We start from the raw sequence: 72,089 nt of genomic DNA on the forward strand, positions 1-72,089 counted from the left end.
TATTCTGTATTAAGCATATTGAATTGCCACAGTGAGTAAAAAGCACTACATAATGACTGAATTAATGAAAATGTCAAGATTTGTCTTTAGGGCACAATACTTCATCTTTGTTTTAAAGGCTAGCTTAGGTAAGGTTTAGCCTTGAGCTATTTTATGAAGTCTAGGGTTAGGCTATCCTAACAAACTGTATCCTCAAGACTGAAGCAATAAGGGGAGTTTGAAAACAGGTAGTTGTATTCCGTACTCTTAATGTTATTAATTGCTACAATGTGATACTATTATACTATTACAGGGTGTCCGCGGGGTTGTAAAAAGTATTAAAAGGTAGTAAATTCAGTTGGCCAAAATTAAAAAGTATTAAGCTTCATCTGACGAGGTATTAATATTTCGAACGCTCATCCAACTGCCTAGACGTTTTTGAATTTGTGTTAAGTGCAGTCATTTCTCCTAAAATTCATTAAATTAGATTTATTTACATGTTGCTAGCAGTGATATCACGTGACGTGACCTGATGTTTGTCCGCGCACGCGCCAGTCACCTACAGTTGTGATCAAATTTATTCAACCCCCAATGCTGCGAAGGGTTTTATGGAATTCAGTGCACATTTGTAATTGTGTTCATAATGAAATCTTACAAGGACTTGTTAAAGAACTAAATGCAACTAAGATAGCATCAATTTTTTTTGTCATAAAGTATTAAATGGCCTTTTTGTGATTTCTTCATTGACACAATTATTCAACCCCTTTACGACTACCACTCCTAAGAACAGAGGTTCATTCCAGTGTTTTCCATCAGGTATTGAAAACATCTGTGGATGTCAACGAGCAGCAATCAAGCATGATAAGCACCAATTAGGCAGATTTAAAAGGACTGTGATACTCAGCTCCTTCTAGACATCTACTGGTGTGTTTCCAAGCATGGTGAAGGCAAGAGAATGGTCCCAGAAGACAAGAGAAGAGGTTATTGCTCTTCACAAGAATGGCAATGGATATAAAAAGATTGCGAAGTTGTTAAATATTCCAAGAGACACTATCAGAAGTATCATTCGCAAGTTCAAGTTAAAGGGCACAGTGGAAACGTTACCTGGTCGTGGCAGAAAGAAGATCCTGACCGCGACTGCTGTGCGCTACCTGAAGCGTAATGTGGAGAAAAATCCCCGCGTGACTGCTAAGGAACTGAAAAAAGACCTGTCAGATGTGGGCACCGAAGTTTCAGCTCAGACAATAAGGCGCGCACTGCATAACGAAGACCTCCATGCCAGAACGCCCAGACGCACCCCCTTGCTGACTCCAAAGAACAAGAAAAGTCGACTGCAGTATGCCAAAAGTCATGTGGACAAGCCACAAAGGTTTTGGAACAGGTTTTGGAAACTAAATTAGAACTGTTTGGGACAATGGACCAGCGCTATGTTTGGAGAAGGAAGAACCAGGCTTATGAACAAAAGAACACCTTGCCTACTGTGAAGCATGGCGGGGGGTCAATTATGCTTTGGGGCTGTTTTGCTTCTAATGGTACAGGAAAGCTTCAACGTGTGCAGGGTACCATGAATTCCCTTCAGTACCAGGAGATCTTGGAGGAAAATGTGATGGAGTCAGTCACAAACCTGCGGCTTGGGAGACGTTGGACCTTCCAACAGGACAATGATCCGAAGCACACATCCAAGTCCCCTAGAGCATGGTTGAACATGAAAGGCTGGAACATTCTAGAGTGGCCATCGCAATCACCAGACTTAAATCCAATTGAGAACCTCTGGTGGGACCTAAAGAAGGCAGTTGCAGTGCGCAAGCCTAAGAATGTGACTGAACTGGAGGCTTTTGCCCATGAAGAATGGGCTAAGATACCCATAGGTCGCTGCAAGACACTTGTGTCAAGCTATGCTTCACGCTTGAAAGCTGTCATAACTGGAAAAGGATGTTGTACTAAGTACTAAAAAATAATGTCACTAGGGGGTTGAATAAAACTGATAATGATGTGAGCACAGTAAAGACATTTGTGGTTATTCCATCATAAATATTATGTTATGTTTGTCTAATTTATAAGTGCCTCTTTGATATAATTGTAAATAAGATGACTGAAATGATCAAAATCAATGTCAAACTGGCCAAAACACTTTATTTCAGTGGGGGTTGAATAAATTTGATCACAACTGTAAATACCGGCTGGTTTGCCGCCAAACCTGTTAGTGAAACACTATGGGATTTAAACAGGCATGAAAATCCTTTTGGTGAAATTCGGCATTTCCGAAATCGGCTATTTCAATGGCACAGTTGGCCACCCAATATTAGAAACAGGTAGATTTGTCCCACCCAAAAATTAAACCACAGAAAAAGCGGAAACTATTTAAAAACTTGTTTTTATTAAAGCGCGGTTTGGCAGCGTTCGCAATTCACGTGCTGTGTTGTGGTTACAACTTGTCAGGCGCTCTCTGGGTCTTTCGCTTTCTTAAGATTTGTGTTGAGATGCCTGTTCAGAAATATCCCGCACTCATAGCGTCACTGACCCGAGCTCTTGCCTCGTTAAACGCGAGGTCAGTGATAAGAGCAATGAATAGCCAACCATATAACCATATATATGACAATTAAACAGTGTTGGGAACGTTACTTTAAAAAAGTAATTAGTTATAGTTACTCACTACTTGTTCAAAAAAGTAACTGAGTTAGTAACTGAATTACTCTATAATAAAAGTAACTCGTTACCAGGGAAAGTATTTGCGTTACAGTTAAAAAAAAGTTATATGCCAATGAATAAGGATTTCTTTTTTTTTGAAAAAGCAGTTTTTACAGTCAGTTGAAATGAATAGATCAGGAAGGTGTTTAACGTTTGATATTTATTGCACATCCACAGACCAGTGCAGGATAAAATCCCAAATCTTTGTAAAAAATAAAAGCAAAAGTAAACAGTTACACTATATAAAGTGCATTTACATCTATCAAATTAAATTAAATTCTCTCAACCTGAGACAACTGGTTTGTTCACAATAGAAGTAAACTTAACAATAAAACCTCTATTCTTAATTAAATAAATCAAATACCCAGTCTGGTAGACATTCAGGAACTTCAAGTATTTTCTTAAATAATGTTTATATCGCCACCTTGAAAATGTAAATTTTTCTTCGGCTTGCTCCTGACTCGCCATTTCTGCCTCTTCTCCGTTTGTGTCGTGTCACTGGAGTATTTCGGCGCGCATGTAAAAACACTGGCTCTGATTGGCTACCATAACGCTGCATTAGCCAATCGCTTACTGACTTGTTAAGTTAAACAGGTGTTACATCGAGATCTGTTACTCCTCACTAGCCTGGGCAGCGGTGCGCTCGGATTACTGTTGGTATATCAATATAGTAACGCACCGCTTCTAATGACCAGTAACGTTAACAGCGTTGTAACGACAGGAAAAGTAATTAATTATATTATCCCGTTACTGACAAAATGACGCCGTTACCTAATGCCGTTATTTTTAACGGCGTTATTCGCAACACTGCAATTAAACAGTTTAAATTGTTGAGCGGGGGTGAGGGGTGGCGTTCAGTAGTGTGAAATGGAGACAAATTATGTCGTGTTTGAATAATAATGTTTGTTTACTCCCACGGTAGCCCAACTAAAAAGTAGCCCCAAAAACAACACTGTTGGTTCGTCGTTCACATTCAGGCACAAAGCCAGAAGGCGGGCCAAATTATTTATCAACCGGCAGGCCGCAACGGAGGTGCCCGTGGGCCCGTATGTTGTGCACCCCTGTTCCAGAGTGTGCTGTTTGGGACAGCCTTACTGTCCAACATTAATGTTAGTCTTGTCTAGTCAGGAAACCTTAACATACATTTTTTGTCATTTCATTTCAGCATGCCACCAAAGAAAAAAATAAAATCACAGGACACAACACTCTTTTAAAAAAAGAGTGGAAATAGTTTAGAAATAATAATAATAATCAAACCTGTTGTTATATTATTTTAAATATTATGTATCACCTTATTAGGAGAGTACTGGTACAAAGATACAGTAACAGTGCAGAAGCTGCAGAGATCATTCATGCTTTGCCTTCAGTGGTACATGGATTAGAGTGGAAGCTCTGGTTAGGTTGCTTTTAGTAGTCCATGTTTCATCCTCTGAGGCAGAAAAAAAGTTTTTTGGTTATATCTGAATATAATCCATACATTGCATGCATAATTTATTTAAAGTTTGTAGACAACAGTATCATGTTGTATTTTGTTTATTATTTGGAATTTACCGTAATTCCACAAATGTTCTATGTCACTATACATACAGTGATTAACTACCTTACCTACAGTGGAATCAGTTTATATAAATATTTTAGAGGATAGGGTGGGCTTTGATTTGATAGCAAATGTGTAGTACCCCCCATGTCAAACCCGCTCTTAACGCCCTTGCGTAATGGTAATTGCCGTATCCCCATGTATGTAGATATTGCATTAAAAACCAGACGTTTACAGCTAGAATAGTCATTTACCACATTAACAATGTATAGTGTATTTTTGATGCATTTATTGTTAGCTAAATTGAAAAAAAAACTGCTTTTCTTTCAAAAATAAGAACATTTCTAAGTGACCCCAAACTTTTGAACGGTAGTGTAACTGCTGACGGGCGCAGCAGGTAGTGATGTCAAATGGTTGCAGTGACTGGCCGTAACTTTTGTCTTACCGGTATTTCTATGCTGATAACGTGTAACAGCAAGCTCTTATTGAAGATTGACGTCGCATATAAGGTCAAAGTGCTTTCTTTTATACATGTCTAGTAGTGACTAAATTCCAATAGTTAGACTGAGTGACAGGCTAATATGTTGTGACACATTTAATTAACCCTAATCTTTTTGGCCGCTGCATCTGATGTAAACGTCATGTCTGTTTGAGTTGCGTGATCTGTTTTGGATGGAGAACACTGTACACCTACGGACTCCTTGACTATCTGTAATTGATTCGTATCTAGCAGATCGTCAGATTTATCAATGACCGCTAATGCTGTACCTTCAAGTTCAGGATCCGCAAACGAGGGAGAAGCAGTAAACGTTAGCGGTAAACGTTGTTGTCGGGACGCCAGGAGAGAATCCAGCGCATGTTTATGTTCACGTTTCTTCGTGCGGTTCTCGCTCCACATTCTGGGACTTTTGGACTTTCTGTGTGGGAAAACTGTGGGCACTGCATTGTGTTTTAGTCTACATTTAAAACCAACAGCATCCGTCAACTCCCTCACCAGTTGGGGTCTACTGAATGATTGAAACGCATCTGGACTGAAGTGATGAGAGGTCTAACCCTAACCCTAACCCTAGCCGCGGGTCTTTTGGTAGCTGTGTTCGTCCACATGCTGCTTCCCAAATTTTTCTCCTCTTTTTATCTTTGGGAAAACTGTGAAGACTAATATTAGTCTTCCCACTGCCTTTCGACTGGAAATAACATCCAACAGCAACACAGTGTGGCATGGTTTTCTTTAAGGTAGCTTAGCTAACTAACATTAACTCCTTCCAACCGCAGTCAAGTTTAGCCCACTGCAACCATTTGACGTCATCTACCCAGCAGGCATTGCGCGTCAGAAAACATGGCTGCGCTCATATGTCAAATATTTCTAATAAAAGCGTTGATTTGTAAATAAATCTACTGCTTTTGTGATTTTTTTTACATGTCTTAATAATTTAGATTAATTACAGCATATTAAGGCTTACAAGTGTTACCAGCCGGGGTTCCCTTTAAGAATCTCTGTATATACCCTGTATTAGTGATAGTGATGTAGGGGTTTCACCTACTAATCCTTTAAAGTAGATATAATTTGTTTTACCTTAATTATTAATCAGTCTCATTAATTTAGAATCAGTCTCATATTCTAATTATACCAGAACCATAACATTTAGTTATTAACTAAGGGTAATTAATAGTTTGGTATCTGAAGGATTTAATTATGAATTCTTTGGAGGTTTTGGCAACAACCACTTTTGAATGACATTAACACAGACAATTTGGTGAAAATAAATGATACATTTATTTAAAACTAACTATTCTAAAACAAACGGCATCAATAAGGATCAGTACATTTACAGTGAAGACTGGGTATCTAGTGTGTGTGTGTGTGTGTGTGTGTGTGTGTGTGTGTGTGTAAAAAGGGGAGGAGAGTAATGTGTGCGCGTGGGAGGAGGCGGGAGTTGTAGTTTCAGTTCTCCTATAGAGAACAAAGCAACTAAAATGGCGCCGACTTTAAACAGTAGAGCAGCGCGACTGTGTTAATGAGCTCAGCTGGTTTATTCCAACGTGGTCAGAACAAAGAGTAATGACGCTGGCTTAATAACTAAAAATTAATGTGATGTGTCTGAGAATGGGGAAGACTACAAGTTGTCAATTAATCAGATAAATAAAAGATTGTGGCATGCACAGCAAAGAACTTTGTATATACAAATCTTGATGAAGATTACGAAAATAAAGTTAAACACATTCGGAATGTATTAACAGAAAACTTAGTTAACTCCACAGTTCAAGTAACTTTGCCCTTTTATAAACTATGCCCAGCGGTTAGAGTCTCACGTGTTGAGGATTTTGGGTAGTGTCATCGTCCCTGAATTCTCCTGGAATTAGGAGGGAATTTCCACCGCCAGCTCCTCGTTGATTAAAAGCGACGTCGTCCAGGTGTGCTGGGGAATCGTCCAGGAATGCGAGTCTCGTTCACGGTTTAACAACAGGGAATTGATCGCCTTTGTTTCAGTCCGTGTGGCCGCGTTAGCAAGCTTGATTGAAGTCGTTTGGTGAATCTGTTGTCGCGGTAACGTTGATCGGTTGCTGGTTAGATTGCACCGTAACTCGGGCTCGTTAATTAAGTAGTACGACTTTCAGCTGTTTGCTGTTAGTCGTTGCAAAGTTCGCGTGTTCTCAAAGAAAACCGGAGAGAGAGAAGTGGCGGAGCCTCTCTTTAATAGGTTTAACCTCGGTGTCAGTCAAACCAGAGAGAGAGAGAGATATTACGGAGCCTCTCTTTAATAGGTCTAACCTATGTGTCGGTCAAACCAGAGAGAGAGAGATGAATGGCTGTTCAGGGTATTTAAACACCTGGACTGTAGACACACCCTTACTTCCGTCAAAGCAAGCTTGTTCAATGTGTTGCCAGTGGTACTGCCACCTGCTGGTTTAGCATGGTATCTACAGTGATTACTATTATACTATTAAAGTGATTAGTTTATAAAACTAAAACTTATGTAGGATAAGTACCTCAGCACACAACACCCACATTAGCTTGCTAGATAAAAGGGTCAGATATCCACACAGTGAATGGTGACTTTGTGTAACAGAGCAATAAAGGAATCATCATTGGTGTTACTTGTGTGTATGTGCTCTCAGGATCATTGATTTTACTTGTGTGAGCGTATCTCCTTTCCTCTGACTCTGGCCATACATCTGTCCTTCTGCTCCTTGATCTCACTGCCACTTTCGACACTGTTAACCATAACATACTCCTCTCTCGTCTTTCCAGTATTGGTCTCTCTGACACTGTGCTATCCTGGTTTACATCTTATCCTACTGACAGGTCTCAGTATGTTAGTACTGGAAGGCACAAATCCATTTCTGCTCCAGTCACTCAGGGTGTGCCACAAGGTTCTGTTCTTGGTCCCTTGTTATTTATCTTATACTTATGCACCACTGGTAGAGCTCCGTCTCATCCTCGGGAGGAATCTCCTAGTGCTATGTAGAGCAGAACAGCACAGGAGGCGGCGAAGGGAGAGGGCCAGGAAGCGGGCTGCCTTCATCAACAACCCATTCCATTTCATGAAGGGACTCCTTGGTCAGAAGCGCAGTGGACGCCTGGACTGCCCAAAGGAGGAGGTCGACAAACACCTCCACAACACCTTCAGCGACCCCATCCGAGATCAGGACTTGGGTCAGTGCAAGGCCCCAATAACACCACCAGAACCTGCTGAGGCCTTCGATCTGAGGGAGCCACTCCTGAAAGAAGGTCAGGAGGTGGTGTGGAAAGCTAGGGCCAGTTCAGCACCTGGACAGAGTGGAACATCCTACAAGGTCTACAAGCATTGTCCCAGGTTGCTGAATTGCCTCTGGAGGATCTTGAGGGTCATCTGAATTGAATTCCTGCTTGAATTGGTTCCTGCTTGTAGATCCGGGTTCGGGTGAACGCTGGCGTGTTTATCTGCCGCTGCCCGCCGGTTACTTCTATTAATTGAATGTTTACTGGTCTAATAGTTTTTAAAGTTACACTTTTAGGTAAAGTTTTATTGTATTTTGAGTTGAAACTATGAAACTATACAGTCTACAGCTCTGGCTCGTCCTTTTTTGGATGTTCTGTTCAAGAATTTACCAACCTGTGATGGGTATTATCCACTATTCTGCTGCGGAACTGGTTCGGTTAAGATTCTCTCAGTTTGTTCCATTGCTCTCACTACCGGCGTCTCTGCTTTCCAACGCGGATTTGATTTATATCCCCCGTCGAAAATATATCCATCGAGGGTCCCGCAGGTCTCTATATGAGGACATAACTGCTCCACTGCGATCCATCAGATCTACTGCTCGTCGAACCCGCTGTGGACCGAGTCGGGTAGTTGACCACAGTGTGCTAGTGTGCCCAGACCGGTTGGCTAGCATCTCTGCTGGAGCGGACAGTACCATAAACATCGGTCTGCTTAACATCCGCTCGTTATCGAGCAAAGGACTTCTTATCCAGGATCTCCTTGTTGACCGTAAGTATGACATTCTCTGTCTAACAGACGTGGCAACAACAAAATGACTTTACGCAACTTAATGAATCCGCTCCTGCTGGATATGTTTACATCTGTAAACCACGTGACACTGGCCGAGGAGGAGGTCTTGCGATATTTCACCGGGAGGACCGAAAAATCTCTCCGGTGTCTGCGCCTGTCTTCGCCTCATTTGAGTCACTGGTCTGTCAACTTGCTGGTTCCACACCTACCATCATTGTGAACATCTACCGGCCTCCTAAAGGTAACAAAGACTTTCTTCAGGAATTCGCTGCGCTGCTAACTCATCTGATCACTCTCTCACCTGCTATTATAGTTATGGGCGATTTTAATATTCATATGGACAGCACTAACAATCCCCTCACCAAAGACTTGTCTGGGGAGCTTCGGACTGGAACAATATATTGACGTTCCCACACACTGTAAAGGTCACGTTCTTGACCTCGTTTGCTGCTCTGGTGTCATTCCTTTTAACCATTTGGTTGAAGAGCTAGCTATATCTGACCACTCTCTCATCTCCTTTAATGTCAGTTTGCCTCTCTTCATCACGAAGCTTCCCCGTCTCATCACCTTCCGTAATATTAAGGATATTGATTCTGTCTCTCTGTCCTCCAATATAATCTCCCACTTGGATTTCCAACAACAAATGGTCCCTGATGAACTAATGTCATATAACACTGGTCTTCAGGCCATTCTGGAATCTCTTGCCCCGTTGAAAACGCGTATGGTTCACTTCTCACGCTCAGCCCCATGGTTTACTCCTGAGCTTCGTCTCTTGAAAACCAAGGGACGACAATATGAGCGATTGTTTCGCAAAACTGGTTTATCCGTTCATAAGGACATGTATAAGGACCATATGCTTCACTATAAGGACTCACTATCACAGGCTAAATCGGACTTCTATACTGGATTAATTAATTCTATGAATGGAGACACTAGATCATTGTATGCATTTTATAAAAAAACTGTGCAAGCTCCGGACTCTCTTCCATCGTATCTCTGTTCTACTTCTTTCTGCAATTCTCTTATGTAATTTTTCAATGAGAAAATTAAGAAGATTTACAAGTCTTTCGAATCTCCATCTACTACATTGACTATCCCTAATTATTTTAATTTTTCCTTACTTTCTTCTACATCCTTCTCAGCTTTCTCTCTTCCTCCTACCTCAGAACTCTATGATCTCATTACTAAGGCTAAGCCATCTACCTGCTCACTGGACCCTCTTCCCACTAAACTGGTAAAATCCTGTCTTTCTTCCCTGCTTCCTCTTATTACTGCAATCATTCACTCTTCTCTCACAACTGGGACTGTACCAGCGGCTTTGAAAACTGCAGCTATCAACCCAATTTTTAAAAAGCCTGGTGCTGATCCTACCGATTTTAATAACCTACGCCCTATCTCCAATCTCCCATTCATTTCAAAAATAGTTGAGAAAGTTGTAACAGCTCAGCTTCACTCCTATCTGTCACACAATGATCTTTATGAAAAATTTCAGTCTGGTTTCCGTTCCTCTCACAGCACAGAAACAGCACTTGTTAAAGTCACCAATGATCTACTCTGCACAGCTGATTCCGGTCAAATTTCTATTCTTATTCTTTTAGATCTGAGCGCTGCTTTCGATACTGTCTGTCACTCCACTCTTCTTCATAGACTGTCCTCCATCGGCATAACTGACACACCGTTACAATGGTTCAAATCATATCTGTCAAACCGCACACAGTTTATTCAGCTCAAAACCTTCACTTCTCAACCTTGGTGTGCCTCAGGGTTCTGTCCTAGGCCCCCTTCTTTTCATAATCTATCTTCTCCCCCTTGGTAACATCTTCCGTAAATATCATATCAACTTTCACTGTTACGCGGATGACACACAGCTCTATTTCTCAAGTAAGCCTACTTCCAATCTTCCTCTGCCCTTCCTTACAGATTGTTTAGCTGAAATAAAAACATGGCTCTCTCTCAATTTCCTCAAATTAAATGGTGATAAAACTGAGGTTTTACTTGTTGGCACTAAATCCAATCTATCCAAAGCTAACAGTTTTTCTCTCAACATTGATAATTGTTCTGTCTCTCCCTCTGCTCAGGTAAAGAGTTTGGGTGTCATCCTGGATAGTACCTTATCACTTCAGTCACATATCAACAATATTACCAGATCTGCTTACTTTCACCTTAGAAATATCAATTGTTTAAGGCCTTCTCTTTCCTCCCACACTACTGCTATTCTGGTCCACAGCCTTGTTACATCCCGCATAGATTATTGTAATTCCCTTCTTTTTGGTCTACCACATAAATCACTTCACAAACTTCAACTGGTTCAAAACTCAGCTGCACGTATCATTACAAGAACTCCCTCTTCTCACCACATCACTCCTGTCTTACAACAGCTGCACTGGCTCCCGGTTAGGCAACGCATCATCTACAAAATTTTACTTCTTACTTTCAAAGCTATTCATAACATTGCACCTCCGTATATAACAGATCTCATCAACATTACCACTCACTCACGATCTCTGAGATCGTCTGCCTCCACTCACCTGTCTGTTCCCGCTGTCCGCTTAAGCACCATGGGGGGCAGGGCTTTTAGTAACTCTGCTCCTAGGCTATGGAATGTCTTACCACCCGATTTAAGAAACTCTGACTCTATTACATATTTTAAGTCAGGTCTGAAAACGTACTTGTTTAGAGTTGCTTTTAATGTATGATTCTGATCTTCTGTCTATTTTTTCCATTATTTTAATTTAATTGTATCTTTTCTCTGTCTTAATTCTTATTATTGTTATTATGTAAGGTGACCTTGAGTGTCAGAAAGGCGCCATCAAATAAAATGTATTATTATTATTATTATTATCTGGAGGAAGGGCAAAACAGCTCGCCAGTGGCATTTTGCAGAAGGTGTATGGATGCACAAAGAGGAAGACTCCAAGAACATCAGCCAATTATAATCTCGCTCCTCAGTGTTGAAGGGAAGATTTTTTTCCAGTGTTGTTGCTAAGTACAGTGATTACTAAGAAAAATGATTTTCTCAATATTTTTTTCACATTTTGTCTCTCATAGTTGAGGTCTACCTATGATGTCAATTACCGGCCTCTCATCTTTTTAAGTGGGAGAACTTGCACAATTGGTGACTGACTAAATACTTATTTTCCCCACTGTACATCGACACCTCTGTGCAAAAAGGGGGCAACCCTGGGGTACCAGGGTGCTTAGAGCACACTGGAGTGGTCACTCAGCTGCTGAGGGAGGCCAGGGAGAACAAGGGCAATCTGGTGGTGCTTTGGCAAACCTGGCCAATGCCTATGGCTCAATGCCACACAAGCTGGTTTTTGAGACCCTGGAGAGGCACCATGTTCCAGGCAGAGTAAAAGGCATCATCCTGGAGTACTATGGAGACCTCAGTCTGAGGGTCTCTGCAGGGTCAATTACATCGGAGTGACACAGGTTGGAGAGGGGAATCATCACAGGCTGCACCATCTCAGTGATCTTGTTTGCCATGGTAATGAATATGCTTGTGAAAGCTGCAGAGCCAGAGTGTAGAGGTCCCAAGTTCAAGTCTGGGGTCCGCAAACCACCAATTCATGCCTTCATGGACGACCTATCAGTTACCACGGAGTCTGTGCCTGGAGGCAGATGGCTCTTAGCAGGACTGGAGAGTTTGATGACATGGGCCAGGATGTCATTCAAACCATCCAAATCTAGATCATTGGTCTTGGAGAGGCAGAGTAGTAGAGAAGTTCCGCTTCTCTATCGCAGGAACACCAATCCCGACAATCTCAGAGAAGCCGTTCTAAAGCTTGGGAAAGTTTTTTGACAGCAGTCTCAGGGACAAGGCCTCTATCAAGAATACCTGTGAAGAGCTAGATGGATGGCTGATGAAGGTGGACAAGACAGACCTTCCAGGAAAATTCAGGGTGTGGATTTATCAGCACGGGATTCTGCCAAGGATACTGTGGCCTCTGCTGCTCTAGGAGTTCCCGATCACCACCATCTCACATCTGGAAAGGAGAGTCAGTCACTACCTGAGGAGATGGTTAGGACTGCCAAGGAATTTGAGCAACATGGAAACACCTGCAAACTGACACTCCCCCTGAAATCCATCGAGGTGGAGTTTAAGGTCTTGCGTGTGAAGGAGGTGTTGCAACATCGTGAGTCTGCAGATCCAAAGGTAGCTGAGGCAGGAGTGACAGTGAAGACTGGCAGGAAGTGGAGAGCAGAGACTGCAGTGGAGCAGGCTGAGTCTCGTCTGCGCCACAGAGTCCTGGTAGGAAAAGTATCCCGAGGCAGGGCTGGACTAGGAACCACCCCTTCCATCCAGTTTGATAAGGCTCAGGGACTGGAGCGGAGGCAACTAGTCCAGAAGGAGGTGAGAGCAGCGGTGGAGGAGGAGAGGTCCAGCAAAGCAGTGGGGATGAGGAAGCAAGGTGCTTAGACTAGATGGGAGCAAGTTGTAGAGAGGAAGATCTCGTGGGCGGAGCTATGGTGTGCAGAGTCACACCGCATCAAGTTCCTGGTCCAGGCCATCTATGATGTATCTCCAGCCCATCCAACCTGCACTGCTGGGGCCTGGTGGATTCTCCTGCTTGCCCCCTTTGCCAAAGAAGAGGGACCCTCGAGCACATATTCAGTTGCTACCCGAAAGCTCTGGGGGAAGGCAGATACTGATGGCGTCATGATCAAGTGCTCAAGACCATCGCAGAGAGCTGTATCCAAGGAAAGAGATAGAAAGGAATCAGGATGTGGAAGGGTAGTAAGGATAGTTGAAGCCAGAGATGAGTGAGAGATGGAGTAGGATGCAGGTTATGTCGAGAGAATGACAAGCCTGAAGGAGAAGCATTGACAGGGAGAGCAGTAAGGGAGAATGTGAAAGATAGAAAGTGATGATCTGAGCAGTGTATGGGGGTTACTGTCATATCCAGCGCTGGGGCCGGTCTGCTGAAGATCAGGTCAAGGATGTTGCCTGCTCTGTGCGTTGGAGGGGTCAGGTTGAGAGCAAGGTTGAAGGATGAGAGCAGCGGTTCGAGACATGATGACTGCAGCTTGTTCGATGGAAGATTGAAGTCACCAAGGAGAATCAATGGGGTTCCATCAAGGGGGAAGAGACTCAGAAGAACATACAACTCGTCTATGAAGTTACCTAGAAGAGAAGGAGGGCGGTAAATGACAATTATATGCAGTTTAGTGGGGAAAGATACAGTAACAGCATGATATTCAAAAGAAGAAATAGAGAGATGTGAGAACGAAAGTGGAGTGAAGTTCCACTTTCTAGACAAGAGTAAACCTGTGCCACCACCCCTGCCAGTCTGTCTCGGAGAGTGGGAGAAGTTAAAGGCAGAGGATAGGGCTGCTGGAGTCACAGAGTTCTCAGGAGTGATCCAGGTCTCAGTCAAAGCCAGGAAGTGCAGTGAATGATGAGATGCTAAGGCTGCGATGAAGTCAGCTTTCCGAACCGCAGATTGGCAATTCCAGAGTCCACCCATCACCCTGGTCTGAGAATGTGAAGACCTTGGGGGATGGAGGAGATTCCTTGCATTGCGCTTCTTGCGGTAACGATGGGCATGTCTGGCTCTGTGGGATGAAAGAGCGGGTATTGAAAAACACGTTTAAAGTGCAGCAATGTAGTACCTTGATGGTAAAGTGAGAGAAAGAAATACTTTGAGGACGATTGCCTCTGTGTTGATGTAGAATGGGACAAGGTAGAGGAAGTAACATGTCTAGTTGCTGTACACCTCTCAATATATCTGCCTGGTGGCTAGTAAGGCCACTCCCAGCAGTTTCACACCTTGGGCTAACCTGAAACCACACCTGAAACTAGTAATAGCAATTAGCTCTAGAACCAGCAAAACAACCTGGTAACAAGCAGTCTAAGCCCAAAAGTAAATTGGAAAACTCAAGCCTACCTTACCAGCAGAGAAGACAAATCTAATCAGGACACACTTGCACACAGCAGAGAAAGCCTCTAGGTGGCTCTGGATAAGGAGAGGGAAGCCGTTGTCAAGTGCTGCTAGGGCACAAGCTGAGGCCTGATAAACCTTGGCTGGGTCGCCTCAGCGAGGGTGCACGATGTTTGAAAGACCCGAAACACCCCATGACCTCAGGTAACATCACTGATGATGTGCCCTAGCTATGCATCAGAAGATGTATCACTACAACCTCTTGGCAATATTATCCATTCCTTTAGTCTTTAATTTTCACTTCTACGCTGATGACACTCAGATCTACCTCAATATCAAATCAACAGATTCCTTCCGTCCTTCCATATTGCTGTCCTGCATCCGGGAGATGACACACTGGCTACGCTGCAACTTCCTTAAACTCAATGCGTAAAAAACAGAATTCATGGTTAGAATAGAATAGAACAGAAAGCCTTTATTGTCATTATACACAGCATACACAATATACATAGTATAACAAGATTGAAAAACTGCTCCTTAAAAGTGCACACAGTGCAATATGTAAACATATAATTGATGAAAACCTAGTGTTACGACCCAGTCTAGGTTGGGCCCATAACACTGATGAAAAATTGTGAACCTTCTCTAGTGACAGCTAATCCGTATGATCAACTACACATATGACCAAGAGCGCATAGTGATATGAGTTTATATACAGGTGATTTATATACAGGTGATAGACATACATATATACACATATATCCAGGGGTGACCTGGACACGCACCATACAAAACCATAATATATACAAAAAAAAACAACGAACAGCCACGACAGAATGCCTCAGAAATAGTCCACAGAAAGCTCAACTACTATATAGGGTTTAAACCAGGGGTCGGCAACCTATGGCACACATGCCACCGTTGGCACGCCGATGGCATGCGACACGCTGGACCAGCATCAGCAAAAAAATATTTAAAAATCTCAGACAGGGAGCACGATCCTCCAATCGAAATCGCTCCTCAACGCTCTGCATTCAGCTCCCGCCACAGACCCATGTTTAAATTTGTTTAAATAACCGTAACGGCCGCACGGCGCTGCATGTGACATAAACCGTGTCAAGGCTGGATTGTTAATTATGAATTATAACAGGGTTGCCAACTTTTCAAGTTCGCTTGGAGTGAGATTTGAACCTAGAGGAGGTGGTGAGTGTAAATTGTTGACAGGAGGGAGGGGCTCCAGTGCAAACTAGTAACTCATTGAATCATAGATATGGATCAGAGGTAAATAAACTAGATTTTTTTTTTGGCGTGAGAAATCGGAAGTATGGCGTGAGCAGTGTTGCCATAGTTACTTTGAAACAGTAATCCGACTACTGACTAATTCTTTAAAAAGTAACTCAGTTAAGTTACTGACTACTTGCTTTTAAAAGTAACTAAGTTAGATTACTTTTAGTTACTTTTAGCAGAGGCTGATCCCCCGCCCCTATAACATGAAAATGACTACCAGTTCTGCTAATACTCACTTTATTGACATGTATTTTAACCAGAACATCAAAAATGACACTGGCATTTGTAAACTTTTTCTTGAAATAGGCTTACATGTTTTTTAAATAAATAAATAAGACAGTTTTTCTGTTCAACTCCGCCCACTTACAGGGTTGCCAACTCTCACGCATTGAGACACACGCATTTGACTGTCTTCACACGCTTACACGCCACACTTCCGATATCTCACGACGAAAAAAAATCTAGTTTATTTACCTCTGATCCACATATATGATTCAATGAGTTACTAGTTCAATCTGGCGCCAACCACCGGGGATCAATCGATCGCGATATAATACTGAATTTAGTCCTTTTTACACCCCGCCCGGTAACAATTTACGTTCGCCGCCAAGCCCCGGTTTTTTTTCAGGTTTGACGTTGTGTTTTTGAAAGTAGACAGCACTCTGTCGCCAGGACAGAGTGTACAACGGACCTTAATGTTGTCTTCCTTAGCCGAAATAAAATCAAAATAATGCCTGTATTTCCAGCTGCTAAAGGCGAACCTCTCCTTCCATCTGACTTTGGCGCCGCAGAGCAGAGATGACGTAACCGCGTAAGAAACGTGTAGCCAAAAAATAAGAATGAATAAATATAACCTACGTTCCCCCGAAATGCAGAAATAGTAACGCACTATTTTTTAGATAAGTAACTTTAATCTGACTACTAGTTTTTAAATAGTAGTTGCGTTAGACTACTCGTTACTGAAAAAAGTAGTCCGACTACAGTAACGCGTTACTAAGTAACGCGTTAGCGGTATCACTGGGCGTGAGAGCGTGTGAAGACAGTCAATGGCGTGTGTCTCACGCTCAATGCGTGAGAGTTGGCAAACCTGTTATACTTTCAGGAGTGACCGTAGCGCAACTCCGCACACATCGCGCGAACCTGCGCGAGCGGCGGAGGTGTTTATACTTGGCGATCGATCGTGATATAATACTTAATTTGTGTTTATTTACACCTCCCCGCCACTAACAATTTACACTCGCCACACAACCCCCACCGCCCCCCCGTCAACAATTTTAACTCGCTACCCCCCCCCCCCCCCCCCTCCAATTTTATTTGTTGATAGTGACACACTCATTGACTATACATGTTAAAGTTGGCACTCCATGTCTCAAAGGTTGCCTACCCCTGGTTTAAAGCATGGTCCGAAGTGAGCACAACTATCACGTATCGACATAACAGATGGCAAACGAGTCACATAAGCATTAGAAGCAGCACGCCGCCTGGCGCAAACGAATGATCCGCTTTTGATCATGATCATTGGTGTTACTTGTGTGTGTGTGTGTGTGTGCTCTCAGAATCATTGGTGTTACTTGTGTGTGTGTGTATTTGCTCTCAGGATCATTGGTGTTACTTGTGTGTGTGTGTGTGTGTGTGTGTGTGTGTGTGTGTGTGTGTGTGTGTGTGTGTGTGTGTGTGTGTGCGCTCTCAGGATCATTGGTGTTACTTGTGTGTGTGTTCTCAGGATCATTGGTGTTACTTGTGTGTTTATGTGCTCTCAGGATCATTGGTGTTACTTGTGTGTGTGTGTGTGCTCTCAGGATCATTGGTGTTACTTGTGTGTGCGTATTTGCTCTTAGGATCATTGGTGTTACTTGTGTGTGTGTGTGTGTGTGTGTGTGTGTGTGTGTGTGTGTGTGTGTGTGTGTGTGCGCGCTCTCAGGATCATTGGTGTTACTTGTGTGTGTGTGTGTGTGTGTGTGTGCTCTCAGGAGGGTTGGGTGAAATGCCACTCTGGAGATAACAGTAGACCTGTGAGATAACAGTAGACCTGGAGGTAACAGTAGACCTGGAGGTAACAGTAGACCTGTGAGATAACAGTAGACCTGGAGATAACAGTAGACCTGTGAGATAACAGTAGACCTGTGAGATAACAGTAGACCTGGAGGTAACAGTAGACCTGGAGGTAACAGTAGACCTGGAGGTAACAGTAGACCTGGAGGTAACAGTAGACTGTGCCACTCTGCAGATAACAGTAGACCTGTGCCACTCTGCAGATAACAGTAGACCTGTAAGATAACAGTAGACCTGTGTCACTCTGGAGATAACAGTAGACCTGTGAGATAACAGTAGACCTGTGCCACTCTGAAGATAACAGTAGACCTGTGAGATAACAGTAGACCTGTGTCACTCTGGAGATAACAGTAGACCTGTGCCACTCTGCAGATAACAGTAGACCTGTGAGATAACAGTAGACCTGGAGATAACAGTAGACCTGGAGATAACAGTAGACCTGTGCCACTCTGCAGATAACAGTAGACCTGTGAGATAACAGTAGACCTGTGTCACTCTGGAGATAACAGTAGACCTGTGCCACTCTGGAGATAACAGTAGACCTGTGAGATAACAGTAGACCTGGAGATAACAGTAGACCTGGAGATAACAGTAGACCTGTGCCACTCTGCAGATAACAGTAGACTTGTGCCACTCTGCAGATAACAGTAGACTTGTGCCACTCTGCAGATAACAGTAGACCTGTGCCACTCTGGAGATAACAGTAGACCTGTGCCACTCTGGAGATAACAGTAGACCTGTGCCACTCTGGAGATAACAGTAGACCTGTGCCACTCTGGAGATAACAGTAGACCTGTGAGATAACAGTAGACCTGGAGATAACAGTAGACCTGGAGATAACAGTAGACCTGGAGATAACAGTAGACCTGTGCCACTCTGCAGATAACAGTAGACCTGTGCCACTCTGCAGATAACAGTAGATCTGTGCCACTCTGCAGATAACAGTAGATCTGTGCCACTCTGCAGATAACAGTAGACCTGTGCCACTCTGCAGATAACAGTAGACCTGTGAGATAACAGTAGACCTGGAGATAACAGTAGACCTGGAGATAACAGTAGACCTGGAGATAACAGTAGACCTGTGCCACTCTGCAGATAACAGTAGACCTGTGCCACTCTGCAGATAACAGTAGACCTGTGCCACTCTGCAGATAACAGTAGACCTGGATATAACAGTAGACCTGTGTCACCTCCCCTTCCAAGGTGCTGAGGCACTGCAATGCAGCCTGCGGTCGTTGGAATTAAATCTCTGCTCAGTAATGTTTAATTTGTTTGCCATATGAGGCCAGTGTCAACACAACATGACTAAGTTGTTAAAGCATTTAGCAGCCAAAAAGCACAAAGTTGTACAAACCAAATTGCAATGTGTGCAGGTTAAAAACTAATTCCTGGGTCATCTATCTATCCCAGAAAGTGATAGCCATTTAAAACATTCAAAAGTCAACAAACTGGCCCAGGACCAAATTGCAATTCATTATATTTTAGGAATGTGCTCCTACTGCAGACCATGCATGCCTCGAGACCCTGCTGAACACAGTAGCTCATGGGAGGGGCTTACTAGCCCACAGTGCACTTAGTTGGAGGTGCACTTGGAGCTGTTTGTGGACGGACCGGCATTGCGAGACACAGCAACAGTAAAACATTGTGTAGGATATGCAGTTGTTTTACAACACAACACAATCAAATCAGGAGCGTTGCCAGAGCATTATTCAGCACAGGCAGCTGAACTGGTTGCTCCAACTGGAGCATACAAAATGGCACAGGGCAAGACGATCACACATCACAAATTAATAGCTGAACTTGTCGATGCTCCTCCTCCTGAAACAAACATCAGTGTGTAAATATGATGTACAAACTAACAACAAGAATTCTGTCTCTCTAGGAAATGAGTGTGCAGACGAGCAGTGTTAATTTCGTTGACAAATAATTTTCGTCATAGTTTTCGTCAACGAACCTTTTTTCATGACGAAAATGAGACGATAACTAAATAAAAACTATACAAAGGGATAAAAATGATGATGAAATTAATGGACATTTTCGTCAACTAATAAAAACGAGACAAAAATATTGGCCAGCGAAGACATTCAATCAGACCTCATTTAGTTTAGTGAAAGGTGGAGATAAGTTAGGAAGAGATCCAACCGTAACTACTTTAGCGTACACGGAGAGGCGGGACAAACTGGGTAACCATCCAATCAGAACTAACGTCTTCACATCGCATACAACCCGGGAAGACCAAACCAGCCTGTGAACTGTGGTCACTCATGAAATTCAACTCGAAGTTAACTCAACAATATCAGCAGGGAGAAAGATGAGCGGCGATATATGGACACATTTCTACTTTGACTTTGAGAAAAAGCAGACGGTGTGTAAACCATGTGGGACAATGATGTCGGGAAAAATACGACAAATGAAATGACATCTGCAGGCTACGGCATTGCTGTTTTTACGGCACCCAGTTTTATATAGAATGTAATATGTATTGTTCATAAATAACTCCATATGTTTTTAGGTAGAGCGGGCCTACTGGTCATCAATGTTTTGTTATTGTTATGCTCAATAACTATAAGTTCAGGTCAATATATTTTGTATATATTGCACATATACAACAATAATATTCAGTAACTGGTTAATAAAATGTTTCATTTTGTGCAAGTGTATATAATGATTATTACACCATTTATATTTTAGTCAACTAAATTCTTTTGATAATTAGTCGACTAAATTCTAATGATAGTCGACTAAAACTAGACAAAGACTAAAAACAAATCAATGACTAAATTATGACTAAAACTAAATGACATTTTAGTCGGAAGACTAAGACTAAAACTAAATCAAAAATTGCTGTCAAAATTAACACTGCAGACAAGGCAACAGAACATCATGTGTATTAAATGTACTGACAATAATTCTCCCACAGCAGACTGGATAGGGGTCCCTGCATGAAATATTGACACGTGTCAAAAAGGAGGGATGATTAGTATGAATGTGTATGATGTGTGTATGGAGGATAACATGTATAACACAAATTACTCAATTACACAAATTACAATATTCACAAATTACTCACAAAATGCACAATTGTTTTTATGAACTTCCAACAGGCATGAAGAGAGAATGACCATCAGTGCCACAAGCGAGTACAACGAAAATGTTGAATTACTGTGCGAACCTGTTGTCTACTTTATCACAAGTTCACAGGTCTATGAAGGAGGCCCTGCCAAGGACGTTGAAGGGAGTGCAGCACGGCCTGAAACCAGGAGACTGGGGTGGTGAAGGACTTCAGAAGGAAGAGCTGGAAGACACAGAGGGGAAGAGGCCCATTCCAGATCCTCTTGACGACCACAACAGAGATAAAAGAGCTGAAAGAGCAACTTGGACACACTGGAGGAAGGTCCCAGAGCAAACAAACCCGAGAAGAGTAGGCTCAATGAATACCGGCAACACATGTCTCAGTATGTGTATCAGTGCTTTTAGACAAAGATGAACCTGGATTTGTAAACCTGAGTTTGAGGAACACGGGTGTCCGTTCAACGTTATGCACAACAACGTTCAGATTTACAAACCGAACATGGTTGAAATCAATATAGTGTAAAGGAGGGTGACAAGCAGTGCTCCCATTAATAAAGTGGGGGGGCATTAGCCATCCTGCAGGAGAGGAACCACTGCTCACAAGTCACAATAACGGTACAAGTTCCCAAAACAACAGTACACACTCTGAAGGACACATATGATAAAGAAGACCTTAGATATGTAGAAGAACAAGTAGACTTTACTATGGTCACACATACTCACATTGATGTTCACAGAGCAATCTTGCAAATCAGAGCAAACAATGACAGGGTTTTGTAACCTGTGCATCAGCTTATTTCAAAACAAAACTTGGAGGTCAAAGGGCCTTGTTGTATCTGTCAAGCTCTCTGTTCCACTGACACACGACATGTTAGAGAATGTTACAGGTACGCATGAACCTCCCGCAGGCATGCAAAATCTGCTTGCTTATGGCCATTAGCTCAGAACCAGGACAGCCCTAAAGGATGTAGCTGTAGGAACACAGAACTTCTATCACAAGGGGAGACTGACATACCACAGTGTCGAGGTGACACGTGCCTATGCTCACACAATCTGAAGGGCACAACTGTAGGAGTTTCACAGTGCTTAACTACTATGATTCTAGGTAATGTCACAACCAAATGCTCAGCCATACACAACAATAGGACAATTGTTTTTCCAGGTAATGTGTCTCTAGAGACTTTAGCAGGCTACATGTGGGCCATCATCCAAAGGACTGGTATGAGTGCTGTTATTTGCTGATGATAGCGCCCGTCTTTCATTCAATTCACATTAAAGGCACCCTGCAGAGATAAAGGCGTTATGTTTGGGTCACACACAGATGCCTGAGTAATACCAGGGTTGTCATCTTTGGGACCCGTGGACGGACCTGCAGATAGGAACAGGGCTGTTGTTTGCTTTCCCAACAGGGGTCGCAACATCAGTTAACAAGATTTTCACAACAAAATTTCCAGCATTTTAGAGTACATGAAACAGGCAGTCTCTACCCCACCTGAGACAGGGTCAGATCCCTGTGTGATATGGCAGAGTGTTTGTAAGAACTGGGGAACCTGGCTGGTCACAGTATGCACAGAATTGTGATTCATTCATGTTTCAACATCTGGACGACATGGTGTTATAAATCAACAGGAGTTTTCATGTACCCTCCGTCATGATGTCCAGTAGATCTGATACAAATGTATTATGTGAAATTTATTTAAGAGAATAGAGTTCTTGAATTTGTGGCTATTTTTTGTGTTAATGTTATTTTTAAATGTTTGGAATAAAATCTACTTATTTTATTAATGAAAAGCACAATCATTTTATTTGAGTAATATTAAACTTACAAACGTTTGTGTGAATACGAAGTAATATAAGTAAGTTACTTTGCACGCAGTTTCCTTTTTTCAAGCTGGCAATCTGCAGCAGTTATTTCGGAAGAACACGGAGGAATACAATTTGCAGGTTCACTTAACTAATGTAAGAAAGCATATTCTGTTTATCAATCTAGCTACCATAGTTTACTCCTGAGACTAAGAAATAGTTCTTAAAAATAGTTAGACTACTCGTCTACTACCCCGTCTACTACCTCGTCTACTAGTTCTTAAAAATAGTTAGACTACCCCCCCCCCCCCCCGCTCAACAAAATACACTCGCCACCGGCTCCAGGTTAAAATCTCACTCCAAGCGAACGTCAAAAGTTGGCAACCCTGGGTAACGTAATTATTTTTGCTTCAAGCCAACATTGTTTATGAAAGATATTTTCGTAAGTTTATTTGTTACCACGTCTTGATTTTCTCCTTTAAAATAGGTTAAACTTAGCTTGCTAACCTAACAATGTGCTTTGTCTTTTTGTTAACTTGACTAGCTCGGTGTTTATCTAAACCTCATTCCCCGACCGTTACCGTTTTTCCCCTCTAACTTGTCAAATAACTGAACTAAGCCTGAGGTGAGTTGGCTAGTAAAGACTCTTCTCGTTTGAGTGCATTGAGGACATGAGCTGGTGTTCCAGTGTCATCGTGACAGTGCATAATATCATAATTGATCATAATATCACAATTGATCATAATATCATAATTGATCATAATATCACAATTGATCATAATATCATAATTGAGACTTTATCAGCTCTGGACAGCACCTTCTGTGACCGACTGCGTCACCCAAAGTGTGCTACAGAGCGTTACCGGAGATCCTTCACCCCTGCTGCAGTTAGACTGTACAATCAGCACTGCTCTCGATAACAATACACTTTTTGGTTATAGTTCTTTTTTGCTTATATTCTATATGTATATATGTATTGTGTAAGTTTGGAGTCTTGTCCTTTGTACTACTGTCACTCTGTGCACTACTGTCACTCTGTGCACTACTGTCACTGTGCTGCTGGGAGTTGCTGAATTTTCCCATCCCATGTCTCCCTGAAGCTGCGGGAGTCTTCCGCATTTCGGTAGTGGCTCCCTGATGCCTGCGAGTCACATATAATCTCCCGGAATTCAAAGAGTCCCCCCCCCCGCTCAACAACTTACAGGGGATTTCAGGGGACCGCGGTAAAGTTGGTTCAGCGTTCTATATTCGCCATTCGCCAGACGAAAGATTGGGCTCATTATTTAAAGAAATCAGATGTGTATGCGATAGATACCTATTATGCATATTGTGAATTTATCCCCACACAATGGCTTTCGATAAAGATAAATTTAGAAGATGTGAAAAGATCACATCTATGAATTGACAAAGAATTTATGTTAGTCCGTAAGCGCTTCAGTGTCAAGACTTCTTTTCAAAATAAAAGTCATGGTGTACAACTTTTAAACATGTGCAACTGAACATGTGAACCTATAAACACAAAGGTATCAAGTAAATACGAGGAGCAATGCATTTCATGTGCATCTGGACTTGTGAAACACTTCTCACATTTGAGAAAAAACACATCAAAGCTCAGATTTTCTGTATTTTGCATTGGTGGACCAGAATACATATGCCTAGACCCCCTAGAAGTCTCCCAAATGAAGGTTTTATGTTGTTCTCAAGACGACTTTGCTATTGCATACCCTGTTGGTGTAACAAAAATGTAACTGTGCCCCCCCCCCCCCCCCCCCATCACCTGACTCCCTGTCCACTGAGTAATTTTGTTTTGTGCATGACACCTAGCTTTAGATTATCAGTCAAGCAACCACTGAGTATATTGAAGATTAGTTGTGAGTGTTGTTATATCATACATGTATTCTCTGAAAGAAGGGATTGAGTGCCGTCCTGCAACTTCTCTCCACCAACAACTAACTTAAAAGCCAAAATAAACACTTCCATTGACATGATAAATGCCAACAGTAAAATTCTACAACCTGCCATTATGCCCATTTAGACAGCCAAGATGTGGTATTTTCACCTGTTTTAAAGCAAAATGGGATATCTTCAAAATAAGCTCTCATGCACCTAGTATCTGGCACCTGAAAGAGGTCATATGCCTTCCAAAAAAAATTGATTAGTGCTGTGGTACATCCTGAGAAGCCGGAAATGTGCTTATTAACTTCACACAACTATAGCTGCTGGGAATTGTGGTTGGAAACAAGGAGAGTAAAAAAGGTTTTGATATTAGCAAAAAACTTGTGATGTTTGGTTATAATTTGAAAGAGCAAAATCATCTAAACAGATTTGTAAGGTGTGGTGATTACTCCCGTAAGCATACCTTTAGCTGAAATGGGAGTTCAGCTGATTACATGTCATTTTTATTTTTCACCATGATCACATGTTTGGACAAGTTAAGCCTCATCTTCTGGCAATGCAAAATACAGGAAATCTGAGCTTTGATGTGTTTTCACAAATGTGAGAAATGTTTCACAAGTCCAGATGCACATGAAATGCATTGCTCCTTATGTGTACTTCACTATAGGCCTGAAATTGGGGGTCTAGCACTAGGACTACAACAGGGATGTCAAAGTCAAATGCACCGAGGGCCAAAAAACCAAATTTGCTACAAGCCGAGGGCCGGACTGGTTCAATGTTTATTAAAACATTGAAATGATTGCACATAGCCTATTGAACCAAGACCTAACACAGTGTTTATTATTTAATGCTTAAATGAATAAAGCAATACTTTCTTATGGATCTGTCAGTAATTTCAAGTGAAAACATTTTTCAACAAGCAAACAGATAAAAACAAACTTCCTTCAAAGAAAACATGTCCTGTACATTAAATGAATAAAGTAATAAAGGTTTGAAAAGTGCTGGAATTTAGGCTAAAGTACTTGAAAATGCTTGAAATTGTAACTACTTCGTTTCACAACAAATATCTGTCTGACTGAACAGTTAACAAATACGAGCCTCTTGTAATTCCAGGACGAAACATGAGAGAACGTGAAGACGTTAAGATTGGGCGTTTTGAAAATAAACAACCATTAAATAATGTGAATAAAAGCGAATTATGTCGAATCATTTCGAATATATGTATAAAAATTTAACTTAATTAAGTTTAACGTGCTGGTGCGCACAACGTTACAAAATTCGAGAGGTGCACGACCTCGCGAATCGACAGCGCGCGACGCCCTCGCCCACGGGCGGAGCCACTGCGATTACGTCATTTTCGCAGAGCGGACCTTTGCCGCTTGTGTGCGCTGCAGTGACTTCGCGGGCTACCGTTGCATTGTGGGGAATGTAGTGTTTGTGCGTGCAAAACACAAGCGGGCGGCTGTGGCCTGCGGGCCGGTTCTAATAGTAATTAAATATCATCCAGGGGGCCATAGATAATCAATTCGCGGGCCGGATCTGGCCCGCGGGCCTTGACTTTGACATATGTGGACTACAAGCATTTCCATATCCCCCCAGGAGCTACCAAGAGCCTGTCAAAAGCAGGGAGCCGCACCTTCACATCCCATTAGGCCATTCCTTTGTTATGTACATGCAGCCGGGGGGGTTGGTGATAGTGTGAACTGTGTAGATCCATTGACTCCGATGGAGAAGAAAAAACCCTGGCCTCCCCTTGGGGTAGGAGTGCAAAAAGTACCATCTTGATAAGTAGCTGAGGATTTTTTTTGTATAAATTTATGTAAACATATATTTACCTACTGGCAGTTTTTCAAAAGACAAAAACTATTTCAAATAAGGTAAAAAAAAATCAGAGCTATTTTGACTGATGAAAATGCCACTTATAAGCCACTATAATTCAAATATTATGTTTGTGTCAATTTCACATTATTTCAACCTTTCACAAATCAAATCTCAAACATATCCTGAGATGAGCAGACTTCTTCTTGCAAGAGAGCTCGCAGTCTCATGAGGCAGCCAAAGGTGTGTATTGAAAGGTGTGTCAACAGCAACCACCCACAGCACACGCCTCATTTACATAACACTGGAGGTAAGAAGGGCTTATCACATCTTCCTTTATCAATATGTATGATGGTTTACAGATGTGAGGACTCCTTTGTTTAACTCACATATAAATATGGGTAGACTTGCAGTGTTCGAGAGAGGAGATTCACAATTGGCCCGAGACCTCTCTCAAGCAAGACCATGGTGCTTGATTTGATGCTGTTACTTTTGTAATAAACTTATTATTGACAATTAAGACAGAGTCTTCTTCATTCATCCTCACAGCATTGCTAAAGAAGAAAATACACCTCAGCATAACCCACAATCTTCCCAACTTCCCCACAAAAGCAATATAAAGGAATTGTCAGTAATCAACATACCACTAATGTGAGGTAATTTGTTTCAAGCATCATCAACAAAAACATCAATAATACGACACAGTCTCTGAACCGTTTTGGCAACGCAGTTTCAACATTTACCCCAGCACCACACCTGTTAACCAATTAACCAATTAAAGTATATAGAACTATGTTGCATGATCACCGATAGCTCAAAAATGATTTTAAACAAAGGAAATGAAAGTGTGTTTTTATACGATGACGAGAGCAAACAAATAACTAATAAATATTACTAACATTCAGTATGCTGTTTGAAAGAGTGACACTGATGCTTTGATACTAAATGAATTTTCTATGGCAAAATATGAAGTGTTCTTACTTTGTAGACTTTTTAAAAGAACAATTTAAGGAGAGTCAAGTTATGTGTAAACACGTGTTCAGAATGGGATTTCTCACGAAGAGTTGTATGAAGATGACTGAAAATAGTATTGTGTTTTAAGAATGTTTGATAATATTATGATATTACCCAGTAGACGGTGCTACTGCACAAACAGGTTAACTTTAATTGATTGCTAGCTAACTAGCCTAGTCTACAGTCCCACTTCACCTATTAACGACTAGCTCCAGGTAACTCTAGGCTATGGTAATGGTATATTATTTTTGAGGGGATGTTTTAAAAGAATGAGCTAGGAGTCACCAAGAAGGCTAAATTACAGACAATGGTGCTTACTATCAGACCAGCAAAAATACAGAAACACTCACCTGTTGATTGCTCATTATCAAGAGCTCACTCACAGTCAGCTGGGTGCTTCTTGTGCAGTCACGTTTTGTAAAGTGTACCAACAGCGCCACCTACTGTTCATGATCAATGTATTTGACGGCAGTGTGTATTTGTGAGAAAATCTCGACAAAAGGTGATCTTGCTACAAGTGTGCCAAAGGTAACGTAATCCACAAATCACACAAGTTGTGGAACATGTTGTACGTATTTGAGAATCATGAGGTGGGAATGTTTTTATATATTATATTTGTTGAGTGATGTTTTACAAAGCAGCTCTGCATTTGTTTGAAATTCACATATGAATTTACAACAATTGCATTTTGTATTTGTAAGTCGAATTTTTATTTGTACACTGTTTTGTGTTTGTTTGCAAATAGTATAATATTTGCAGAATATGTCATGATTTATTTATTTTTTTGACAGAAAATTATCACCATAAGGGTAGGGAAAGAAAAGCAGATCATACCATTTGTGAGGCAAGGTGATTGCTATTTTGAAGCATGTCGAAACAGAGTAAGGACATTTGTTTTGAAATGTGAGGATTACGTCAGTTCCGGTACGTGTTCCGCTGTCAACCACGCTGGTCAGTGATACTGGAGTATATGTGAGACCAGTGATACTGGAGTATACGTGAGACCAGTGTGTGTTTGTGTGTGTACTGTGGTGTCTTAAATGAGTCCGAGCTGGTGTGTTTGATCCTCCCGGATCATGGCGGTCATGTGTTCACAGCGGAGCCGCTTTGGTTTCAGCGGGATCTTCCACATGTATTGCAGAACATCTAACGCTGTAAACGGCGTCTCCACGACCTCCACGACCCGCTCTCACTGGAATAAACACGCCCGAACCTACACGGTACCGGCCACGGCTCCCGGTGGACACAAGCACGAAGTTAGAGTCCGCTTCGCCCCGAGTCCCACGGGTAAGAGACTGTGTGTGTGTGTGTGTGTGTGTGTGTGTGTGTGTGTGTGTGTGTGTGTGTGTGTGTGTGTGTTTCGCGCCGAGTCCCACGGGTAAGAGACTGTGTGTGTGTTTCGCGACGCGTTACAAAACATTCAAATGTGGACAGTAGCGAACCGTGACCCCCCCCCCCCCCTCTTATTTAATAAGTTATTAAATGGTTCACACACTGATGGTCTTAGTGAACACACACATAAAGTGTTTTGTTTGTTGTCAGGGTTTCTGCACTTGGGTGGTCTGCGCACAGCACTGTATAACTTCCTGTTTGCCAGGCAGCAGGGCGGGACGTTTGTCCTGCGTCTGGAGGACACAGACCAGTCTCGCCTTGTTCCTGGGGCAGCACAGGACATCCAACACATGCTGGAGTGGGCTGGTACTCATGAACATCACTATAGCAACATCACACCACCACTACTACCATATTGCCGACATGTTAACACCACTGTGTGTATTCGTCCTGAGGAGTGTGTGTAGAGGGGGTGACTATGGTCCATATGTTGTGTGTGTGTAGGTATTCCTCCTGATGAAGGTGTGTGCAGTGGGGGCCAGTATGGTCCATATGTGCAGTCCCAGCGACTACATTTCTACTCTGCTGCGGCTACAACTTTGCTGGAGTCAGGCCACGCCTACCACTGCTTCTGCACCAATCAGAGACTTGAGCTCCTGAAGAGGGATGCACTGCGCAATGGCCAAACACCACGGTAACACGCAAAGCACCACGGTAACACGCAAAGCACCACGGTAACACGCAAAGCACCACGGTAACACGCAAAGCACCACGGTAACACGCAAAGCACCACGGTAACACGCAAAACACCACGGTAACACGCAAAACACCACGGTAACACGCACCCACACGCAAAACACCACGGTAACACGCACCCACACGCAAAACACCACGGTCACACGCACCCACACGCAAAACACCACGGTAACACGCACCCACACGCAAAACACCACGGTAACTAACACACACCCACACGCAAAACACCGTGTTACTGTGGAGTTTGAGCAGAGCTGTGTGTGTGGTTGGTGTTTGAGCAGAGCTGTGTGTGTGTGTGGTTTGTGTTTGAGCAGAGCTGTGTGTGTGGTTTGTGTTTGAGCAGAGCTGTGTGTGTGGTTTGTGTTTGAGCAGAGCTGTGTGTGTGGTTGGTGTTTGAGCAGAGCTGTGTGTGTGGTTGGTGTTTGAGCAGAGCTGTGTGTGTGGTTGGTGTTTGAGCAGAGCTGTGTGTGTGGTTGGTGTTTGAGCAGAGCTGTGTGTGTGGTTGGTGTTTGAGCAGAGCTGTGTGTGTGGTTGGTGTTTGAGCAGAGCTGTGTGTGTTACTCTCTTCCACTGGTAACTGGTGGACACACTCTTTGCTTTTACAGGTATGATAACAGATGCAGGCAGCTGAACTCTACCCAGGTACAGGAGAAGCTCTCTGCTGGCGTGCCCCATGTGATCCGTTTCCGGCTGTCTCCGAACTCCGAAGCGTTTGAGGACATGGTGTTTGGCTGGACGAGGCATGATGTGGCGGAAGTCGAGGGTGACCCCGTGATCATCAAGGCTGATGGTTTTCCAACCTACCACCTAGCAAGTGTGGTGGACGACACACACATGCGTGTGACTCACGTACTTCGTGGCTCCGAGTGGCTTATATCCACCTGTAAACACCTGCAGCTGTACCGGGCCCTGGGCGAGACTCCACCCACATACGCCCACCTGCCCCTCCTACTGAACCGTGATGGCAACAAGCTGTCCAAGCGCCAGGGAGACATCTATATCCAGCACTTCAAACAGCAGGGGGCGCTGCCCGAAGCACTCATAGACCTGATTACTCACTGTGGATCTGGATTCAACAGTGAGTCACTGACTAAAACACTGAGTTAGTCAAATAATGAGTCAAGGGATCAGTAGTTAAGTGAGTGAATCAGAAAAGGAGTCAGGGATGTAGAGGTTGAGGGAGTGTGTGTCATTTCATTAGCATGTGCATTATTATTATTCTAAATTTGTATGTATTTCTGGTATGTTTGTGTTCAAGTAAGTTGTGTGTTGTGAATTTGGCATTGATTTGTGTGTTCAAGGTAATCGTCTGGGCCGGAGGCTGGATGATCTTATCAGTGAGTTTAATGTGTCGAAGATCACGACGCATTCTGCTCTACTCGACTTGGACAAACTTCCTGAGTTCAACAGGTCATAGCCCAACAGATAGCCCACACATACAGTTGTGATCAAATTTATTCAACCCCCACTGAAATAAAGTGTTTTGGCCAGTTTGACATTGATTTTGATAATTTCAGTCATCTTATTTACAATTATATCAAAGAGGCACTTATAAATTAGACAAACATAACATAATATTTATGATGGAATAACCACAAATGTCTTTACTGTGCTCACATCATTATCAGTTTTATTCAACCCCCTAGTGACATTATTTTTTAGTACTTAGTACAACATCCATTTCCAGTTATGACAGCTTTCAAGCGTGAAGCATAGCTTGACACAAGTGTCTTGCAGCGACCTATGGGTATCTTAGCCCATTCTTCATGGGCAAAAGCCTCCAGTTCAGTCACATTCTTAGGCTTGCGCACTGCAACTGCCTTCTTTAGGTCCCACCAGAGGTTCTCAATTGGATTTAAGTCTGGTGATTGCGATGGCCACTCTAGAATGTTCCAGCCTTTCATGTTCAACCATGCTCTAGTGGACTTGGATGTGTGCTTCGGATCATTGTCCTGTTGGAAGGTCCAACGTCTCCCAAGCCGCAGGTTTGTGACTGACTCCATCACATTTTGCTCCAAGATCTCCTGGTACTGAAGGGAATTCATGGTACCCTGCACACGTTGAAGCTTTCCTGTACCATTAGAAGCAAAACAGCCCCAAAGCATAATTGACCCCCCGCTATGCTTCACAGTAGGCAAGGTGTTCTTTTGTTCATAAGCCTGGTTCTTCCTTCTCCAAACATAGCGCTGGTCCATTGTCCCAAACAGTTCTAATTTAGTTTCATCTGACCACAGTACACTGTTCCAAAACCTTTGTGGCTTGTCCACATGACTTTTGGCATACTGCAGTCGACTTTTCTTGTTCTTTGGAGTCAGCAAGGGGGTGCGTCTGGGCGTTCTGGCATGGAGGTCTTCGTTATGCAGTGCGCGCCTTATTGTCTGAGCTGAAACTTCAGTGCCCACATCTGACAGGTCTTTTTTCAGTTCCTTAGCAGTCACGCGGGGATTTTTCTCCACATTACGCTTCAGGTAGCGCACAGCAGTCGCGGTCAGGATCTTCTTTCTGCCACGACCAGGTAACGTTTCCACTGTGCCCTTTAACTTGAACTTGCGAATGATACTTCCGATAGTGTCTCTTGGAATATTTAACAACTTCGCAATCTTTTTATATCCATTGCCATTCTTGTGAAGAGCAATAACCTCTTCTCTTGTCTTCTGGGACCATTGTCTTGCCTTCACCATGCTTGGAAACACACCAGTAGATGTCTAGAAGGAGCTGAGTATCACAGTCCTTTTAAATCTGCCTAATTGGTGCTTATCATGCTTGATTGCTGCTCGTTGACATCCACAGATGTTTTCAATACCTGATGGAAAACACTGGAATGAACCTCTGTTCTTAGGAGTGGTAGTCGTAAAGGGGTTGAATAATTGTGTCAATGAAGAAATCACAAAAAGGCCATTTAATACTTTATGACAAAAAAAATTGATGCTATCTTAGTTGCATTTAGTTCTTTAACAAGTCCTTGTAAGATTTCATTATGAACACAATTACAAATGTGCACTGAATTCCATAAAACCCTTCGCAGCATTGGGGGTTGAATAAATTTGATCACAACTGTAAATAAGTTGCTAGGTCAGCCCAAGATAGAGGAGACAGATACTAACACTGGATATGGCCCTCTACAACATGCTGAACAAGGAAATGTAAATACATCTCTAGGGTTTTCTACTAACCATGGTTCTGAGTGTCTACCTTTGAGTGTCTGTCTATCTTTGGAACAGTTTAAAGCATCTGGTCAGCTGATCTAAGGGACCAAGATGGAACATATAAATGTAATAGTTCAGATAGGTAGCATGGGGCAAGTCTGTTAAGAGATTTAAAAGCAAATACCAGAACTTTAAAATGGATTCTTAAGTGAATTGGGAGCCAGCGAAGAGCAGCTAAAATTGGCGTGATGTGCTCTCGCCTTCTTGTACCAGTTAAAAAACGGGCCGCGGTGTTCTGCACAAGCTGTAGACGGGTCATGGAGGCCTGACTTATTCCAGTCAATAGTGAGTTACAATAGTCCTTATATCATCTATGTGTACAGGATTCACTTGCAGAGAAGGATTGAAGATGAAGGTTTATGCTGCCACCTGGTGAATGAGTTAAAGGATCACCTCACACACACCTATGGAAGTCTGCTTAGAGACCAGTGTGTTCTGGAGCCCAGTTACATCCAGAGGGTGCTGCATATGAGGAAGGTAAATTTGCCTAAGTAACACTTTATCCCTGCCTTTTGTCTACCATAGTCTTTAAATGTTTTTAACTCTTTAACACAGGGTCACATCACCTCACTGAAAGACCTGCTCACTCCAATGTACTCATACCTGTGGCTCCGCCCCTCTGTATCCCAGCAACAGCTGGAGGAGATGAGTTCAGAAGTGCAACACATCCTTGCTCACACCATACAGTGAGGCTGCATCCAGTAACTTATGCAAATGTATTCATGCTGGGGGTAGGGGGCGTGGCACAGCTAACACCATACAAAAATGTGAAATTCCCATATTAGCAAATGTACACTCACCGGCCACTTTATTAGGTACACCTTGCTTGTACCGGGTTGGACCCACTTTTGCCTTCAGAACTGCCTTAATCCTTCATGGCAGATTCAACAAGGTACTGGAAACATTCCTCAGAGAGTCTGGTCCATATTGACATGATGGCATCACACAGTTGCTGCAGATTTGTCAGCTACACATCCATGAATCTCCTGTTGCACCACATCCCAAAGGTGCTCTATTGGACTGAGATCTGGTGACTGTGGAGGCCATTCGAGTACTTCTGAATGTCGCAGCAGAAATTGAGACAGCAGACCAGGCAACGCTTTTCCAATCTTCTATTGTCCAATTTTGGTGAGCCTATGCAAATTGTAGCCTCGGTTTCCTGTTCTTAGTTGACAGGAGTGTCATCCGGTGTGTCTTCTGCTGCTGTAGACCATCCACCTCAAGGTTCGATGTGTTGTGAGTTCAGAGATGCTCTTCTGTGTGCCTCGGTTGTTGACCTTCTATCAGCTCAAACCAGTCTGGCCATTCTCCTCCAACCTCTGGCATCAATGAGGCATTTGCACCCACAGAACTGCCACTCACTGGACATTTTCTCTTTTTCTGATCAATCTCTGTAAATCCTAGAGATGGTTGTGCATAAAAATCCCAGTAGATCAGCAGATCTGAAATACTCAGTCCAGCCCGTCTGGCATGTCTTCCCCATTCTGATGTTTGAACTGCAGCAGATCGTCTTGGCCATGTCTACATGCCTAAATGCATTGAGTTGCTGCCATGTGATTGGCTGATTCGACATTTATGTTAATGAGCAGTTGGACAGGTGTACCTAATAAATTGGCCAGTGAGTGTATGTGTGTTCACTACTGTGTGTGTGTTTAGTTTTGCACCTGTGTTCTTGTCAGGGTTGTGGGAATCTGTACACTGCAGCTTCTGACTGCTGTACTGTTTTGTGTGTGTGTGTGTGTGTGTGTGTGTGTGTGTAGGGTGATACAGGGTTGTGGGAATCAGTACACTGCAGAGTTTCTGACTGCTGAACTGAAGCTTATTGTCAAAAAACTGAAGAAAACTAAATACAGTTCAGTCATGAAGATCCTCCGTCTGGCACTTAGTGGTGAGCAGGTAACCACACACACAAACACACAAACCCTTACACACACCTTTACATACATACACACACACACACACACAAACCCTTACACACACACACACACACACACACATAAACCCTTACACACACACACAAACCCTTACACACACACAAACCCTTACACACACACAAACCCTTACGCGCACACACACACACACAAACCCTTACACACACACACACACACAAACCCTTACACACACACACACACACAAACCCTTACACACACAAACCCTTACGAACACACACACAAACCCTTACGAACACACACACAGACACACCTACACACACCTTAACACTAATTTGACAGTCTTTCCTTCTCTCTCACGTACAGCAGGGACCAGGTGTGAGCGAGATCATGATATCTCTGGGGAAGCAGGAAGTATGCTGTCGCCTGGAGAGTATTCTACAACATTAACTCACAGCCTGTTTGCTCTCCAAACTTACGACACGGTTGTGTTTTGTACACAATAAAGTTGTTGTGTGTAAATACTGAGTTCTTGTTGAGCTCTGTGTATGGAAACAGTTGTTTCATGACGTATGTAATGACGTATGTAAAGATACAAGGAGCAAATGTGTTTAATATCTTTTTAATAAAGTTTGGGGGAGGGCCAATAGCCCATTTTGTGTTTATTGTGTTTGGCTGGTGCGGGGCTGTGTTGTGTTTATTGTGTTTGGCCGGTGCGGGGCTGTGTTGTGTTTATTGTGTTTGGCTGGTGCGGGGCTGTGTTGTTTATTGTGTTTGGCTGGTGCGGGGCTGTGTTGTGTTGTGTTTATTGTGTTTGGCTGGTGCGGGGCTGTATTGTGTTTATTGTGTTTGGTTGGTGCGGGGCTGTGTTGTGTTGTGTTTATTGTGTTTGGCTGGTGCGGGGCTGTGTTGTGTTTATTGTGTTTGGCTGGTGCGGGGCTGTGTTGTGTTTATTGTGTTTGGCTGGTGCGGGGCTGTGGGCAGGTCGGTCCTGCAGCGCATCACGTGCTTCACGAGACGCGGACATGGCGAGCGTGGACAGCGGGGAGACTCTAGACACTTGGTTGAGTACGTTTACTTTCTCATTAAGAATTAACAAATTCGTTAAATATGTTTTCAATCACTTTCTTATATACCAACGTATTTTGAAGCGGCACTGTTGTCGTTTTGATAAAGTTTCGTTTTGTCCATGTAATGTGCTGCAAATCAAACGGCGAAGTTTAGAATAAACGTACTGACCGATTTCGTGCCAGTGCTGCTTTAGTCTTTTGCGCTCGTTTCTTTACATTTATCATTATGTAGTTGTTAAATAGAGAGATTTTAGAAGGGAGATTAAAGCGGAAGCCGCAAACGTGCTGTCATGTGCTTGTACTTATAAATTCCTGTTTTGAGTGTCTCCCCTCAGCTGTATGTGTCAAACATCTAATAACGTACTGATAGATCAGGGAGACGCTCTGTTCTCCTCTGTATCTAACCCTACGGTTAGGGTAATTGTTAGGGTTAAGGTAACTGTTAGGGTAATCCTAACCCTAACCCTGTTGTGAGTGGAGAACTGGATTCTCGCGTGTCTTAAGGTTTTATTTAACCAACACTTTCACTATTACAATCCGTACTAATGGTACAGTGAAGGTGATAGGCTATAATGCCTGTGAAGTCTTATATGTAGTAGAAGTGCGAGCCATTATTGTTTATTTATTATATGTTTATTGGTACTCATGTGCCTGTATACATATGTGACGTTTTCACTTATTTTACATGGTTAATAGATTTACATACTGTAACCTGTTTTATACACAAACTCCTACACTGGTCATACTGGGGTTGGTGCTAGGGGCTAAACTCACTGCTTATGGGATACCCGTAGCAAACCTGAGATTTTTTCTCTCTCATAGACACACAAAGAGTTACACTAACAGGTTAAACAAACCTGAGATTCACAGCAGTGGTTTTCTCTGTCCTGTAAAAATATTTCAGATGATATCTCATTTGAACAGAACAGGAAACCATGAAGAGGGTGTTTGTGTTTGTTTTTTATTTATTATTATTTTATTTTTTTAAGTGTCGGGGTGTCACAATATGCCCCCCCAACCGGTTGCCCCTGTCCACACCAGCAGTTGTCCTGTTTTTGTTGCGTTGTGCTTGTAAATGTGCCGTATTTTGTCAATTGTGATTTTTACACCACAATCGAAATTTGTCCTCCGCTTTTAACCCATCTGTGCAGTTAGAACACACACACACCAGTGATTACTAGGGGGCTGTGGATCACATGTGCCCAGAGCGGTGGGCAGCCCTAGCCCAGCGCCCGGGGAGCAGTTGGGGTTAGGTGCCTTGCTCAAGGGCACCTCAGTCATGGCCTCAGGTCTGGGAATCGAACCCACGACCCTCCGGTCACAAGACCAGTTCCCTACAACTAGGCCATGACTGCCCCAGGTGGGTGGGGCCTATCATCAGGCCATCACCTGAGGATCGTTTGTCCGTCTATATACTTCTTGTCTTTGTACCAGTTGACTGTTGGTTATTGTATCCTTCATTTGGATCTGGTCACGAGTCTTTAGTTGGTCCATGTTATCATTAAACCTCCTTTTTCCCTCAGACTTGGCGTGATCGCTTCATTTTTCATTCACACTCCTTGCCTGTCACAAAGGGGCAGATCAAATCCACACCTTCACGAGATGACTGTCAGTAGTTAACCTAGAGGTTCACTTTTCTGTCAGAATTCTTGTTTTAAATAACTTGTGTTATTTAAAAATTGGGCTTGTTTGAAAGTCCAGCCGTGGGTAAAAATTCGGGGGTCGCGGGGTGCGGTTTTTTGGGCTGCTATTGAGTTGGGCCACCGCAGGAGTTACAAGTCAACACTAAGAATCGATCGTGATATAATACTTAATTTGTCTCCATTTTACACTCCCCACCTTCCCTCTGTCTGCCACACCCATGTCGTCATTGTGTTCAGCTGTGTCTAGTTTAGTCCTGTGTACTTGTATTTCTGTGTTTCGCACGTTGTCGGTTATTTGTGGTTTGTTTGGTTTTGTGGATTATCTGTCATCGCTGTTCTGGTATTTTCCGTCTCCGTTGTGTTTCTCCGTTGTGAATGGCTCTCCTTTTACAACTCCTGCCTGTCCTGTTGACCACTTGGACGGCTCTCCCGTTTTGACCCATGCCTGTACAAACGACTTCGCCTATGGAATTCCCCTTATTAAATCTCGCTCTTCTCAGCGTTTGTGTCCGCCTCCTCGCTCTGCAGCGCGCTACGCGTTGCAGTTCTTTGATATGAAGGAGTTCAAATTCCTTTTTGCACTTTTTTATTAAGCAAATGTTTTGTCTTTGTTGCTTATTAAGGACATGTTAATGCATTTATATGCAGAAAATAGATGTATGTTGGTGCAATAAACATACAGATCTGAATTCATTTACTTATTGAGAATAATTTGTAGTGTCTTTCATATCCAATTATTTGAAGTGCGTGGTCATGTGGCCCTTCAATGATAGTGCTGAAAAAATTTTGGCCCTCTTTATCATGGAAGTTGCCCATCCCTGTTTTAGATTAACTGAATCATTAGAATCAGTTCACTAAAAAGATTCATTCAAAAGATTCGTTCAGTGCTTGGCAGAACTCTGACCCACCTAACTGATACACGGCTGAACGATTTATGTTTCAGTTTAGTTCACGGCCTCAGGGAACAGGAGATGAGAGTGTTGTTAAATTTATAAATAAAAAATATGCAACTAAATGTTGGGTTTATTATAGGAAATATATATCACATTACAAATACAGTAATCCCTCATTCATCGCATCCTGGAGATTCCAGAACCATCCGCGATAACCGAAAATCCGCAAAGTAGAAACGGTACATTAATTTAAGTAATTATACACTATATTAAGGCTTTATAAACCCTCCCAACATCTTTACGTTACATAAACCTTTTCCATTCCCACACTGTTCTGTGCATGTGTGCTTGTCCAGCGACCAGTCGTGTTGTTTGCATCTCAGGCAAGCGATGCTGGTTCTCATTTCCGAGAGTAAATTCATACTATTTTACTATTTATAACATTCCTTTATTGTTAGAATTAATACTTATAATATATTTTTATACATGTAAAAAATCATAAAATATATATTTTTTCTGCCGATCAAATTCCGCAGACAACCGGCAAAAAAACGAAGACCCGTGAATTATTTTTCCCATTAATATCTTATAAAAATCCACGAAAGAGTGAATTCGCAAAAGCTGAAGCGTGAAGTGGCGCGGGATCACTGTAACATAATTGTGACGGGCGGGGGTGAGCAACTAAAAGGAAGCGATCACGCCAAGTCTCAGGGAAAAAGGATGGTTTAATAGAAAGTGTGCGAACCAAAAACCCGTGCAATATCTCCAAATTAAGGATATAATGACCAGTGGTCAACTGGTACAAAGACAAGACATATATAGGCAAACAAACGACCCTCAGGTGAGACGGATCACGGGCTCCGCCCACCTGAGGGACGCACATGACTTCACCAAACAACAACAACAACAGCCGCTGTGGACGGAGGCGGCCAGTAGGGGGCCGCCTCACCGTGACAGACCCCCCCCACCAAGCCGCACTCCCCTCCACTGGGTGTGTGGCACACAGCGGCTGCACACAAAACACGAAGGGGCAGGAAGGCAGAGACAGGCAGGAACACACCTCCTGAGTCCGGGGGCTGGAACACAAAAACACACATTACTCAGCTCGCCTCCCCGGGCGGGACCCTGGACCGACCGGGCCATTAACAATACAAAACCACGCCCCAGTCGGTCACAGGGCCCTCACGCCCTAAACGGCCTTCAGCCGGTGAGCCCCACAGGTGTGAGGATGAGGGGCTATGGCTCCTCTCTCGTCCCTCGTGTGTGTGTGTGTGTGCAGGCTACCTCTCCAAAGCGTGGCTACCTCACCTCCTGGACCTACCTCCTCCCAGAGCTAGGGGTCACCCCAGCCTCCTGGGGAGCCAACCCCTCCCAGGGCCTCTCATCGCAAGGTGGACTCCTCCACCCAACCCAGGAGCGCCAGAGACCGAGGCCCAGAGCACTCCCGACGCGGGCTAGGGAGCAGCCCCAAGGGCCTCCTGGTCACCCCGGGCAGGAGGGAGGATCTCCTTCCTCAGCAGGAGCTTTTCAGACCGGAGCCCCATGGTCCCCAAACATCTGGGGGCCCCAGCCCCCTAGGGAGGGGCTCTTCATGACCGGGCTCCGGTCACCCCACAACACAAGGGGGCTCCTGCCAGGTGGAGATCCCCACAAGGTCCAGGAACACCACCAAGGAGAAGCACCTGCACAGAGAACAGCGCGCGCACACACACACACACACACACACACCACACAAACGCGCCCTACCCTATTCAGGGCCTCCCTCGGGAGTGACGTCCTCCGTGCCACACCCCATGGCACGGGACCACAGCTGGTCCCCCCCAAACACACATTCAGGGGGAGGAGCATGCGTGGAATTACACGTAAACAGTTGACAACACGCTAGGACACAACACACACGCAAAGACTAGACAAACAAAACTGTGTACAAACAACGAACGGAACCGGACCCATACGTGCACGCTCGGTAGACCGTGACGCACCGCTCAGGTTAGCAGTCGCTCCCCCACATTAAACACAAGACGACAGGGGAGCGAGGCGACGGTGACGAGCGGTACCCGCGTCACACCTGAAACATTCAACACAAACACAAACGAGCGACGCACACTGACCAACGTTACCATTCATACATACACATTAACACCAGACAAGACGAAGAGCTTACCCAGGGAGACTGCCCTGGTCCTCGCCGTGCCACACATACAACACGAGCACGGCGGAGCTCTTCCAACAAACAAACGACAAACACGAAGAGTTTTTCCCAGGGCAGACAGCAAACCAAAAACCCGTGCAATATCTCCAAATTAAGGATATAATGACCAGCGGTCAACTGGTACAAAGACAAGACATATACAGGCAAACAAACGACCCTCAGGTGAGACGGATCACGGGCTCCGCCCACCTGAGGGACGCACATGACGTCACCAAACAACAACAACAGCCGCTGTGGACGGAGGCGACTGGTAGGGTGCCGCCTCACCGTGACAATAATACAAAAAATAAGTATGAACTAACCTACAACTGAGTGCAAAATAAATATTAAATTAGGAGCAAAATTAAGATAAAAACTGTACATTCAGAAGAAAATATCAACTTAAATGTGCAATCAAAAAGAAAATGTGAGTGAGTGGCAGCACAAACGTGAATCACAATTACAGTACGTTCAGTGAATGAATCATAGAGTGAACGAGAGCCCTCAGTTCAGTGAACGAATCAGTGAGTGAACGAGAGTCCTCAGTTCAGTGAACGAATCAGTGAGTGAACGAGAGCCCTCAGTTCAGTGAACAAATCAGAGAATGAACGAGAGTCCTCAGTTCAGTGAACGAATCAGAGAATGAACGAGAGTCCTCAGTTCAGTGAACAAATCAGAGAATAAACGAGAGCCCTCAATTCAGTGAACGAATCAGAGAATGAACGAGAGCCCTCAGTTCAGTGAACGAATCACTGAGTAAGCACAGTTCCCTCGCAATGAGAGTCTCCACCTCCAGATTTGGGGGTGATTCGGTGATTCACAGACCACACAGCAGTTCCCCTGCCGGCCTGCACGGTCACTGCTGAACTCAACTACTGAACTGAAAAAGGAACGAATCAGCTGAGGAAGTGATTTGATTCAGTACGTTCACTCAAATGATTCATTCATTCGAACGAATCGTTTGCAAACGACACAACACTAATAAATAATAATATTTGTTGATAAGATGATGCTTTTATTCAAATATACATACATTTATGTAAATACACCTATATTTATTTGATTTTATAATGTCACAGATAAGGTAACAGACCCAGAGAACACATCAGAGAGATGGGACTATATCCAAAGATTCTGTCAGCAGGTTAACATACAGCCAGATGGGTGAGACACACACACACACACACACACACACACACACACACACACACACACACACACTCTCATGCAAACATTACCACAGCACAGTCAGATGGGTGACACACATACACACACACACACCCATACAAACATCATTACCATAGCACAGCCAGTTGGGTTATGAACATAGGGTTTGGTTTAGTTAAGGTTAGGGTTAGTTAGGGTTATGATAATAGGGTTAGGGATGGGTAGTTTGGTTAGGATTAGATTAGGGTTATGACCATAGTGGCATTGAAGTGTCACATTAGCTACTGCTAGAGGGAGACCTCACCCGAATATTGGGGTTAGGGTTTAGGTGTCATGGTTAGGGGTTAAGTTACTGTAGTGCTAGGTTAGGGTTTAGGTGTTAAGGTTAGGGGTTAATTTAATGTAGTGCTAGGTTAGGGTTTAGGTGTTAATGTTAGGGGTTAAGGTACTGTAGTGCTAGGTTAGGGTTTAGGTGGTAAGATTAGGGGTTAAGTTACTGTAGTGCTGACTCTGGCAGAATCTTAAATCATGCACATTTCTATTTATGTGATGTGTAATGCTTATGTGAATGTGTTCAGGCCCCAGGTTGCTACAAGGCTACTGGCACACAAAATCCAGTCTCCTCAGGAGAGAGAAGCTCTACAAGCACTTACTGTAAGATCTGCAAAACAATATGCATGTGTGTCTGTTGTAGTAGTACTATTGTATTATTATTAGTGGTGGGCCGTTAACGGCGGTCGTTAATTTGATAATCTTATCAGGCGATATAAAAATTATCGCCGTTAATATATTCTTAAAGTTGGGTTGGGAACTGGGTCAAAATGGGTAAGCAAACTATGATGACTTTAAACTTGATAGTTTAGCTCGGCTGTATTCCTAACCAGATTGCACAGTATGGGCGAGAACGAGTTTTCAAACCTGTGAATTACAAATCGTACATGTTTACATGGATGCAGCCACGAAGTCGCCAGGTTTGTTTCATGGAAAATTCATTTTTAGGAACGTAAAGTGTTACCGGAGCGGAGCTCGGAGCGGTCGTTTTCTGCATGGTCCTAGCGCTAGATTCGTCGCTATTTAAATATTTCTTTTTATCAACCGTTAAAACTGCAGAGGACCAAAACCGGCTTTTGAAAAAGTCCCCCCCAAATTACATCCATGAGGTTAAATGTACTAAATGTTGGCTTACATTTCAAATATCATGTTTAGCTGAATAAACATGTTATCAACCCCTTTTAATGTACAGTATGTAGGCTTACAAATTCATGTTTAACTGAATAAACCGTTGAACACGAGTAGCCTACATTTTATTGAGCATGTTTTTTTTTTCTTCAAGTATCAAAGTAGAACAGCTTCCTCAAGCAGTCATTGATGCATTTTGGAAACAGGAGATGAGCCCCTGGTCTAACGCACCCTCTGTATTAAGAAACCCTATCTCAAAAACTGACTTTTAGTCATTACTTGGGTAGCACGCATATGAGCCATTTTAACATAGATTAATCTAGATTAATTTTAAGATTTCAGTGAGATTAATCTAGATGAAAAAAAATTAATCTATGCCCACCCCTAATTATTATAGTATTAGTTGATGTACTAGTGAGTGAGTAATGTTTTCTTTTACAGCTGCCATAGGTGCGTGTAATAAAGGCTGTATGTTCCTGTGTTGTCCTGTATGTTCCTGCGTGTTCCTGTGTTGTCCTGTATGTTCCTGCGTGTTCCTGTGTTTTTTTTCACCAGTTACTGGAGATGTGCATGAATAACTGCGGGAAACCTTTTCACACCGAAGCCACTAAATTCCGATTTCTGAATGAACTTATCAAAGTGCTGTCACCAAAGGTACTAACCCAAAATCTCCAGGGTTAGCCCTAACTCAGAATTATAATCTACAGGTTTAACCCTAGCTCAGAGTACTAATCTACAGGTTGAGCCCTAGATCAGAGTACTACTCTACAACAGGGGTGCCCACAAGTTTTCAGCTTGAGAACTACTTATAAGATGACCAAGTCAGAAAGATCGACCTATTTATTTTTTAGTGGCGTGTGTCGATCATTGACGGGGGTGGGGGGGGGGGGGGGGGGGGGGGGGTTTGTTATGTGTCAAACCCTACACGTCAGATTGGCTACCATGTAGGTCAATCAAAATACAACCATCAGTGCAGATGGATGATAGCCTGTCATTCATTCACTACTTTTTAATGTCATGCGATCTACCCACACTTCCTTTGCGATCGACCCACACTTCCTTCGCGATCGACGTAATGGGCACCCCTGCTCTACAGTCTTAGACTTCTATTATTACAGTTCTCAGTCTTCTATTATTACTCTCTAGCTCTGAGTAATAATCTACAGGCTTAGCCCTAGCTTAGAGAGTAATAATCTACAGGGTTAGCCCTAGCTCAGAGAGTAATAATCTACAGGGTTAGCCCTAGCTCAGAGTAATAATCTACAGGGTTAGCCCTAACTCGGAGTAATAATCTACAGGGTTAGCCCTAACTCGGAGTAATAATCTACAGGGTTAGCTCAGAAATGAAAAATATCTGGTGTTTGCACCAGTGTCGAAGTGAATAAACTCCAGTCTTTGCATGAGCTCAGATCTTAATTAAGTTTATGTAGGAAATGTTTATTTTAATATTTATCAGATATATTAAGTGCTTTATATTGGAAATGTTTATTTCATAAAAATTTTGAGTTGTTGTCTTAACAGCCTGTGTGAAATGAGCAGAGTGGAACAGTAACTTGGTGAAAAATGTTTAAGCATTTATGTGCATGTGTATTTGTGTCCAGTACCTGGGCACGTGGAGCACAGCCCTAGTGAAGTCAAGGGTGACAGAAGTTTTGTATGGCTGGACCCTGTGGCTGAAAGATGAGCTGAAGGTGCAGGAAGCATATCACATGTTAAAAAAACAAGGTCAGATATCCATACTGCATACTAAACAAGTTTCACAAGGTCAGATATCCATACTGTGAACTAAACAAGTTCCACCAGGTCAGATATCCATACTGCGTACTAAACAAGTTTCACAAGGTCAGATATCCATACTGTGAACTAAACAAGTTCCACCAGGTCAGATATCCATACTGCGTACTAAACAAGTTTCACAAGGTCAGATATCCATACTGCGTACTAAACAAGTTTCACAAGGTCAGATATCCATACTGCGTACTAAACAAGTTCCACAAGGTCAGATATCCATACTGCGTATTAAACAAGTTTCACAAGGTCAGATGTCCATACTGCGTACTAAACAAGTTCCACAAGGTCAGATATCCATACTGCGTACTAAACAAGTTCCACAAGGTCAGATATCCATACTGCATATTAAACAAGTTTCACAAGGTCAGATATCCATACTGCGTACTAAACAAGTTCCACAAGGTCAGATATCCATACTGCGTACTAAACAAGTTCCACAAGGTCAGATATCCATACTGCGTATTAAACAAGTTTCACAAGGTCAGATGTCCATACTGCGTACTAAACAAGTTCCACAAGGTCAGATATCCATACTGCGTACTAAACAAGTTCCACAAGGTCAGATATCCATACTGCGTACTAAACAAGTTCCACAAGGTCAGATATCCATACTGCGTATTAAACAAGTTTCACAAGGTCAGATGTCCATACTGCATACTAAACAAGTTTCACAAGGTCAGATATCCATACTGCGTACTAAACAAGTTTCACAAGGTCAGATATCCATACTACATACTAAACAGTTCCACTGCTTATACTAGTGTCCGTACTGAACTCTAAAGTTACCATATTACGTTACTAAATTGTGAGTACAGGCTAACATTAACCCTAATGTAACTGTAGGTTTTATTTAGAGACTGGGGGAAATTTCAAACACAGCATGCTGGGGTTAAAATAAAAACCTTGACATTAATGCTAACCTTGACACTAATGCTAACCTCAATGCTAATACTTAAAGACCACATTGCTGTTCAGAACAGAATACCACCGTTCCAAACTCAACACACTTTACATTTTAACGTTAAAGGTATTGTGAAAAAAGACCCTAAACTTCCAGACAGCACTGTAATGCCTCCGTGTCCCAGGCAGGAAGTGTCCGTGTTTGATGATGAAGACAAATCACAGGTAAATGCATTCTTCTCTGTAAAGTATTTCAATATGGATATTTTACTTTGTGGACTATTTCAAGAGTAAGAATATTTCACAGATAAGATCTGCTGTGAATAGTAAACACACATAGGAGGATCTGTAACTGAGTATAAGATTGTAAAGCTGCTTTGTGACAGCATGTGTTGTGAAAAGCGCTATATAAATAAATTTGAATTTGAGTTTGTTGTCTGTGTTGTAGTTGTTGTCTCGTCTGCTGAAGAGTAGCTGCCCAGAGGACCTGCAAACAGCTAACAGACTTATTAAAAGCACACTGAAAGAAGTGAGTGTGTGTGTGTGTGTGTGTGTGTGTGTGTGTGAGAGAGAGAGAGAAAGAGTATGTGGTGTGTGTATAGCAGTGAAAGAAGTATGCATTTGTCTGTGTTTATTTTTGTGTGCGCGCCTGAGGTTCATGAATGTAGTAATGTGTTTTTTAACACTAGAAGCGCCACTACCTCATTACTACTACTGCTAGCACCGCGCCTCATTACTACTACTGCTAGCACCATGCCTCATTACTACTACTGCTACTAGCACCTCTCCTCATTACTACTACTGCTAGCACCACTCCTCATTACTACTACTGCTAGCACCACTCCTCATTACTACTACTACTAGCACCACGCCTCATCACTACTACTACTATTACCGTCGTGCCTCATTACTACCACTACTAGCGCCACTCCTCATTACTACCACTACTAGCGCCACTCCTCATCACTACTACTACTATTACCGTCGTGCCTCATTACTACCACTACTAGCGCCACTCCTCATTACTACCACTACTAGCACCACGCCTCATTACTACTACTGCTAGCACCACGCCTCATTACTACTACTGCTAGCACCACGCCTCATTACTACTACTGCTACTAGCGCCACTCCTCATTACTACCACTACTAGCGCCACTCCTCATTACTACCACTACTAGCACCACGCCTCATTACTACTACTACTACTACTAGCGCCACTCCTCATTACTACTACTGCTACTAGCACCACTCCTCATTACTACTACTACTACTAGCACCACGCCTCATTACTACTACTACTACTAGCACCACTCCTCATTACTACTACTACTAGCACCACTCCTCATTACTACTACTACTACTACTACTACTACTACTACTACTACTAGCACCACGCCTCATTACTACTACTACTAGCACCACGCCTCATTACTACTACTACTACTACTACTACTACTAGCACCACGCCTCATTACTACTACTACTACTACTAGCACCACGCCTCATTACTACTACTACTACTACTACTGCTAGCACCACTGCTCATTAATACTACTACTACTACTAGCACCACTCCATTACTACTACTACTACTAGCACCACACCTCATTACTACTACTACTACTAGCACCACGCCTCATTACTACTACTACTACTACTAGCACCACACCTCATTACTACTACTACTAGCACCACGCCTCATTACTACTACTACTACTACTACTAGCACCACGCCTCATTACTACTACTACTACTAGCACCACGCCTCATTACTACTACTACTAATACTACTAGCACCATGCTTCATTACTACTACTAGCACCACTCCATTACTACTACTACTACTACTACTACTACTAGCACCACGCCTCATTACTACTACTACTAGCACCACGCCTCATTACTACTACTACTACTAGCACCACGCCTCATTACTACTGCTACTACTAGCACCACGCCTCATTACTACTACTGCTAGCACCACTGCTCATTACTACTACTACTACTAGCACCACGCCTCATTACTACTACTACTACTAGCACCAGCCCTCATTTCTAATACTACTACTAGCACCACGCCTCATTTCTAATACTAATACTAGCACCACGCCTCATTACTACTACTGCTAGCACCACGCCTCATTACTACTACTGCTAGCACCACGCCTCATTACTACTACTGCTACTAGCACCACTCCTCATTACTACTACTACTACTAGCACCACGCCTCATTACTACTACTGCTACTAGCACCACTCCTCATTACTACTACTACTACTAGCACCACGCCTCATTACTACTACTACTACTAGCGCCACTCCTCATTACTACTACTAGCACCACGCCTCATTACTACTACTACTACTACTAGCGCCACTCCTCATTACTACTACTGCTACTAGCACCACTCCTCATTACTACTACTACTACTAGCGCCACTCCTCATTACTACTACTACTACTAGCGCCACTCCTCATTACTACTATTGCTACTAGCACCACTCCTCATTACTACTACTACTACTAGCACCACGCCTCATTACTACTACTACTACTACTATTAGCGCCACTCCTCATTACTACTACTAGCACCACGCCTCATTACTACTACTACTACTAGCGCCACTCCTCATTACTACTACTGCTACTAGCACCACTCCTCATTACTACTACTACTACTACTAGCACCACGCCTCATTACTACTACTACTACTAGCACCACTCCTCATTACTATTACTACTACTACTAGCACCACGCCTCATTACTACTACTACTACTAGCACCACTCCTTATTACTACTACTACTACTACTACTACTACTACTACTAGCACCATGCCTCATTACTACTACTACTAGTACTACTAGCACCATGCCTCATTACTACTACTACTAGCACCACGCCTCATTACTACTACTACTAGCACCACGCCTCATTACTACTACTACTACTACTAGCACCACGCCTCATTACTACTACTACTAGCACCACGCCTCATTACTACTACTACTACTACTGCTAGCACCACTGCTCATTAATACTACTACTACTACTAGGACCACTCCATTACTACTACTACTACTAGCACCATGTCTCATTACTACTACTACTACTACTACTACTACTACTACTAGCACCACACCTCATTACTACTACTACTACTACTAGCACCATGCCTCATTACTACTACTAGCACCACTTCATTACTACTACTACTACTACTACTACTACTACTACTACTAGCACCACGCCTCATTACTACTACTACTACTACTACTAGCACCACGCCTCATTACTACTACTACTAATACTACTAGCACCATGCCTCATTACTACTACTAGCACCACTCCATTACTACTACTACTACTACTAGCACCACGCCTCATTACTACTACTACTACTAGCACCACGCCTCATTACTACTACTACTACTAGCACCATGCCTCATTACTACTACTACTAGGACCACGCCTCATTACTACTACTACTACTAGCACCACGCCTCATTACTACTACTACTACCACCACTGCTCATTACTACTACTACTAGCACCACGCCTCATTACTACTACTACTACTAGCACCAGCCCTCATTTCTAATACTACTACTAGCACCACACCTCATTTCTAATACTACTACTAGCACCACGCCTCATTACTACTACTACTAGCACCACACCTTATTACTACTACTACTAGCACCATGCCTCATTATTACTACTACTACTACTACTAGCACCACACCTCATTACTACTACTACTAGCACCATGCCTCATTACTACTACTACTACTAGCACCATGCCTCATTACTACTACTATTACTACTACTAGCACCACGCCTCATTACTACTACTACTACTACTACTACTAGCACCACGCCTCATTACTACTACTACTACTAGCACCATGCCTCATTACTACTACTAGCACCACGCCTCATTACTACTACTACTACTAGCACCACGCCTCATTACTACTACTACTACTAGCCCCATGCCTCATTACTACTACGGCTTCCACCACGCCTCATTACTACTACTACTACTAGCGCCACTCCTCATTACTACTACTACTAGCGCCACGCCTCATTACTGCTACTACTAGCCCCGTGCCTCATTACTACTACTGCTAGCACCACTCCTCATTACTACTACTGCTAGCACCACTCCTCATTACTACTACTGCTAGCATTGCGCCTCATTACTACTACTGGTAGCACCAATACTAGTAATGAAGCACAGAGGGAGCAGAGTTCCACAGCAAGGGGGCAGCACCACAAAGATCTACCACCCATCATAGACCACTGTAGTAGACCTCCCCATGGTAGACCACCCATGGTAAACCACTGTGGTAGACCCTCCATGGTAAACAACTGTGGTAGACCACCCATTGATCAGGCTTAGCTTGGGCTAGCGTTTAGGGTTAACCAAAGCTTGGGCTAGGGTTTAGGGTTAACCCAAGCTTGGGCTAGAGTTTAGGGCAAGGGTGCCCACAAGTTTTCAGCTTGCGAGCTACTTATAAGATGACCAAGTCAGAAAGATCGACCGATTTATTTTTTGGCGGCGTGTGTCGATCGTGGGGGTGGACAAACCCTAGACGTCAGATTGGCTACCATGTATGTCAATCAAAATACAACCGTCAGTGCAGATGGATGATAGCCTGTCATTCATCCACTACTTTTTAATGTCATGTGATCTACCCACATTTCCTTTGCGATCGACCCACACTTCCTTCGACGTAATGGGCACCCCTGGTTTAGGGTTAACCCAAGCTTGGGCTAGGGTTTAGGGTTAACCCAAGCTAAGTAAGGCTCAGTAGGATCACCACCTGCTTTCCTAAATTGCTCTCTTTGCTCTCCCTTAATTGGTGAGCAATGTACATTTAGACACTTGGTCTCACACGCAATATACTGCACTAACCTGGATTCAAATGTCCAGCACTGCACTAAAGAAGACCCAAACTGCACTGAATACAAACAACAACACAAATCAAGTGTCATTTAGGACATTATATGCTTCAGCAGAACCCGGCAGAAGATGAAGGTTAGATACTCAGGCTCTTCTCTTAACACAGTATGCAATCAATAAATCTATTTCCTCCCAAGTCATTGTTTAATGTGTGTGCATGTGGGCACATACGTGTCTGCGTGTGTGTGCGTATGGGTGCATATTTGTGTGCGCACGTGTGTGTACAAGTGTGTGTGTGTGGGTGTGCTTACATTTGTGTGTGTGTGTGTGTGTGTGTATGTGTACATGCAGGAGCAGGAAAAGGTGGAGAAAAAGAGCAGATGTGTCAGCACTCTTGATGAGGTGGAGAACTGTACATCACAACTAAAATCCCTCCTGAGCCTACAACACACACAACACACTCAGGAGATAAAGGTGAGTGTTGGTGTGTTCCTACAACACACACAACACAGCACATGTCTGTTTCACAATTACTCACTGTTGTGTATAAATGTGTCATATAGAAGGCAAATACAAAATATGTGTAGTGTGATGGACAACATATATTGGACTGATCTGTGTAAATGTTATTGAAGTGTTAAAAAGGTGTTTGTATTGTATGAAAGTTTAAATAATACTGGATGAATATTGTCTTAGGGATGTCTATGAGCTCTGTGATGGGTTAAATGTGTTTGTGTGTAGGATGTCTATGAGCACTGTGATAGGTTAAATGTGTTTGTGTGTAGGATCTCTATGAGCACTGTGATAAGCTGAGACCAATCCTCTTCAGACTGGCAAGCGACAGCATGAACGATGACAAAACTTTAGGTTTCATTCACATCCACTCAATAACCCACAACCTCCACACCCAAACACTCACCCACAACCTCCACACCAAAACACTCACCACAACCTCCACACCAAAACACTCACCCACAACCTCCACACCCAAACACTCACCCACAACCTCCTCACCAAAACACTCACCCACAACCTCCACACCAAAACACTCACCCACAACCTCCACACCCAAACACTCACCCACAACCTCCACACCCAAACACTCACCCACAACCTCCACACCCACTCACCCACAACCTCCACACCCAAACACTCACCCACAACCTCCTCACCAAAACACTCACCACAACCTCCTCACCAAAACACTCACCCACAACCTCCACACCAAAACACTCACCCACAACCTCCACACCCAAACACTCACCCACAACCTCCACACCAAAACACTCACCCACAACCTCCACACCCAAACACTCACCCACAACCTCCACACCCAAACACTCACCCACAACCTCCACACCCAAACACACCCACACCCTCCACACCCAAACACTCACCACAATCTCTGCACCCAAACACTCACCCACACCCAAACACTCACAACCTCCACACTCACTCACCCACAACCTCCACACCCAAACACTCACCTACACCCTCCACACCCAAACACTCACCCACAACCTCCACACCCAAACACTCACCCACAACCCCCACACTCACCCAAAAATTACTCTATATCTTTATTTTGTGGTGTTTATAGAGGTGTATGTGTGTGTAGCTGTGATACTGCAGGGGAATGACAAAGTAACAGATGTGATGAACCTATACAGAGCAAAAACACAGAATCAAGAACCAGAGACTCAGATGGTGCTTCTCCAGAACAGCCAGGGTTGGCCATTTGTTTTACACATCTACTCACTCACACACACACTTGAATATGTCAAAGTGCATCATATGTAAACTGATCTTTAATGCCTCTCTATTGTGACAGAAACAACTAGTCCAATCAAGACTTACCACTTGATTGATTTCTCTGGGCTAGGAGATAGCACCCCTGTTGACCACACTGAGGACAGCAGCTCTCTACTACTGTTAAAGGAGGATGTGTGTCCCCTTGGTAAAGCATTCCTGTCTCACACAGGCTGTCTCCCTCCTTTATTACTGTTCCTTCAATTATTACTGTTCTATACTCCTCTATTATTACTGTTCCTCTACTCATCCATTATTACTGATCCTCCATTATTACAGTTCCTCCTTTATTACTGTTCTCTACTCATCCATTATTACTGTTCTCTACTCATCCATTATTACTGATCCTCCAATTATTACTGTTCTCTACTCCTCCATTATTACTGTTCCTCCATTATTACTGTTCTCTACTCCTCCATTATTACTGATCTCTACTCATCCATTATTACTGTTCCTCCAATTACTACTGATTTTCCATTATTAATGTTCCTCCATTATTACTGTTCCTCCAATTATTACTGTTCTATACTCCTCTATTATTACTGTTCCTCTACTCCTCCATTATTACTGTTCCTCCATTATTACTGTTCTCTACTCATCAATTATTACTGTTCCTCCAATTACTACTGATTTTCCATTATTAATGTTCCTCCATTATTACTGTTCCAATTATTACTGTTCTATACTCCATTATTACTGTTCCTCCAATTATTACTGTTCTATACTCCTCTATTATTACTGTTCCTCCATTATTACTGTTCTCTACTCCTCCATTATTGCTGTTCCTCTACTCCTCTATTATTACTGTTCCTCCATTATTACTGTTCTCTACTCCCCCATTATTACTGTTCCGCTACTCCTCCATTATTACTGTTCCTCCATTGTTACTGTTCCTCTACTCCTCCATTATTACTGCTCCTCCATTATTACTGTTCTCTACTCCCCCATTATTACTGTTCCTCCATTATTACTGTTCCTCCAATTGTTACTGTTCCTCTACTCCTCCATTATTACTGTTCCTCCATTATTACTGTTCCTCTACTCCTCCATTATTACTGTTCCTCCATTATTACTGTTCCTCCAATTGTTACTGTTCCTCTACTTCTTTTATTTCTGAAAAGGGCAGGTTCTTAAGCTTCAGTCTGGGACCAGTATCATTACGCATCAGTGCTTCAGTCTGGGACCAGTATCATTACTCTTCAGTGCTTCAGTGTGGGACTAGTATCATTACTGTTCAGTGCTTCAGTCTGGGACTAGTATCATTACTCTTCAGTCTTGTAAGGATGTTTTTTGCTCAGTTGCAGAACCCAGCAACCCCAGGGCACTCAGAGTGACATCGTACCTTGATGAGCTCACACAGGTATTGTCATTCTGGTTACAGAACACGTCTCCCTGGCAATTAAAGGGTGTGAGGAGAATCTCTGCTCAGTGCTTATAAGCTGACTCAGCATATACACACTGGTTTTGGGTGCCATGTTATCTTTCAGCTGGAGGATAAAACTAAGGATATGAGGGAGGCTGGCAGTATGGAGATAGCTAATGGAAAAGGAGACTACAATAACCATAATGCATCAATACTTCCAGTCAAGTGAGTGATAACTGGCAAACTGGGTTTTTCTGTCATGTCTCTTCATCATCAACCTGATTGGGGATGTTTATCTTCAGGGAAGTGAAGCCGTTTACAGAAGCTTTGGGTGACATGCAGTCTCAGCCAGTGAGCTCAGAATATAAACCACATCTTCCTTCATCCCTTCTGGACGTCACTGTTTCTCTGGACTCCATTAAGACTAGTTAGTGACAGTTCAACAATACAGAAAGATTTTGTTTTGTTGTTCATTTTTCCCAGTCACCAGCATGCTGCATATGTCCTTTAGGTCCCCTACAGCCAATAACAGTGTTTGATCGCCATGGCATCAGAGTGTCTTTCCACTTCACCAAAGAAGCTCTTCCCTCTCGGCCTGATGTTGTTGTCATCGTCATCTCAACTGTGAACACCTCAGCACTTCCTGTTTCAGACTTCCTGTTCTTGGCTGCTGTTCCAAAGGTAACAACACATAATCAAAATAGGCTCATCCAGCAATGCTTTAACTTCCTATGTTCTACACAGCAAATTCGAAAGACACAAAATAACTCTATGGGAGTTAATTTCAACACTTTTAAAGTGTCTATATGGGTCCACACCCCAGGGTGTTATTTTAACACTTTTCAAAGTGTTGTAGTAATTACACTGCAATAGAGTTATTTTTAACTACTTAAAAGAGTTAAAATGTACCACTGTGCAACACTACTCAGTGTTCAAACTTTTCAGCACCAGAGTCCAGTGTTATAAACTGACTACCTTACAGTGTCAATTTTTTCTCAACTGATTTACCATGCTGATATTGATTTGCATACTGCAGCTTTGGGTGTGCAATTAATTCAATTTAACTTGAAAAATAGAATCACATACTACATGTTTTATCATTTTTTTCTCATCATGTGCACCACACAAAATAAAACCATTAAAAATACAGAATGACATTCTCATATTTTCAACGTATAACAATATGGCACTATGCAAGCTCTTTTATCATTCTCATTGGAGAATTACTTATCAAATGATCTGAAATATGTAAGCTGATGTAATGAATTGACCAGGTGGAGAGGGATCCAAATGCGGAAGTAGGTCGCTTTTATTTACATAAATCACACACACAGAGAATGACCAGTAGATCACTAGCATTAGCAGCGGTAACGTTCTCTTGGGGTGGTCGTGACGGTCCAGGGTCGTAACGGGAGAGCAGAATCCAGGAGGCACAGAAGGGCTAGGGAGGAGACGAGGTCTATGGAGCGAGCAAGGGTCAGAACACGGGGAATCAAACAGGAAATAGAAACGCTCGGTATGTGGCATGAGTCAACAATACTTCGCGACTGAGACGTGCTGGGGTAGGTGTATAAGTGTGACTGAAAGGGGGCGTGGTAATGAGAGGCAGGTGAGGCTGGTTAGGGAAGATCAGGTGGCATTCCTTATACTTACACTCTCAGAGTTATTTTAAAGGAGAACTTGACGTACTTACACTCTCAGAGTTATTTTAAAGGAGAGCTTGTTTAACACTTTATTTTGACACTGTTTTTTTGGGAGTTGGGAGTAAAACCACAGAGATGAGACTCTGTTCAGAGTTGGATTAACTCGGGCAATAGTCAGATTGACTCTCTACTCTCAAATATTTCATCAACACCAAACAATTAACTCTGCTGATTTTGCTGTGTAGGGCAGGGGTACTCAACTGGCAGACCGCGGTCCGGATCCGGACCCGAACGCAGTCCTGTCCGGATCCAATCTCATTCCTGATTAACTGGATACGAACCAAAAAAAAAAAAAAAACGGAGCATTTATTTCAGGGCTATTGAAAAAACACTCCGTCACGAGTGTTACGTTCGCCACCCCCCGCTCAACAACTTACGTTCGCCACCCCGGACCTCAGGTCACAGGTATCTGCCAAAATTGGACCGCGGAAAAATTTAGTTGAGTACCCCTGTTCTAGGGTTAGGATTAGGGTTAACCCCTACAATTGCTGTCCCTATCTCCTCAACCCTTACGTCTAACCCTATCTCCTCAATCCTTACAACCTCTAACCCTATCTCCTCAACCCCTTAATTTCTAACCCTATCTCCTCAACCCTTACAACCTCTAACACTATCTCCTCAACCCCTACACCTCTAAACCTTTCTCCTCAACCCCTACACCTCTGACCCTATCTCATCAACCCTTACAACCTCTAACCCTTTCTCCTCAACCTCTAACCCTATATCCTCAACCCGTATAACGTCTATCCCAAACTCCTCAATCCTTACAACCTCTAACCCTATCTCCTCAACCCCTTAATTTCTAACCCTATCTCATCAACCCTTACAACCTCTAACCCTATCTCCTCAACCCCTACACCTCTAAACCTTTCTCCTCAACCCCTACACCTCTAACCCTTTCTCCTCAATATCTAACCCTATCTCCTCAACCCGTACAACATCTATCCCAAACTCCTCAACCCCTACAACCTCTAACCCTATCTCCTCAACCATTACAATATCTAACCCTATCTCCTCCATCCTTACAACGTCTAACCCCATCTCCTCCATCCTTACAACGTCTAACCCCATGTGCTATTTAAAACCATTGACTCTGTTCTTAAGGCTCCTCAGCCCATCAGTTTGGAGGCATCACTCAATATGTGTAATAACTTTCTGCACTTCTTTATTGATAAGGTTGTCACTGCAGGAGCTCCTCTTACAGTTCCAGCCTCTGACCCCTCTTATTCTGCCCCCTGCCTGGCTGTGTTTGATAGTTTTGAGCCTGTGAGTCTGTCTCACTTGGAGGATGTGGTGGGCCATATGAAGCCTTCAGGTTCTCCCTGTGATATTGTGCCTCCTCACTTTTCTTACAGTACAGGGCAGCAGGTTTTGGCTATTATTAACAGCAGTCTGTCCTCAGGTATTGTTCCTGTGAGTTTTAAACATGCTGTAGTGCAACCTTTGCTCAAGAAACCTGGCCTTGACCACACTGTATTGGCTAATTATAGGCCTATCTCCAAACTGCCTTTTATATAAAAATCTTGGAGAAAGTTGTTTATGCTTAGCTAAATTTGTTTCTCGAAGAGCAAAATATCCTGGAGGTTTTTCAATCTGGTTTTAAAACCCTGCATAGTACAGAGTCAACATTGATTAGGGTTTTTAATGATATTCTCCTGACCAATGATTCTGGTGAGCATGTGATTCTTCTCCTGCTGAATCTAACTGTGGCATTTGATACAGTGGATCACAATATTTTAGTTTCCCAGATGCAGCACCTAGTGGGCATTTGTGGTCGTGCTCTAGAATGGTTTAAGTCCTATCTGACAGACAGAACTTCGTGTGTGACCTTTGCTGGTTCTAAATCCTCCTCAGCTCCCATGCCGCATGGGGTTCCACAGGGCTCTATCTTAGGACCTCTACTTTTTCTCTGTATTTCCTTCCACTGGGTTCAATTATAAGGAAACACCACATCTCATTTCATTGTTATGCTGACAACACCCAGATATATGTCCCACTGAAGAAGAGAGATGCCTCTATAAAACCACTTCTGCTATGTCTAAATGATATTAAAGACTGGATGGCTTTAAAATTCTTAAATTTTAATGAAAACAGAATTGATGGTGTTTGGTCCTAGTGGTTCCAGTGATGCCTCCCCTATTGATTTGGGCCCTTTGACATTATATGTGAAGCAAACTATCACCAACTTAGGTTTTAAAATGGTGATTTTAAATTGGACTGCCAAATAGGTGCAGTGGTTAAGTCCAGTTTTTTCCATTTGAGGCAGCTGGCAAAGGTAAAGACAATCATTTCGCATGAGCACTTTCAAACGGTAATCCATGCCTTCATTACGTCTCGGCTGGATTACTGTAACACACTTTATTTTGGAGTCAGCCAGTCCACTCTCAAACATCTTCAGTTAGTGCAAAACACTGTTGCCCGACTTTTAACGGGATCACGCAAGAGAGAGCACATGGCTACCTGTGCATTTTAGAGTTCATTTTAAGATTATTTTGTTTTAGATCCTTACCTCACTGCTCCATCCCCACACCACCGCTCGTTGCCTCAGGTCAGCTGATCAGCTGCTCCTGGAGGTGCCGAAAGCGTAAGCTCAGAGGGGATAGAGCTTTTCCATCGCTGCTCTTAGATTATGGAACAACCTACCACTGCATGTTAGACAAGCCCCTTCACTGCCCATTTTTAAAACAGTCTTAAAACCCACTTTTATTCATTGGCTTTTAACACAACATGAGACTTTGTATGTTTTTAGTTTTTACTGTTTTAGTTTTATTCTTTGATTTGTTCTAATGATTGCTTTTATCGTTTTTTAGTTAATATTGTTTTATTCATATTTTGTTATTATTTGTTTTATGTCTAATGATTTATTCTTATGTACAACACTTTGTTTCGGCTGCCATTCTTAAAGTGCTCTATAAATAAAGCTGAGTTGAGTTGATTTGAGTTAACCACACTCACCTTTCTCACCTTTGACCTTTCATCCATGTTGTAGACGATGCAGGTCAGACTGCAACCTGCAACAAGAACTGATCTGCCTGCATACAACCCCATACTGCCCCCTGCTGCCATCTCTCAGGTATTGCTGCTCTCCAACCCTCTTAAGGTAAGAAAACAGGCTAGGGGTCACACTAGGGTCATGATACTCTGCTTCCTGACAATGTGATGCATTACATTATTGTCATAAATATCATTACCAGTGTGACAGCTCGAGACACATCGAAGATCCATAACTCTGTGCAAACCTAACTCCATCTCCAACTGGGAGGAGACCCAGACCCTGCTTGAGAGATTATATCTCTCCGCTGTCCTGAAATGCCTCTGTATCACCAGAAGTGCTGAAAAAGGTGGCTGGGGAGAGAGAAACCTGGGTCTCCATGCTTAGGCTATTGCTTAGTGTTGTTGCAGAAACATAGGAGTGACTGGTGTGTGTTGTTGCAGAAACAGAGGAGTGACTGGTGCGTGTTGTTCCCGAGGTGTGACTGGTGTGTGTTGTTACAGAAACAGAGGAGTGACTGGTGTGTGTTGTTGCAGAAACAGAGGAGTGACTGGTGCGTGTTGTTCCCGAGGTGTGACTGGTGTGTGTTGTTGCAGAAACAGAGGTGTGACTGGTGTGTTGTTGCAGAAACAGAGGTGTGACTGGTGCGTGTTGTTCCCGAGGTGTGACTGGTGTGTGTTGTTGCAGAAACAGAGGTGTGACTGGTGTGTGTTGTTGCAGAAACAAGAGTGACTGGTGTGTGTGTTCTAGAGGTGTGACTGGTGTGTGTTGTCTTGTGTTCCAGAAGCCGGTGCGTGTGAGATTCAAACTGTCCATGATGCTTGGAGTGAACAGGGTTCATCAGGAGGCAGAGATCAACCAGTTCCCAGAGTGGAACTCCTGGATTAACCCCTGACCTATGGACTTACCCCTTGACAGTTGTGAATGCCATATTGTTGTCTAACGTCCTTAGGTATACATCACCCAGCAGTCAGAAATCCTGCCAAAAGGACACATCTGACAGACAGACTCACTCCCACATATTTGTGCTTCTTTGACATATATAATTTAAATGAGTATTAGGAATTATGTATTTTTGTGTGTACTACTCAACTGTGTCTGTGTGTAAGATTAAGATACCAAAACTGTTCTTAAGCATACAGCATACTTAAATGGAATGCTGTATTTGGGTTGTGTGTGTAGTGTGTATTTAAACTTTTTATCAGCTTTGTAATAATGTAATAAAATATCAAAATAATAGATAATAAAAAAGTGCTTGTTTAGAAACTCTTGTCATCTCTTGGTATATATTGGTAGTGTAGGCAGTCACATCAAGTTCAGCTGCAGTAGTGTGTCAAATCAGTCACTTTACTTGTGATGTCACCATATTTACATCATTTAAATACATTAGTACTGCACACACCAAAGTGTCAGCAGGCCCATTCAGCTCTGTGTATTCTCCCTTCCCAGGATGCAATGCTACAGATTCATGCAGTGTCCAACATTCCAGGTCAAAGGTCCATTTCTCCACATTTAGCTCCAACATTTTCCTATCCGACAAAAATGGAAGGAAAAGGGTTTCTGAGCACAGTGTAGGTTAGATCATTATACATATCCAACAGTAAGCATAAACACACACGCATACACACACACACACACACACTCCTGTGTACACCATTCACATTCACACTCCTGTATACCACTCTCTCTCTCTCACACACACACACACACACACACACACACACACACACACACACACACACACACACACACACACACTCCTATACACCATTCACACTTGCATTTCAGTCCAGCCCACTGACACAGCACCATTTGATGGCCAAACTAGTCCTTTTGCGCTCTTGCTGGAGATGGTTTGCCTCCTTTAAAAGTTCAAAGTGCTACAAAACCCCACCCCATAACCCTGATCCGAACCCTACCCCACCCCATAACCCTAACGCTGACCCTACCCTAACCCTAACCCTTAACCCTAACCCTGTGGTGTAATACCCCCTCTGTAGGCTGGAACACAATGTTGGCAGTGATAGATTTACAAATGATGGTATTTGCCCTTTTCTTCTCCCTCCTGTCTGTTTGTCGCTCCTAGAAGACAGCAGCATTGTCATACACACTTCATATACACATGAACCTAGCAGCCCTAGATACAGTCTGTACCCTAGATACAGTCTGACCGTAGATACAGCCTACTCCCTAGATACAGTCTGTACCCTAGATACAGCATACTCCCTAGATACAGTCTGTACCCTAGATACAGTCTGACTGTAGATACAGCCTACTCCCTAGATACAGTCTGTACCCTAGATACAGCATACTCTCTAGATTCAGTCTGTACCATAGATACAGTATGTACCCTAGATACAGCCTACTCCCTAGATACAGTCTGTACCCTAGATACAGTCTGACCGTAGATACAGCCTACTCCCTAGATACAGTCTGTACCCTAGATACAGCCTACTCCCTAGATACAGTCTGTACCCTAGATACAGTCTGACTGTAGATACAGCCTACTCCCTAGATACAGTCTGTACCCTAGATACAGTCTGACCATAGATACAGCCTACTCCCTAGATACAGTCTGTACCCTAGATACAGCATACTCCCTAGATACAGTCTGTACCCTAGATACAGCCTACTCTCTAGATACAGTCTGTACCCTAGATACAGCATACTCCCTAGATTCAGTCTGTACCATAGATACAGTATGTACCCTAGATACAGCCTACTCCCTAGATACAGTCTGTACCCTAGATACAGTCTGACCGTAGATACAGCCTACTCCCTAGATACAGTCTGTATCCTAGATAAAGCCTACTCCCTAGATACAGTCTGTACCCTAGATACAGCATACTCCCTAGATTCAGTCTGTACCCTAGATACAGCCTACTCTCTAGATACAGTCTGTACCCTAGATACAGCATACTCCCTAGATTCAATCTGTACCATAGATACAGTATGTACCCTAGATACAGCATACTCCCTAGATTCAGTCTGTACCCTAGATACAGCCTACTCCCTGGATACAGTCTGTACCCTAGATACAGCATACTCCCTGGATACAGTCTGAACCCTAGATACAGCCTACTCCCTGGATACAGTCTGTACCCTAGATACAGCATACTCCCTAGATTCAGTCTGTACCATAGATACAGTATGTACCCTAGATACAGCATACTCCCTAGATTCAGTCTGTACCCTAGATACAGCCTACTCCCTGGATACAGTCTGTACCCTAGATACAGCATACTCCCTGGATACAGTCTGAACCCTAGATACAGCCTACTCCCTGTATACAGTCTGTACCCTAGATACAGCATACTCCCTGGATACAGTCTGAACCCTAGATACAGCCTACTCCCTGGATACAGTCTGTACCCTAGACACAGCATACTCCCTGGATACAGTCTGAACCCTAGATACAGCCTTCTCCCTAGATAGTATCTCTTTGTCTTGTCTGTCTGGATCTTCTCCATTGCTCTAGTGCCCCCATACTCAAATAGCGGCCCGCTATCTATTTCTGGCCCGCGAGCTGTTTTGAAAAGTGTTTTTTTTTTTTGGAATCTTTTTTTTCAATCGCGCTATACGCTCTTATTTTGAAATCGCGCACCGCGATCTCAAGACGATGCCGGGGAAACAGGTAGCAGACGCCCAAATGCGTTCGACCCCCCCCCCCCCCCCGTAACCGGCCCCTTCAGTGATTGAATAAATGTGGCCCGTCATCATTTCTATTTGAGTACCCCTGCTCTGGTGGGTAGGGTAGGAGGGGTATCAATTCTAAGGGGGCAGGACCATATTGCTCACCAAACTTCAGCACTGATCCAGTATGTGGTGCAGTAGAGTGAGTTGTCCTGTACAGTGTAAATTGACTCACTGTCCTTAACTTCATTGGGTGAAAAATTCTCTTCTGCTGTTTTGTTTTTCTCCTGTATTTATCTTGCCTTTTTGTTTCAGCTGCTTCAGGGCCTTAATCCTCATCCTCTTCCTCTCCCACTCTCTCCTCCTCCTCCTCCTCCTCCTCTCCCTCTCTCTCCTCATCCTCTACTCCTCTCTCCTCCTCTTCTTCCCCCTCTCTCTCCTCATCCTCTTCCTCTACTCCTCTCTCCTCCTCCTCTTCCTCCCCCTCTCTCTCCTCATCCTCTTCCTCTACTCCTCTCTCCTCCTCCTCTTCATCTCTCTCCTCCTTCTCATCCTCTACCTCTCTCTCCTCCTCCCCTTCCTCTCTCTCCTGTTTCTCTCCCTCTCTCTCTTCCTCCTCTTCCTCTACCTCTCTCTCCTCCTCTTCCTCTACCTCTCTCTCCTCCTCCTTTTCCTCTACCTCTCTCTCCTCCTCCTCTTCCTCTCTCTTCTTTTTCTCTCCCTCTTTCTCTTCCTCCTCTTCCTCTAACTCTCTCTCCTCCTCTTCCTCTACCTCTCTCTCCTCCTCCTTCTCTCTCTCTTCCTTCCCTTCCTCTACCTCTCTCTCCTCTTTCTCTCCCTCTCTCTCCTCTTCCTCTCCCACCTCCTCCTCTTTCTCTCCCTCTCTCTCTTCCTCCTCTTCCTCTCCCTCTCTCTCTTCTTCCTCTTTCTTACCTCCCTCATTCATAAATTCTTGTTCATCTTCATCTGTTCCCTCTTTCTCTTCTGTCTCTCTTTCATCTATATTCTTCTGTTCCTTATATTCTCTGTCTTTGTTTTCTTTAATTTCTCCTTCTCTCTGTCTGATTTCTTCATCCTCTGCCTTTCTTTTCTCCTCTTCTCCATCTCCTCTCCCCTCTTCTCCCTCTTTTTCAGGCTGATCAGCACTAATTAACTCCACCTGTGGTTGTGTTGTGTGTGTGTAATTGTGTGTGTCGTTGTGGTTGTGTGCATCATCATCCAGGAAGATGGGAAACTGGAAGCGATCTGTCGGGCCTCTGTCCGCGTCTGGAGGTGGAGAAGGGCTCTGTGGTACAGTATTCTGGTACCAGTCTCTGTTCTCCTCCAGTGTGTCCAGAATATCTTGAGCGTCGGGATGGACCAGATCACCCCAGGTCTCCCACAAGGGATGCACTATATAATCTATAAATCCCACCTAAAACACACACACACACACACACACACACACACACACACACACACACACACACACACACACAAAGGTTTAGTTGCATCTTTTGTCGCTGCAAGCACAAAACGAACTCTACCCTAATGTACTAACCCTAACCACAGGGCAGGAATTAGCCCCATACATGGAGGATCTAGACTAAACATGATGGTAACGGTGATCATAATATACAAGCTGGATTCTGTAGTCCATGTGTGAGAATGTGTGTGTGTGTACCTGACTCTTCTCCACAGAGGCTGTGTGTGTGTGTGTGTGTGTGTGTGTGTGTGTGTGTGTGTGTGTGTGTGTGTGTGTGTGTGTGTGTGTGTGTGTGTGTGTGTGTGTGAGAATGTGTGTGTGTGTGTGTGTGTGTGTGTGTGTGTGTGTGTGTGTGTGTGTGTGTGTGAATGTGTGTATATGTATGTGTGTGAGAATGTGTGTGTGTGTGTGTGTGTGTGTGTGTGTGTGTGTGTGTGTGTGTGTGTGTGTGTGTACCTGACTCTTCTCCACAGAGGCTGTGTGTCTGTCACACATGGCACTGATTTCCATGCCTGTCTCTCTCTCTCTGTCTCCCTGTCTGAAGAACTCCTCCATTATCCTCTGTGTCCACTGTCTGTACAGCTCCAAGGGTTTGGTGGGGTTACTTAGATCAGCACAGTGCATCATGTTCCTAAGGACCTGGGAAACACACACACACACACACACACACACACACACACACACACACACACACACACACACACACACACACACACACACACACACACACACACACACACACACACACACACACACACACACACACACACACACACACAAATACACATCACTCAGAACTCTCACATACCTGAATCAGTTCAGTATAGTTATCCAATACTCTACATACACACTCAGAACTCTCACATACCTGAATTAGTTCAGTATAGTTATCCAATACTCTACATACACACTCAGAACTCTCACATACCTGAATCAGTTCAGTATAGTTATCCAATACTCTACATACACACTCAGAACTCTCACATACCTGAATCAGTTCAGTATAGTTATCCAATACTCTACATACACACTCAGAACTCTCACATACCTGAATCAGTTCAGTATAGTTATCCAATACTCTACATACACACTCAGAACTCTCACATACCTGAATCAGTTCAGTATAGTTATCCAATACTCTACATACACACTCAGAACTCTCACATACCTGAATCAGTTCAGTATAGTTATCCAATACTCTACATACACACTCAGAACTCTCACATACCTGAATCAGTTCAGTATAGTTATCCAATACTCTACATACACACTCAGAACTCTCACATACCTGTATGCGTTCAGTATAGTGATCCAACAGCAAAACACCTGAGCTTGTCACTTTCTTCGTCTCCACCATCGTCTTCAGATCCGCCAGAAGTGTCATGTGCTTTGACATATCTGTGGCCAACACCTACATACACATATATAAAGACATATGAACACACATAGATAAACAAATATGAACATACATGTGAATATATACACAGAGACATATCAGTTTCTATCAGTTCTACTTCTACAAGCGTGTTCCTATACATCTACACATCTTCCTATACTTCTACACACATATTCATATACTTCTACACACGTGTTCCTATACATCTACACATCTTCCTATACTTTACACACATATTCATATACTTCTACACACGTTCCTATACATCTACACATCTTCCTATACTTCTACACACATATTCATATACTTCTACACACGTGTTCCTATACTTCTACACACATATTCCTATACTTCTACACACGTTCCTATACTTCTACACGTGTTTCTATACTTCTACACACGTGTTCCTATACTTCTACACACGTGTTCCTATACTTCTACACGTGTTCCTATACTTCTACACGTGTTCCTATACTTCTACACGTGTTCCTATACTTCTACACATGTTCCTATACTTCTACACACGTGTTTCTATACTTCTACACACGTTCCTATACTTCTACACACGTGTTCCTATACTTCTACACACATATTCCTATACTTCTACACGTGTTCCTATACTTCTACACGTGTGTTCCTATACTTCTACACATGTTCCTATACTTCTACACGTGTTCCTATACTTCTACACGTGTTCCTATACTTCTACACGTGTGTTCCTATACTTCTACACACGTGTTTCTATACTTCTACACACGTTCCTATACTTCTACACACGTGTTCCTATACTTCTACACACATATTCCTATACTTCTACATGTGTTCCTATACTTCTACACGTGTGTTCCTATACTTCTACACATGTTCCTATACTTCTACACATGTTCCTATACTTCTACACATGTTCCTCTACTTCTACACGTGTTCCTATACTTCTACACGTGTGTTCCTATACTTCTACACATGTTCCTATACTTCTACACATGTTCCTATACTTCTACACGTGTGTTCCTATACTTCTACACATGTTCCTATACTTCTACACGTGTGTTCCTATACTTCTACACGTGTTCCTATACTTCTACACATGTTCCTATACTTCTACACACGTGTTCCTATACTTCTACACACGTGTTCCTATACTTCTACACACGTGTTCCTATACTTCTACACATGTTCCTATACTTCTACACACGTGTTCCTATACTTCTACACGTGTTCCTATACTTCTACACATGTTCCTATACTTCTACACACGTTCCTATACTTCTACACATGTTCCTATACTTCTACACATGTTCCTATACTTCTACACGTGTTCCTATACTTCTACACACGTGTTCCTATACTTCTACACATGTTCCTATACTTCTACACACGTGTTCCTATACTTCTACACACGTGTTCCTATACTTCTACACATGTTCCTATACTTCTACACGTGTTCCTATACTTCTACACGTGTTCCTATACTTCTACACGTGTTCCTATACTTCTACACGTGTTCCTATACTTCTACACACGTGTTCCTATACTTCTACACGTGTTTCTATACTTCTACACGTGTTCCTATACTTCTACACACGTGTTCCTATACTTCTACACACATATTCCTATACTTCTACACACATGTTCCTATACTTCTACACGTGTTTCTATACTTCTACACACGTTCCTATACTTCTACACGTGTTTCTATACTTCTACACACGTGTTCCTATACTTCTACACACGTGTTCCTATACTTCTACACGTGTTTCTATACTTCTACACGTGTTCCTATACTTCTACACACGTGTTCCTATACTTCTACACACATATTCCTATACTTCTACACACATGTTCCTATACTTCTACACGTGTTTCTATACTTCTACACACGTTCCTATACTTCTACACACATGTTCCTATACTTCTACACGTGTTCCTATACTTCTACACGTGTTCCTATACTTCTACACACGTTCCTATACTTCTACACACGTGTTCCTATACTTCTATACACATGTTCCTATACTTCTACAGACATATTCCTATACTTCTACACACATGTTCCTATACTTCTACACGTGTTTCTATACTTCTACACACATTCCTATACTTCTACACACGTTCCTATACTTCTACACACGTTCCTATACTTCTACACATGTTCCTATACTTATACACACATGTTCCTATACTTATACACACATGTTCCTATACTTCTACACACATTCTTATACTTCTACACACGTGTTCCTATACTTCTACACATGTTCCTATACTTCTACACATGTTCCTATACTTCTACACGTGTTCCTATACTTCTACACGTGTTCCTATACTTCTACACGTGTTCCTATACTTCTACACGTGTTCCTATACTTCTACACGTGTTCCTATACTTCTACACACGTGTTCCTATACTTCTACACGTGTTTCTATACTTCTACACGTGTTCCTATACTTCTACACACGTGTTCCTATACTTCTACACACATATTCCTATACTTCTACACACATGTTCCTATACTTCTACACGTGTTTCTATACTTCTACACACGTTCCTATACTTCTACACGTGTTTCTATACTTCTACACACGTGTTCCTATACTTCTACACACGTGTTCCTATACTTCTACACGTGTTTCTATACTTCTACACGTGTTCCTATACTTCTACACACGTGTTCCTATACTTCTACACACATATTCCTATACTTCTACACACATGTTCCTATACTTCTACACGTGTTTCTATACTTCTACACACGTTCCTATACTTCTACACACATGTTCCTATACTTCTACACGTGTTCCTATACTTCTACACGTGTTCCTATACTTCTACACACGTTCCTATACTTCTACACACGTTCCTATACTTCTACACACGTGTTCCTATACTTCTATACACATGTTCCTATACTTCTACAGACATATTCCTATACTTCTACACACATGTTCCTATACTTCTACACGTGTTTCTATACTTCTACACACATTCCTATACTTCTACACACGTTCCTATACTTCTACACATGTTCCTATACTTATACACACATGTTCCTATACTTCTACACGTGTTTCTATACTTCTACACACATTCTTATACTTCTACACACGTGTTCCTATACTTCTACACACGTTCCTATACTTCTACACATGTTCCTATACTTCTACACACGTTCCTATACTTATACACACATGTTCCTATACTTCTACACGTGTTTCTATACTTCTACACACATTCTTATACTTCTACACACGTGTTCCTATACTTCTACACACGTGTTCCTATACTTCTACACGTGTTTCTATACTTCTACACACGTTCCTATACTTCTACACGTGTTCCTATACTTCTACACGTGTTCCTATACTTCTACACGTGTTTCTATACTTCTACACACGTTCCTATACTTCTACACACATGTTCCTATACTTCTACACGTGTTTCTATACTTCTACACACATTCTTATACTTCTACACACGTGTTCCTATACTTCTACACACGTTCCTATACTTCTACACATGTTCCTATACTTCTACACACGTTCCTATACTTCTACACGTGTTCCTATACTTCTACACACATGTTCCTATACTTCTACAGACATATTCCTATACTTCTACACACGTGTTTCTATACTTCTACACACATGTTCCTATACTTCTATACACATGTTCCTATACTTCTACAGACATATTCCTATACTTCTACACACGTGTTCCTATACTTCTACACACGTGTTCCTATACTTCTACACGTGTTCCTATACTTCTACACACACGTTCCTATACTTCTACACGTGTTTCTATACTTCTACACACGTGTTCCTATACTTCTACACACATTCCTATACTTCTACACGTGTTCCTATACTTCTACACGTGTTCCTATACTTCTACACACATGTTCCTATACTTCTACACACGTTCCTATACTTCTAAACATGTGTTCCTATACTTCTACACATGTGTTCCTATACTTCTACACACGTTCCTATACTTCTACACACATGTTCCTATACTTCTACACACATGTTCCTCTACTTCTACACGTGTTTCTATACTTCTACACGTGTGTTCCTATACTTCTACACACGTGTTCCTATACTTCTACACGTGTTTCTATACTTCTACACGTGTTCCTATACTTCTACACACGTTCCTATACTTATACACATGTGTTCCTATACTTCTACACACATGTTCCTATACTTCCACACACGTTCCTATACTTCTAAACGTGTTCCTATACTTCTACAGACATATTCTTATACTTCTGCACGTGTTCCTATACTTCTACACACATGTCCATATACTTCTACACATGTTCCTATACTTCTACACATGTTCCTATACTTCTACACACGTGTTCCTATACTTCTACACACATGTTCATATACTTCTACACATGTTCCTATACTTCTACACACGTGTTCTGAATGTTGTGAAGGGCAAATCTGCATGATCGTGTTGTGTTAGCAACGTGGGCCGTGAAGAAGAGTTGAGTGTCGTCAACTACACCAAGGCTACGCGCTTCCATGGATGGAGTGATCACAGTGTTCTCGAATGAGATAGAAAGATCACGATGAGGACTGGCTCTTCCAGGGATGTACAGTATCTCCGTCTTGCTTGGGTTAAGCTTTAGGTGGTGAGCTGCCATCCAAGAGGCAATGTCTTTTAGACATGCAGAGATTCGAGCTGAAACCTGTGCGTCAGAAGGCGGGAAGGAAAAGAAGAGCTGGGTGTCATCCGCATAACAGTGATAAGAGAAGCCATGTGCAGAAATTGTCTCACCCAGTGATCGGGTATAAAGGGAAAAAAGAAGTAGACCCAGCACTGAGCCTTGTGGACCACCGGTGGAGAGTTTGCATGGCGTGGATGTTGATCCTCCCCATGTTACTTGGTAGGAACGTCCCTCCAGGTAGGATGCAAACCACGTCCATGCATTCCCAGTGATACCAAGGCCTGAAAGGATGGACAGGAGGATCTTGTGATTGACTGTGTCAAAGGCCGCCGAAAGGTCAAGCAGAATCAGAACTGATGATAGTCCAGTTGCTCTAGCCGCATGGAGTTTCTCAGTTACTGGAATGAATGCAGTTTCCGTAGAATGTGCCGGCTTGAAGCCAGATTGGTTGGGGTCCTGAAGCTGGTTCTGTGAGAGAAAAGAGTATAGCTGGTTGTGTACAGCCCGTTCAAGGATCTTAGAGAGGAATGAGAGGAGAGATAGTTGCGGTCTGTAGTTGCTGATGTTGGTGGTGTCAAGGTTGGGTTTCTTTAGGATTGGAACCACCCTAGCCGCCTTGAATGATGATGGCACAATTCCTGAAGATAAGGAGTTGTTGATGATGGTCGAGATGAAAGGGAGGAGTTCGTGGGAGATTGTCTGGAGGAGTGTGGATGGAATGGGGTCCAGAGGGCATGTGGTGGGACTGCTGGATGTCAGCAGCTGAAGCACTATCTCAGCTGAGAGAGGAGAGAAGGAGGTTAGAGAAAAGGGAGGAGTAGGAGGGGACACAGTGGGCACACGGACTAGGGAAAAGGTGCTGCGAATCGTATTGACCTTCTCTTCAAAGAAGGTGACAAAATCATCTGCAGTAAGAGAAGTAGGAGTTGGAGGGGGGAGGGTGTGAGGAGAGAAGAGAAGATTTTGAACATCTTGCGTGGATCTGATGTAGATGCCTCCAGCATGAATGGGAGAGCATTCCTATTTCTAAACTTGAGAAACTGGTCTCCTCTGTCCCCAGACGTCTGTTGAGTGTTGTAAGAAGAAAGGGGGATGCCACACAGTGGTAAAAATGGTATTGCCCCAACTTTTTTGGGATTTGTTGACACCATGACATTTTGAAACATATTTTTCCCTTAAAATGATACATTCTCTCAGTTTAAACTTTTGATCTGTGATTTGTGTTCTATTCTGAATAAAACAACATTAGATGTTGGCACCTAGCTCTTCCTTCACCCAGTACGTCACCTGCCACACCAGAGACATTAAAACACTCGACCTGTTCTATGCCAGTACAGGGGTGGCATATGACTCTTCACCCCTCCCTCCCCTGGGAAGATCAGATCACAACCTGGTTCATCTCCTGCCTGTGTACAAACCCCTCGTACACAGAGAGCCAGCTGTCACTCGCACAGTGAAGAAATGGACTACAGAGGCTGAAGAGGCTCTGAAGGACTGTTTTACCACAACACTGTGGGAGGAACTGTGTGATCCTCACGGGGACGACATTGAGGGCCTTACACACTGCATAACGGACTATGTGGAAAAAACTGTACCCACCAGGACTGTGCTGTGTTTCTCCAACAACAAACCCTGGATTAACCCTGATATAAAGGCTCTACTGAAGGAGAAGAAGAGGGTTTTTAGATTAGGTGACAAGGAGGCGATGAAATCTGTGCAGAAGGAGCTGAGGAGGAAGATCAGAGATGGTAAAACCATCTACAGAAGGAAGATGGAGGACCAACTGCAGCAGAACAACGTTAGGAATAGTCTCAACACTACTTCAGGTCACAAAAAGTCTGACTCACAGTGGGGGACCAGAAGTGGGTGAATGATCTCAATCTCTTCTTCAATAGGTTTGATCATTCTCCTGCCCCACTCCAGTCTGACACTGACAACATCCCAGGTGAGAAGTGCACTGATGACGATAAAGGTCAGGAAAGCTGCAGGTCCAGGTGGCATCAACTCAAGGCTCCTGAAGACCTGTGCCGATGAGCGGTGTGGAGTAACCCAGTACCTTTTTTATCTCAGCCTGAGGTTAGGGAGAGTCCCACAGCTGTGGAAAACATCCTGCGTGGTACCGGTGCCAAAGACCCGGACCCCACACCCCAAAGACCTCAACAGCTACAAGCCAGTAGCACTAACATCTCACCTGATGAAGACCCTGGAGAGACTACTCCTTGTCCACCTCCGCCTACTTGTGAGTTCATCAATGGACCCACTCCAGTTTGCCTATCAACCTGGCATCGGGGTGGAGGATGCCATCATTCACCTGCTAAACAGATCTCTGTCCCACCTGGAGACCACTGGGAGCACTGTGAGAATCATGTTCTTTGATTTCTCCAGTGCTTTCAATACCATCCAACCCATGCTCCTGAAGGACAAGCTGGAGCGCACTGGACTGGACCACCACTTCACCACATGTATTCTGGACTACCTCACTAACCGACCGCAGTACGTGAGGACAAAGGGCTGTCAGTGTGACACTGTTGTCTGCAGCACGGGGGCTCCACAGGGAACAGTTCTTGCTCCCTTCTTGTTCACCCTCTACACTGCAGATTTA

General features: G+C 43.1%; 3 protein-coding genes across 11 annotated transcripts in view; 2 read left to right on the plus strand and 1 right to left on the minus strand.

The window, feature by feature from the left end:
• Window positions 1-28,448: 28,448 nt before the first annotated feature.
• On the plus strand, window positions 28,449-35,350 carry ears2 (glutamyl-tRNA synthetase 2, mitochondrial). Of its 4 annotated transcripts, XM_076982457.1 has the most exons (10): window positions 28,449-28,469; window positions 28,660-28,805; window positions 29,116-29,216; window positions 29,355-29,544; window positions 30,212-30,684; window positions 30,908-31,016; window positions 33,136-33,289; window positions 33,368-33,498; window positions 34,573-34,700; window positions 35,068-35,350. In XM_076982457.1, the coding sequence occupies exons 3-10, from the start codon at window positions 29,201-29,203 to the stop codon at window positions 35,205-35,207; spliced, it is 1,341 nt and encodes a 446-aa protein (XP_076838572.1). In that variant the 5' UTR covers window positions 28,449-28,469; window positions 28,660-28,805; window positions 29,116-29,200; the 3' UTR covers window positions 35,208-35,350. The 4 variants fall into 4 exon arrangements, with proteins under 4 accessions (XP_076838572.1, XP_076838570.1, XP_076838569.1 ...); XM_076982455.1 differs by having other exon boundaries at window positions 28,455-28,805; window positions 29,061-29,216; window positions 34,573-34,708; XM_076982454.1 differs by having other exon boundaries at window positions 28,455-28,805; window positions 29,061-29,216.
• A 143-nt stretch (window positions 35,351-35,493) lies between these two features.
• LOC143484020 (ADP-ribosylation factor-binding protein GGA2-like) lies at window positions 35,494-59,580 on the plus strand. 5 transcript variants are annotated; one of them, XM_076982448.1, is made up of 17 exons: window positions 35,494-35,769; window positions 41,578-41,662; window positions 42,244-42,319; window positions 43,400-43,498; window positions 44,446-44,569; window positions 45,663-45,760; window positions 45,984-46,064; window positions 50,799-50,921; window positions 51,233-51,314; window positions 52,066-52,176; window positions 52,279-52,404; window positions 53,555-53,616; window positions 53,744-53,844; window positions 53,922-54,046; window positions 54,131-54,300; window positions 58,312-58,422; window positions 59,099-59,580. In XM_076982448.1, exons 1-17 carry the CDS (start codon window positions 35,727-35,729, stop codon window positions 59,207-59,209), a joined length of 1,728 nt encoding a protein of 575 aa, XP_076838563.1. In that variant the 5' UTR covers window positions 35,494-35,726; the 3' UTR covers window positions 59,210-59,580. The 5 variants fall into 5 exon arrangements, with proteins under 5 accessions (XP_076838563.1, XP_076838564.1, XP_076838566.1 ...); XM_076982449.1 differs by having other exon boundaries at window positions 53,561-53,616; XM_076982451.1 differs by having other exon boundaries at window positions 52,330-52,404.
• Window positions 59,581-61,991: 2,411 nt separating this feature from the next.
• The window catches only part of LOC143484389 (3',5'-cyclic-AMP phosphodiesterase 4C-like), a 44,420-nt gene continuing 34,322 nt past the window's right edge, over window positions 61,992-72,089 (minus strand). For both annotated transcript variants that reach the window (XM_076983083.1, XM_076983084.1), the window contains 3 exons: window positions 64,701-64,823; window positions 63,869-64,051; window positions 61,992-63,361 (listed from right to left, as the gene is read on the minus strand). In XM_076983083.1, coding sequence (XP_076839198.1) covers window positions 62,276-63,361; window positions 63,869-64,051; window positions 64,701-64,823 — 1,392 coding nt within the window. In that variant the 3' untranslated portion in view covers window positions 61,992-62,275. The remainder of the gene's footprint in view (window positions 63,362-63,868; window positions 64,052-64,700; window positions 64,824-72,089) is intronic.

The sequence above is a fragment of the Brachyhypopomus gauderio genome, chromosome 20 (assembly GCF_052324685.1).
Source record: "Brachyhypopomus gauderio isolate BG-103 chromosome 20, BGAUD_0.2, whole genome shotgun sequence".
NCBI lineage: Eukaryota > Metazoa > Chordata > Actinopteri > Gymnotiformes > Hypopomidae > Brachyhypopomus > Brachyhypopomus gauderio.

Excerpts from the sequence above, each read along its gene's own strand:
- ears2 (XM_076982454.1), top strand. The coding sequence starts at position 28,595 with ATGGCGGTCATGTGTTCACAGCGGAGCCGCTTTGGTTTCAGCGGGATC. Across the intron at positions 33,290-33,367 it reads GGGTGCTGCATATGAGGAAG|GGTCACATCACCTCACTGAA; the intron begins GTAAATTTGCCT and ends TCTTTAACACAG. Across the intron at positions 34,701-35,067 it reads CCTCCGTCTGGCACTTAGTG|CAGGGACCAGGTGTGAGCGA; the intron begins GTGAGCAGGTAA and ends TCTCACGTACAG.
- LOC143484020 (XM_076982448.1), top strand. The coding sequence starts at position 35,727 with ATGGCGAGCGTGGACAGCGGGGAGACTCTAGACACTTGGTTGA. Across the intron at positions 35,770-41,577 it reads GACTCTAGACACTTGGTTGA|ATAAGGTAACAGACCCAGAG; the intron begins GTACGTTTACTT and ends ATAATGTCACAG. Across the intron at positions 50,922-51,232 it reads AACACACTCAGGAGATAAAG|GATCTCTATGAGCACTGTGA; the intron begins GTGAGTGTTGGT and ends GTTTGTGTGTAG.